The sequence below is a fragment of the Dipteris shenzhenensis genome, chromosome 16 (assembly GCF_047967505.1).
Source record: "Dipteris shenzhenensis isolate YYH24624 ecotype China chromosome 16, Dip_SZ_1.0, whole genome shotgun sequence".
Taxonomy (NCBI): domain Eukaryota; kingdom Viridiplantae; phylum Streptophyta; class Polypodiopsida; order Gleicheniales; family Dipteridaceae; genus Dipteris; species Dipteris shenzhenensis.
The window spans coordinates 52810814-52882902 of record NC_141611.1 but is presented as its reverse complement, the minus strand read 5'-3'; the positions used below and the strand labels follow the sequence as shown (position 1 = coordinate 52882902).

At 42.9% G+C, this 72089-nt stretch overlaps 3 protein-coding genes across 12 annotated transcripts in view; 2 read left to right on the top strand and 1 right to left on the bottom strand.

Annotated features, from left to right (window-relative positions):
• Window positions 1-13537: 13537 nt before the first annotated feature.
• On the top strand, window positions 13538-16052 carry LOC147893126 (uncharacterized). The gene is made up of 3 exons (XM_087387726.1): window positions 13538-13715; window positions 14067-14158; window positions 14267-16052. Exons 1-3 carry the CDS (start codon window positions 13604-13606, stop codon window positions 14534-14536), a joined length of 474 nt encoding a protein of 157 aa, XP_087243852.1. The 5' UTR covers window positions 13538-13603; the 3' UTR covers window positions 14537-16052.
• Window positions 16053-48968: 32916 nt separating this feature from the next.
• Window positions 48969-54017, bottom strand: LOC147893125 (uncharacterized). Of its 8 annotated transcripts, none has more exons than XM_087387170.1 (8): window positions 53206-54017; window positions 52486-53005; window positions 52332-52404; window positions 50097-50177; window positions 49796-49859; window positions 49608-49695; window positions 49391-49493; window positions 48969-49287 (listed from the first exon to the last, which is right to left on the bottom strand). In XM_087387170.1, exons 2-8 carry the CDS (start codon window positions 52983-52985, stop codon window positions 49210-49212), a joined length of 987 nt encoding a protein of 328 aa, XP_087243296.1. In that variant the 5' UTR covers window positions 52986-53005; window positions 53206-54017; the 3' UTR covers window positions 48969-49209. The 8 variants fall into 8 exon arrangements, with proteins under 8 accessions (XP_087243296.1, XP_087243297.1, XP_087243298.1 ...); XM_087387171.1 differs by having other exon boundaries at window positions 53662-54017; XM_087387172.1 differs by having other exon boundaries at window positions 53690-54017.
• Window positions 54018-69435: 15418 nt separating this feature from the next.
• Window positions 69436-72089, top strand: part of LOC147893124 (uncharacterized) — a 15438-nt gene continuing 12784 nt past the window's right edge. Inside the window, exons 1-3 of one of the 3 annotated variants that reach the window (XM_087387751.1) lie at window positions 69436-69551; window positions 69944-70036; window positions 70377-70463. In XM_087387751.1, coding sequence (XP_087243877.1) covers window positions 70013-70036; window positions 70377-70463 — 111 coding nt within the window. In that variant the 5' untranslated portion in view covers window positions 69436-69551; window positions 69944-70012. Of the gene's footprint in view, window positions 69552-69912; window positions 70037-70376; window positions 70464-72089 lie in introns of those variants that run through there. The other 2 variants (XM_087387752.1, XM_087387750.1) reach the window with 2 other exon arrangements.

Sequence of the window (72089 nt, the reverse complement as noted above, 5' to 3'; positions counted from 1 at the left end):
TCATCCATGTTTAAGACAATAGAACAACACCATCACAAGGAAAAAGGCATCCATTCAACATCCTTCTCTCTACAGACCTTCTGAGACAACTCACACTTGGATACATTTTCTCCAGAAACCAGACAACCATTCAACATCAATGTCTCTACTCATCCAATTCATACCATACACTGGCTCCATTTTCTCGGAAGCCAGACAACCTAAAACAAAAACCCATTGGACCACACAGCCCAACACAAGCTCTTACCAACTGAGCTCAAGCTCAGGAAATACATAAATGACCCATGAACCATAAAACTCCAGAAAATGACACTTCAGGACTGCATAACAACCATGAGCACACTTTGTGACAACTCAAGGTATAGACAACCATGCATGCTATGAACCCATATTCCACCGAAGAGCTTCTTTTCGTGTATGCATGCCAGTCCCAGAGCATCCCTCCCTTATTCTCATCAAGAAATAGTCTTGGTTATTAGCTCATCTCATACATATGATGATAAGAAAGTTCTTCACATCAGCCCACATGCCAGCTACTATCAACCATCATCATGATCACGAATTCATAGAGAACTAGCCCATCAACTGCAAATAAGCGCACCATACTTCTAGCAACACGATCATCAACCATCAACTTCAAGATCAACAACAATTAAGGTCCTCTTTCTATTGACTAACCATCATTCATTCGATGAAGAATGCATCGATTCCTTTTGGATCAACTCTCTCTCTTTGTGCATCCAACTCCACATGATGTGCTCCTGAATCCTACTAGAAATCTCTAACAGCTACTCATTGTCATCCTCCACATAGCTCCAACCTTGCCTCTTCAGGTCGGTGCCTTTACCATGGCCTCATGACCATTACTGCTTATCCAACTCTTGTCTGCTACTCCACTTTCCCATCGGATCAATTGGTTTTGAGGTGAGCCAAGCTCCCACATCGCAGCTCATTATCCTTGGAGTTTCCAAACAGTCGAGATCTCTTCAACTAGTACTTGGCATCTATCCAGCCAAAGGCCTCTTTGCCTTTCGCCTTGAAGCATTTGCGCATCCATTTGATGTCTATCCAGCCTGTACTCTTGCTTCACCACCCCCATCGCTCGGCCTTCATGTGATGATACCCAGCATCCTTTCTCGACTCTCCAGCAGTGTTATGGCATGCTTTTTTCCTTCGTGGTTCTCGCTTTGCTTCCTTAGTAGCTTTGTCTCTCTTCTCTTGATGAAGACTACCTCGTGGCTTTTGTCCTACTCAAGGAGCACATGCCCTCTGTTGTCCAAGGTACTCCAAGCCTGCTCAATATAGAGATGACAGGTCTTACAAACCCAGTAGCTTCTAGTCAAGGCAATAGTCGACCCCCAATCAAGAAGCCCCCAGTAAAGAGCCACGGCCAAAACTCACGCCAGCTTCTACATGCTCACGTGCCTCCTATAATCAAGCTCCCATCGCCTCTTCTGAGATCCCTTCTCCATAGTTACATGCATCCTCCTTTCTTCAAAAAACTCTCCCCTCCTCTTCACGTGATCAGTCACCCTCTAGAGCTCTCCTCGTCTGCAGTCCTCTCGCAATCCATAATTGAGACCCCCTCTCTGTTGAGATCCCAACACCTAAATCCAGAACTCCCCCCGAGCTCTCCTGGTCTTCAAGCTCCTTCTGAGCTCCTCCGGCCATCCTTTATCCAGAAGAGCCTCTTCTGCTCCACGGAGCACACCGACCTCCGGCTTCCCTCGGCCACCCGAGCTCACCAAACCACCAAGCTCTCCTCTCCTTCTGTGTTCCCTCAGCTCATATAGTGGCAACCCCCCCCACCCAGGAGCCTCTTGCCCCTCTTATCAAGTCGCATCGAATCCTCTTCCCTCCAGAAGCAACCATGGACCTCCCCTTTCAGCAACCATCATGTAGCATGCTAGCTCGTCATCGAGAAGCTTGCTCTTCCTCATCACGTAGCCACCTGCATGCATGCTTTTTTGATTATAGCCACGTCACCTTTTGCTTTTTCACCACTCTCCCACTCTTTCCTTCAAACTATACCAAGGCAATGAGTGCCTATACTCCTACCTTAGGCACCAATGCACATAACCTGCTAACCAGCATGTAATGCTCAGTTCCCTGTAGACTATCCCACCACCATGAAGCCAATCCATACACACTGGAAGCAAGGCATTCTCAACAAAAAAACTCGTGCTTTCATGCACATATGGCATTGGACAACCATGAAGAACACATGTCATTCCTCAGCAAAAAACCATCACACTGCTCTGGATTGCCTGCTTCAACCACACTGCTTTCCATCATCTCCCAAAAGTCCCTGCAGAAGTATACCATCTCAAGACAATGTGTCATCAGTGTGGAGTCCATCATGAGGGTGTTCATAGCTCATTTCCCCTACCAACTAGCTATGTACATAGCTATGCACTCACCCAACAACATGCAAGAAGTGAAAAATATTTTTTTCATTTTTATCCACACAATGGCTGATTGTCCAGTGCATTGTTCAAGGAGATAATGGATGGAATGATACACCGTGGATGATTCATGGTGAAGAACTACTGATACGCTGGAAGAACTTTGATTTTACTTCTACTCACTGTGCGGTGATCGAACTACTTGCCGCTTCAGAGGTAATTAAAACGGTGTCCTTCATCAAAGGGTGGGATGCTCCCCAAGCTTGGGGGGAGATTTGGTGCATCTTCTTGTTAATTCCTGTGGATAAGCTCGTCCTGAATGGTTTATTCTCAATCTCACTATGAAGGTTTCTAGGCCTCGGCTATGGTTGGTAATGTTTCAACCAAGGAATCCATTTGTACCTAATCAAGCTTTTGTCCCTCATTTCGAGCTTCAAGTTGTAATTCTTTTTGGTCTAAAGATAAACTATCAACAAAGGATTGCAAGTTTATTTGGTGCTCAATGTTTGGCTCAAGTGTTGAATTCTCCCCACCCTCTCCTCCTACCTATCTTGGACTACCGAGAAACTTGGGATGTCCGAATTTTAGTCTTGGTGTGATGACATCTTGGATCCTTCAATTTGATGGAGCTTACAAACCTTCGACCAAGGCTGCTGACGTGGGTGTGAAGCTCACATCACTGAGTGGTGAGGAGTATTGTTATAGCAAGTCTGCACCTGCAAGTACTTGCAATCAAGCTGAGTACTCGGCGCTCATTTTTGGGCTACAAAAGGCACAAGAGCATCATGCCAAGCAACTTGAAGTGCAAGGAGATTCTCAACTAGCATGTGAACAAGTTAGTGGAAGGTGGAAGGTGCAGAGCAAAGGCTTGGTTCCACAACATCAACAAGCATTGGAACTTTGCAACCAATTTGAAGAGGTAAAAATTCAGCATAGCCCCACCCCTTATCAGGGATGTATCCACCGCCTCCACCTTAATTGTATGGTCCTCCCTTAGATGCTTACCCTCAACAAGGTGTATATTCTCACCCTCCGCCTCGAAGATTTCCCCAGCCTTGCCCATGAGCCCCCCTCCTTTCTACTCCCTCGGCCCCTCTAGCTAAAGAGGCCCCCCTGCAATAGAACCCAGAGTCAATGACCTAGCCAAGGCCCTGAATGATCTTCGGCTTGAGATGGTGGGCATCAGAAATCAAGCCAACCGCCCTCTAAGAGACCGTGCTAATGTTGTATGCTACGAGTGCCACCAGAAGGGTCATTATCGCACAGAATGCCCTAATATTCCAAGGGTGAATCTTCTAAGTGAATCTGGCACTGAGGATTCTGATGTAGAGTTCCTTGACCTCGGGAAAAGAAGTCGCACCACCTCGGACCCCTCTCCAAACGGTGGACCGTGCCGCCCCGACTGCCCTAGGAAGAAGGTGTCCTTCTCAGAGCCCTTAGATGCTGAGATGGCAGACCCACCAACAGAGAAGACTAAAAGATCTCGCAGGAGTAAGTGGTCGCCCTCGGATTTTCCCATGGGCTCAGGGCAAGAGGACTATTCGGTCGTTTAGGACCTTGCTCATCGGTCTTTGAGCATCACGCTCCCTCAATTAATAGCATTAAGCCCTAAGGTGAGACGTGAGCTGCAGAAAGGGCTCTCAACAAGGAAGAACAAGAAAAAGGGAAAGGTAAGAGAGGTATCTTCTATCTCTGAAGAAATTGATCGGCACCCACATACAATCGATGTCATCATAGATAATTACCGTGTCAAAAATGTGTGTGTTGATGGGGGAGCTGCATGTAATATCATGGTGCCCCGAATCATGAAGAAATTGAATTTGAAATGTACAAGGCATTCCTCCACTCGAATTAAGGTAGCTGATGGTCGACGACTCGCCACCCTGGGAGTCATTGAGGATTGCCCATCACTGTTAATGGGTTGACCACCACTATCAATTTCTATGTAGTGGACATTGAAGATACAGGCAGGAGTTACCCAGCCATACTCGGGAGACCATGGTTGAGAAAGAGTGATGTAGTCAGCTATTGGAAGACAGGACACATGTCTTTTGGTGCTTCTAAGGAGAAGATCCCGGTGCAACCCAGTGCCATGGAACCAGAAGAAGAAGAGGAGCAAGACAGTGATACTCTCTCATCCTTGGTGTCTGAATCAATGGAAGAATCAGATAGGGGGGAGGAGTTCTCAGAGGAGGAAGTTTACATGATGGGGGTGTCTCCGACCCCGCCACCTGTAGAAAAGGTAACAACTAGTCCTCAACATCTTGAATCTAGGCTTTCCCTAGACCTCACTCCAAGTGAGAAAGACGAGTTCCTAGAAATGTTCAAAGATTTCCCTGACCTCTTTGCAACTAGCTACCACCACCTTCGCCATGTGACTGCCATAGAGCACAAGATAGAGCTGAAGCCTGTGGCTCAGAAGTATCAGAGATGAGGGCCCTGCAGACGGATGCTTTATGCTCAGAGTTGCAAAAGCTTGTAGAGGCTGGGTTTATTGTTCTGGTTCATAATACTGAATGGGTTTCACCAGTGGTAGTCACCCTAAAGAAAAACAACAAGTGGCGGGTCTGCATCGACTATAAGAAACTCAATGCAGCCACTAAGAGGGATCATCATCCTCTACCCTTTCAAGACCTCATTCTTGAGAAGGTAAGTGGTCATGAGATGTATACTTTCTGTGATGGTTACTCTGGGTTTTATCAAATCAGAATTGCCGAAGAAGATGTGCTTAAAACCACATTTGCCACACCCTGGGGGAATTTGCATTCAAAGTAATGCCATTTGGCCTCACCAATGCTCCTGCTACCTTTCAAAGATTTATGCAAATGGTGTTTGCTCCTTATTTGGGAGATTTCTTGGAGGTGTTTTTAGATGATTTTTCTATATATTCTCGTCATGTAAGGAGCATGTCATGAAGGTTAGATTGGCCTTCCAAAGGGTCAATGATGCAAATGGCAGTCTCAACCCTGAGAAATGCACCATTGGAGCCACTCAAGGGAGGTTATTGGGACATATTGTCTCATCCGAGGGCATCAAGCCTGACCCCGAGAAGATAGAAGATATCCTCAAGCTCTCCCCGCCAACAACCATACGTCAGGTATGCTCATTTGTCAATCTAGCAGGATACTATCACCACTTCATTGATCAATATGCTATTTTGACACGACCCATGACTATGCTATTAAAAGATGGGGTTGATTTCTCTTGGGATGAGGATTGTGATCATGGGTTTGCACAAATCAAGAATGCTATGGCTTCAGAACCCATTCTACGCAATCCAGATTGGTCAAAGATTTTCTATATCAATCTTGGGTTTGGTGAGCACATTCTGGTAGGTATTCTTCTCCAGCAAGGGGAGGATCGGTTCATGTATCCCATTCGATTTGCTTCTCGACAATTGCTTGACACTGAGCAATGCTATTCAGAGGCTGACAAGCATGCCTTGTATTTGGTGTTTTGCATTGAGAAATTTAAGCATTATATGGCTGGAAAGTCCTTCATTATACTCACTAGCACTGGTCTTGCAAAGCAGGTTCTTCAATCACCAAATCCCATGGGTCGGTTGGCCAAATGGTTGGCAGTTCTACAAGAATATGATTTTTCTTTCAAAATTGTAAAAGGGGGATGTTCCAACTTGAAGAATGCTTTGATTGATTTAGAGGAGTGCCTTGATGTAACCCTTGTAGCAGCCATAGAAGTTGGGGATCCATGGTATGGTGGTATTTATAGGTTTCTGACTGCTTTCTCCTTTCCTCCAGAAAGTACTAGCTATGAGAGAAAGAAGATCCGTAGAGATAGTAGGCGCTACACCCTCCTTGATGGGGTGTTGTACCGTCAAGGCATGGATGGGGTACTAAGACGGGCCATTGATGCAGATGAAGTGCCTAAGGTATTGAAGCATTATCATGATGGATTTTGTGGAGGCCACTATGCCAGTGACTATACAGCTAAGAAGATTTTACATGCTGGATACTATTGGCCAACCTTGTTCAAGGATGTCACTTTGTATTGCAAAACCTGTGAACCATGCCAATTCTTTGGTAGGAAGGATTTGCATCCTGGGCAACATCACCCAGTGATGTCCATCCATCCGTTTCAGAAGTGGGGAATAGATTTTATCGGGCCCTTGCCCTTGCCCGCAAAAAGAAGTATCTTTTGGTAGCCACTCAGTATGTCAGTAAGTGGGCTGAAGCTATTGCCCTCCCCGCTGCAAATCGTAGGGCAGTTTCAAATTTCATATTTGAACGTATCTGCACAAGGTTTGGGACACCCATGGAGATTGTCTCTGACCATGGGAGTCCATTCTTAAATGAAGCAGTGGAGTTACTCATGGATCGCATGGGTATTGATCATCACACTTCTAGTATCTATTATCCAACATCCATAGGTCAAACAGAGCGGACCAATGGCCTCCTTTGTAAAACCATGGGAAAAATGGCCACAGGGAATAGGAGCCAGTGGGATCAAAAGGTCACTGAAGCCATGTGGGCTTACAACATCACTCATAAAACATCTATAGGTCACACTCCTTTTGAGTTGGTGTATGGTACTGAGGCCGTTTTACCACTAGAGATAGAGATTCCAGCTTTGAGATTGGCACAAGAACAGAGGATGATAGAAGATGAACATGTAGAGGCTAGATTGGTACAACTTGAGAAGTTAGATGAAACCCGATGCCTTGCACTACACCAAACAGAGATCCAAAAGAATCGACAAAAGGCCCGCTTGGATGCTAAGATTTGCAAGGGATGGGAAAGACACTTTGCTGAGGGGGATGTGCTGCTATGCTTTGATAGCAGATTGGACCACCAAAAGGATAAGAAGTTTTTGCCACTGTGGACTGGTCCATACAAAGTCATCAAGGAATGTAGCAATGGGTCTATACAAGTTCAGGAGCTGCATGAACCATATGGCAAGAAGGTGATCAATAATCGTTACCTCAAGCCTTTCTTTGTGCGTGATGGACCCAGGCATGGAAATGCTGTGCATTCCCTGCCTAGGAGGGGGGAACTGTTATGGATAAAATTGTCTAAGGAAAAAGGCATTAATATGTGTGTGTGTTTGTATATGTGGCAATAGTATAATAAAATATGTTGTGCATAGGGCCCAGGGTTGAGGTGGTAGGGCATGACCATGTGCCACCCTTCCATGTAAGAGGACCCATAAGGTGTGTTGTACATAATCCATGGTAGTAATATTATAAAATGTAAGGTGGCATGGCTCCTCCATGTGCCACCCCTCCACCTAGGCTGCATTTAGTGAGTTATGCACAAAGTCCATGGGAGAAGTAATATAAAATAGGTGGATATGGATATTATATTGGGTTATTCCCTCCATATAGGATAGGCCCATGTGGGGGAGGTATAGAAGGTCCAAGAGAGCAAGTTAAATAATGGGAAAAGTAGGATGAGGTGGCAAGATTCCTTGTGCCAACCCTCCACTTGTCCTCCCAGAGGTTTGAACATATTATAAAATTGGGAAGAGACCAAGGGAGTATCATAGACTTGAGATATGGGGCTTCATTTATGTGGAAAATTGAGGCAAAGGGTTGTCACACACAATTAAGAGTGCATAACCGCCTAGCCCACATGGGAGACTTTTCCACACACACCATGCATGTGGGAGGATGCATTAATTGGGAGAGACCCCCTCTTTTGGCTATAAAAGGAGGGGGCTATTCCTTGATGAGACACGCTCATTCTTATAAAGCCACCTAGCTAGTACTTTGATATTTCCCTCTCATCCTTTCTTTCAAATAAAGTATGGTCCTCTTCCCTTGATGTCTCCATCTTTACATTCCTCCTCTTATTATGTACATGCTTCTCTTCCCCCTCTCCCTTTCCCCTTGTGTCATAGTCTCCCTCTTCATTCCCTCCCCCTTCTAATTCCTTTTCCCCTCCCATGATAACGTTTCGCCCTCACGATCTCCTTTCCTCTATGGCCCTCGAGCGTCACCATGCTTAGCCTCTAGCCTCTGGTCTTGATTTCTTTTCCGGTAAATAACACACATTCTGTGCTACCTAAGTCCATGTTGGCACAGAGACAACATAGACACAAACATAGCTAATGTCACCCTCTTTGCAGCTAGTTGATCTAAGCTGCACACCCCTTTTACTTTTTGTAGGCCATTTCTCATGTTAGAGAGCATCGCCTCTTGGGCATGCATCTCTCGAGGTGTTAGTAGGGTTGTTACTCTACAAACTTTAGGGTGCAGGCAGGCTAAAGCTTGTGAAGACTCGATACTGGTAATCACCTAAATGGCATGATGTTGCTGCCTCAAATACTCCCACCAATCGTGACACCACAGGTCGTGTTCTTTGCTCTGATGGCAATGATCGAATGCGTGCATTTACAACCTCTTCTTGCTACTACTCTGTAAGGAGTCTTCTTTCTTCTCATTGTTTCTCCCTTCGCAGATGTTGCAAAAGTCTCTTCCATTACCATTTCGATATTGTGCTAGCGCTTTCCTTGATTTCCCTCCCTTCGATGATACATGTCAACAGATTAGGATATCCCAAACAAGTGCAATGTGGCCTAAAATGCTTCAAAGCACAAATAGGCCAAAGGGAAGGCTATCAGGATTAATGTTGTGTATTATGAAATGCAATGACCTTTGGCATGCTTATGAGCCATATAGCAAGCAAGTGCATGGAAAAAGAAACAATTCAAATTTGCCATATTGCAAGCAAGTGCATGGAAAAAAAAACAATTCAAAATTGTAAATAGTGTTAAATTTATTAAAAGATCTTTGCACATGCACAAATTGTACTTTTTGATTTTCTTCCATTTTAGGGTGAATCTAGATACCAATACCAACAACTATCAATGTTTTAAGACTACCATGCAGTAGTCCCACTAGTTTGGATTCCAAAATTTCAATCTGCTTTGGTTTTTAAAAGATCAAAAAAAAGTTATGGAGCATGCCCTCAAATGGGTATGCATCACTTTAGCACAACATTGGAGGGCCATTAACGCATGCCTAATGTTCTTATTTAGGTGTTTCCTTGGGTGGAGGAGAAGCTCACGTAGTATACTTTTGGATGACTACTTGGTTGCATGTATGTATAGAACAAAATTTTAATGTTTTTGAATAAATAGCTATATCCTATAGTCTTTAGGATGCATGCAACATAGCACTTGTAATGCTTTAACAGTCTCATTCCAAATCCTTATTCCATAAAATTTTGCTCTCATATTCAAGTGGAATGTGTACTAAAACTTGAAGACAATGTTTGCCGAATTCCATTGAGCAATGCATAAGTTATGGGTCATGCAAGATACCTATATACAGAAAAGTCCCTGAACCTCACAAAAAAGGCCACACCCAAGCAAACAATGACCCTACATTCAAATCATATTACAAACAATGCAAAAAATCATAGTTGTATTTGTCTTTATTTCTCATTAACGTCACCTCCAACCCGCACATATGGAATGTGTAGCTCTTAAAGGGCCTTAAATATAACTCTTGACTGAGGTTTCTTGTGTTGGTGGAGGGTACAGAATTGGAAGTGTAGGCAAGGAGGTTGGGAGGGGAACTGGTAACAAGGCTCAGAGGGAAAGAGTCGATGAGATTGCATGGCTATTGGGGGTGATGGGCCCATTGATGTGGCAAGGAGGTAGGATAAGGGGCTCCCATTATGCCATTGGATCGACTTAAATGTGTCAAAATTCAAGGCGGTAGATTGTGCATATTCCAATATGGTTGGATTCTTCCATTTGAGTTTGAGTTGAAAGTCGTCGTTAGCACTGAACGCTATGTGGTTCAATAAACATTGTGTCATTCTAAAGGAGAAGCCTTCATTACCAAGTAGCATGGCTATTAGTCTATCAAGAAGTGTAGTCACCTGATCCACATATCGGCACATCATCTCACCCTCTTCTTGAGTCAACTTAGCCATTTCCCAATGCACATTTACAAGGTCTTCTCCCTTCCCAAAATACTTCTTTAATGATGCAGCTAACAAAGGCCAACTTTATTTCATAGGTTTACGCTGCTTTTCATATCATCTAGTTTCTTTTGCCCTTTTAGGAATGTTGGTAGGACTACCAACCACTTCTCTTCTATCATGAAATTCAAGGACACACACTGCCTTTTGAATGCTACAAGGTATTCACCAAGATTTTTATCCATTTGCCCACAAAATACTAGGATATGCCATTATAGAGAGGGAGAAGGCCAAAAAGTAGGAAGGAAAAGTAAATGGAAAAATAAGATATATGTCTTATTGATGAGGTACGCAATGTGTAAGAGTTTGTACGTCCCTTTGGCTTCTTCCAACTCTTGTAAGTCTCGAACCAATCTCCTTGAAGGGTGTGCAATTCGGCATATCTCTTTCTCTCAAGCTACTTGCTTGAGAACTCATTTGATTAGTGCTCATTACTCTTTAGAGAAAAAAGGAAAGCCATAACAAAGATGAGAAGATGCAGGGACTTTTATCCCCTTTGACTGCTTCCAACTCTTGTATTTTGCAAGTGACCTCTTCTAAGGGAGTGCAGGCTATAGCTTGCCATCCTTTGGGCTACTTGCCTGAGAACTTGCTTAATGAGTGCTCGAAGGTAGATTGCTCAAATTAAATGAGCCATACGCTTTGTTTCGCAACATTTGCATTTGCCACACTCCTACCTAAAAGCACCATCAAAGTGCAAAAGCTAAGATGACATTACTCAAGAACCAAGACCCAAACATCCTAGGTCTCACGATCATTAAGTATGAAGAAGAATGAGTGGGTGGAGAGATGCCAAACCTCAATGCGATATTCAACACCAAACAAGCTTTAAATCCTTTATAAGAAATTTATTTTCCACCCAAACAAAATTACAACATCTAGCTCAAATTATGGATTGTACGATTGATTTTGATACAAGGTCGTAACATTACCAACCATGGACTCGTCTCATTCTCATCCCCTAGATGCTAGGGTATCCCATGCAAATAAGCGCTACAAAATACAAGTTTATCAATCGAGATGGTAGCAAATCCTTAATATGAGCCCCAGTTGCTTGATGGGTGCCAGATTTAACAAATGTTTTGGAAAGTGTCATTATACTCAATGGAGGGCCGTTTTTTAGGTGGATTTGCAAGGTTTGTGTTTCAACCTGCTGGCAATATATGTGGGCAGTTGTATTACTTACTCTATGGGGATGTGAGAAATAGTTTGATCTTTGGGGATGGGACTACCTTGGCTGGGAGTGACATAAGAGTGTTGCAGGTTTTGAAAGCCCTCTTACAGCTAGATTCTAGTATTGTAAAGAGATTTAAGGACTCATTGTTGACTTCTTACCTCTTTGAGGTTAGTTGTGCACTTTATTGGAAATAAGCTTCATGAGTGGTTGTTAGCCATAGGTTTGCTTTATGATATAAGTCAACATGTATATGTATATATATCTATATTTTTGTGAAAGCCAACAAATGAAATAATTTTAAGTGATTAAGAATGTATGAAGAGCAAACTTTATTTTATAAGGTTAGATTTGAGAGGCTTGGAAAATCCTTGTGAGCTCTGATGGAGGTGGTAGTGGTGGATGAGTAAAGGGGGAGGAAGGAAGGGGACTGGCGTGGGAGTTAATGGAAAAGAAGGTGTCTGCATATCAAATCAAGGAGCTGCATATGACGAGAGCCTTGGAAGTTGGAGTGTCCACTGTCACCAGCCTCTTGAGTCTTCACTACTTAATTTTTATTTAGTCTGCTTCCTCTCTCCTTTCCATACCTCATGAGAGTCACCCCCGCTCCAATAATCATTCTGTTTCCCTTCAATCTGGATGTTCATCAGAGATTCATCATCATTCACAGCTCGCCATTCCACACATGCACGGCTACGACTTTTGGTTCTCATCGTGTACACTACTTAATACACAGAAGCGTTGCTTGATTGATTCTCATCTCATCACTGCATCAATCATGCAGCGAAGTACCCGCCCTGCCGTCCGGGGGCACTCTCTTCTTTTTTCTACACTTGGACGCTCTTCAGCTGCCGCTGCTCACTTCACAGCAACGTGTTGCTAAGTTGTAGGAAGCTCAAATATGATATACGTCTCCCTCAAATAATTACACTCCCTCCCTGACGTAAAAAACCAGTGCAGTACAACGTAGCCGTTTTGGAATTGGACCCCATATGTTCCTAGTAGGCAATTTTGGAGAATTTGTTCACCAACTCGTTCTTCTTCCTCTCTTATATGTGCCCAATTTGCCACACCTAAGTCGCACTCTTCTTTGTTGCCTGCTTTAAGCTGGCTGTCCTTCCACAGTTGCTGGATCACAATTTCCTCCCTGCAAGATCGACAGCTTGCTCTCCTTCCAATATTGCTCTGCTTCCAATATTCCTGTTTCTGCCACAGTGAGTGAGTTCAAATCGCTCCCAGTATCCATCCGTCCAAGCTCTTGTTCCAGCCGTGCTTGCTCAAATCTTCCCCCAATATATATGCTGTTCTCTTCAGTAGTAGGCGTCAGCTCTGAGAATTTATCAGCGTCCTAAACCCGTGTTTCCAACACGATACGTTGTCGTGTTATTACCCCTGGCCGCCCGGCCTGCAGCATCTGGCCAGCTCCCCCCACTGTCAATAAGATACGGCTATCCCTGGCATCCCCCCCATCTTACAAGTAACGCACAAGTCGACAACCTGCAAGACACACAGCCTGATCGTAGCCAAATCCCAGTGCAAGATCGCACGAGAGCTTAGTTCGCTCGCTGACAAGAAACCCATCCTCCCGATGCCTTGTTCTTACTCACATTCTACGGTCTCTTCAGCCTGTACATCCCTCTTATCGAGCTTGGCTGCACGGTGCACACCTTGCTTGTACACTTTGATCGCTCTTACTTCGTCTTCACGGACCTAGGTCATCGCAGTACGTCGTCCGGGGGCGCATCTCTTTGTCTGTCTTGTCTCTTGAGGCCATAGATGATTGGAGTGTGAGTGTGGATCAGATGAAAAACCTCCCTTCGGCTGGACAGAGCCGCCACATACCTGTCAGAAGGAAAACCTCCTCATGTATGGTATCAGTTGGACGGAACCGCCTGAACGTCAGTTCCTCGCTCTACTTACTTCATCTCTGAAGGATGACTCACATGAGCAAAAGTTGAGCCCAACACCCGGCCAGTAGTAAATTCAAACTGGGTTTCTCACAACCGTTCTCCTTCCTTCCTCTGTTTCTAATACGACGACGACGCAGCCCGGGGCCTCCCCTCGCAACTTCTAGCATGCGTCCACGAGGATATCAACCGGAAGCGGCCCAGATTTTTAGCTATCTTATCATATCGATGATGATGATGATACATCTCGCCCGATGTTCCCGCCCATTGGAATCTACAGGTATGAATGTGCACATTTACGCGTCTCCTCTTTCTTTCTTACCCCGATCTCTCTCTCTCTCTTTCTCTATTCGCACAGCGAAGTTCTTCTTTTATAATTACGGGGATGTACAGCTATAAATAGAAAATTATAACCTCGATCATGATAGACTACCCACTTGCTGCCTATCGCAATAGGTATTTCGGTAAAGTTCAGTTTCAACTTTCCATATGTCGTAATGTGTAGTTCCATATGCATTATATAGAGCAAACATAAGATGAATTCCTCGGTTCATTTTGACTCAAAACATGGGGCAAGAAAGTTTGATGTCAGATGAACATTTTACTGACAAATATAAGTGGTCACTCGCAGAGACTGATCTGGCTTCTACAGCGGAAAAAGAACTTGGTCCGTCTAGGCGTAGCATCAGCCCGTCCAGGCTTAAACAAGAGGGTGTCTTTGAGGTAAATTATATTCTTCTATTGCTATATTAAAGTTGTCGGAATACGAAGCTCAGGGGTGCATGCTTAAGACAGAACTGATCTGATGCTGGTGTTATTCACTTGATGCAGTATGAACGGGCACCTCCTGCTGGCAAGGTGATTGGTGAGATTCACTCGGATGAAAGAGGAGCTGGCAAGGTGATTGGTCAGATTCACTCGGATGAAATGTCCTCTATTCGAGTTCTAGAAATCGAAGATAGAGCCTCCTTGCGGACGATTTCTAAACGAAACGGGGATTGCGGTACTAAAGAGAGTATCAGTAGGGCTCACTTTTATCTCCTTCATGAAGTGCCATCCGGCCCCAATCCAATCAGCAACTCGGTTCCTGGAAGCAAATAGCTACTATAGGAGTCTGGAGATTTAATCCATGCTCTTCTCATTGTCATCCTCTCCGGCCTAATGTTAGTCTCTTTGCACGGGGCGCGCCCCCGGCCAGCATCTTCGTTTAGCATATTTGCAGCAGCTTAATTAGTCTAGCACTGCAAGCGAAGGCTTTAGTGAAGCTTCGCTGCAGAGGCAGGCACAGGCGGGACAAGCATATCAGATCGGGATTGTAAGGGCCGTTTATAATCCCGTCGAGGTAGTTTATAATTATATATGATTCTTTTTTCAAAACATAATAACAGGAGTGTCGGCTAGATTGGAGGAGAAGTTGGAACTGCTTTCCGATGGCTTGGGAGAGGAAGATACAAGCCACAAGCCTGGTTACTGTTCCCGTAATGGTCAACAACACTGAACAAAGATCTCGGGAATGGGCAGGAGGTCACCTAGTCTTTTGTATGGGCTTCAAGGATGGGGACGGGCCCCGGGGGATGTCTGATCATTCAACGCGGCTTGGAAACTTGTGGCACACAGCTGGGGGACACGATGCTTTCAGTCCCAATCTCGTGAAACTCGAGGCCGCAAGGTAGGCATACGTCTGTCGCAGACAAGTCTTCCATAGGCGGTGTTTCGGGCGAATATCGCAGTCACGAGCGTCGAGAGCAGAAATCTGCAGCAAAGGATCACGAGAAGGATTGTTCGTCGCCCGAACTGTGTAAATCAAGCGCTATTAGCTGAGGCAATCCATTGACGGACCGAAGGGAAGGCGCCATCTCTCTGGTAGGAGGAAGGAAGGATCGAATGGGCTCATCCACCACGGCATCAATTTCATCTTCAGCCTTCATCAACATGTTGATGAGCAATTGGGAGCAGTGCCTCGTTCTCTACAATCTGCAGGTGGCAAGTCGCAATTCTTGGAGGAACATCGCAATGCCCATTTGAGGTTGGTCTTCCGCCGAGAGCTAGCAGAGGCTAGAGCCTCACAAGGTGCCATCGACAACTAGACTAGAGCTGATTGTCGCTCATCAGCAATGTATGAAGCAAGTGGATTGGTTGGAATTCGCAAATCGCAACTACGAAGATGTGCAGAGATCCCGATGCAGTCAGTTCGACAGCTGGGTGGGCTTGAGCGTCACGTATAAGTATTAAGATATGATATCCTTCGTGTTTACCACCATCTTTTTCTTGCATGAGACGAGTTCCTTTTCAACGAGTTTGATTTTTCGTCGCTTACGAGGGAGTGACAATGCAAGAGCTGAGCGGCTTCGATTTGGAAAACATGTCCGTCAAAAGGCAGGAACGAATGGATGTCTGTGATATTTATTCAACGTGATGAAGGAATCATCTACAAACTTGGACAATGAGCAAACCAGGCTATTTGACTCTGACTGTGAGCACGACAAATGTGCTTTGTAAAAGCTTCTAGTATCCATTTAGAAAGGAGTTGGACCATTATGTCTTGTTTTCGGACAAAACTCTTCTCCCTGGGTACCTCACTAGTATCTTTGAAAGCCAATGGATTACAATATTTATATGTCCTTATTGTCTTTGTTTCCCCCCCTCTCTCTCTCTCTTCATTCTTCTCCCATGGGCGACTCCCATCCTAAAAGAATGGCTTTCTTATGAGAAGAATGCTCTCTCTCCCCCTTGTTTTACTAAATCCTTACATTGAAATAAAGCATCCCTTCTTTACTCATGTATTGTCTCATACTTTCATAAACAAGATTTCACTCTTTCAGGCCCCTACTGTTTGAAAGTGAAATTAGAATCCACTTAATATTTGTCAACCGTAGAACATATTATAAATGTGTGCAAAGTCTCCTATCTCCTAATGGATTATTCACGGCCACGTTCATGCTCGTCGTGACTATAATAGTATTGTGAAATGTACAATGTGAGCTAGACCACATTTCCAAAATATATTCATATTAGTAAATGCCAATCTTCCCTAACCTTCTTTTAAATTTTGAGCCATCTCATTCAAAACCATTTAAGCTCTTTGATATTAAAGCATCACCTTCTTGATAATAAGATGGAGGCGTATGCACCAATGTAATGATATTTAAAACGTATATAAGTAAATAGAGCTAAAAGAAAGTTTCTAATAATATATAAGAGGGATGATATATGGTATGGTAAGCACAACATGCATGTCTCATAGTCAATGCAACATTGACTTAGCATGACATCATCTAAGTCGCATCTACGTGTAATTGTCTATGAGCATGACATTTGCATTCTACATCATGTATTACTTTATTGGGAGCACAAATGCCAAAACTTTGTGGTGCTAATTTGCATGTAGGTAGCTAATAAGTTTGTGTGATGTGGCCACGTCAAGGCATACATTTACATACATTTGATTGGTTACCATAAATAGGCAATCTACTACTAAATATAAATAGCAAGTATGATAGTGGAACAACTTGAGGAAAAGTAAAATACATGTAATAGCGAGCTGTGGAAAGTAATGGAGCCGCAATATTAGGGAATACCACATGACTTGAATTCTTTTTGGCCCTACAAGGGTCCTAAGGGATAATGGGTAGTGAGTTGCTAATCAAGGGCCATAGTTTTAAAGTTAGTTCATTTGGTCAATTTGACCTTGCAAATTATGGTTAGTATGAGGCTTAAAGCTGGGTTAGTAGAAGTTTAAGGGCTTCTAATGTGTTTAGGATTTAAGGTTTTTGTTTGCTTGTGGAGGTCCTAAATGCTTTTGCCTTTCATCCTAAAGCTTTTGTCTTTTGTTACGTATTCCTCTCTAAAGATGGAGGCTCTCTTTGTCTCTTGTATGACACCACATTTATATTACTCTTGCCAAAATAAGCACATCCCTAGTTTTATTAAATGGCCCTTCCACCACACACACACACACACACACATACACCTTTTCACCTCTTTTTTCTCCTCTCTTTCACTCATCTACCTTTCTCGATATTCCTTCACCTTCACTTGCTTTTTCTCTTTTCCTTTCCTTCCAATTTACACCTATCGTTTCCTTTCACAAGTTATTTGAAACATTTCTTGAGCTACTTACACTTGAATTATAATGACACTCCAAAAGGCAGGGCCATAGTGGGATCCCCACCTTGTTTTAAATGGATTCTTTGGGTTATATTTATGAGAATTTACTTGTTTTAATGCAATGCATAAAAAGAACTATTTTGCTATCAAATAATTAAAATGTTTTGGTAAAAAACTTGATTCATGATTGGAATAAACATTATAGGTAAGAACATTGAAAATTTGATGATGTCATTTAGTTATACTAGAAAATAAGTTAAACTATAACCTATAGATTGTCTTTGTGCTAGTAGTGCCCATTCATTATTAGTTGTCCCAAACCACTTCAAAAATTACACTTTTTGAAAAATGTGTTGTAAATAGGATTATTTGTTTCAAAGAATGTGACACATTAAAAATCAAATGATGGCACCTTAGAAACAATGTCTAGGTTATGCAAGAGGTCGACATAAACTAATCTTGACTATTGGATCAATAAAGTAGAATTTACCTAACAAATCTACATAAGCCTAAAGAATTTGGTGGATGATCATCGAACAGATTACAATAATACACATATGTGACAGTCACTCATTCTCTCCAAGAAATAGGTCAAGAGACCAAAATTTTGAAAGACACCTCAATACTCCATAAGCTAAGTAGATAGCATGACCAATAAAAATCAAACAAACGTCTAGATTTTAATTTCACTTTATTGCGAAAAAGAATTGTAATTATAAGAAATTAACTTAACATGCTATTCAACAATTTTGGACTTTCTTGCTTCATTTAGAATAGTCACCTCCACTCAATATTGACTTGGTAAACTTTTAAATTGTACCGATTTGCAAGCTACCTCCACATGTATATGGCCTAGTAAATCTAGCAAATTTGTAAAGTAGTAAGCCAGAATCAATAATGATCTAGAAAACTCAAAATTTGATTCAATTGTAACACTATGAAACTCATCTCTACATATTTCTTTAGTGTTTGCTGGTAATAATATGATAACATATGCATAGATGTATAATCATGACTTAAAAAAGTAATTTAAAGAGTTTCTTGAATTCAACATATAGGCAATGTAGAGCTGCAGCATTTGTTTGACATATATATTATGTGATATAGAGGTTTTTTATTTTTTATAAATGAGACAAATCACATTATAACAAATCACCCAATGTTCAAATTAGTCTCCACATGGATATTTAATTGTACTTTGGGGGTTAAATCCCATTGGTGACTATCTCCATATGTCTTCTCTCACCACAATGTTGAAAATGGCACACACTAGTAGGATCCTCACATCTAAACCCTCTTTTAGAGTGAATATCTATTTTAGAAAAAAAAATTAGCATTTGTAAATTTAAAAAAAAATCTAACAAACCTATAACTTCAAACTTACAATTCGAAATCCTAGTGAGCTTTTTAACACAAATTAAAAGAGGTTGTGTTGCCTCCAACCTATTGCTTCAGCGACAAACTGGGGTGCAAGACAATCTCTTTCTCGTATTAAGAGATTTTGTTGATTTAAGAAAAAGTGGTGTTTTACTCCAAGGTGTTGCTTGAGCAATAGGTTTCATGCAATACAAGATAGAGACCACCTGTGGATTGAGAGATGAGATGAGTTGAGGTGGGCAAGAACCTCTTGCTCAAATCAAGAGGTTTGTTGGTTTAAGCAACAAGTTGTATTTACTCCAAAGTATTGCTTGAGCAACATATTGCATGCAACACAATGTAGAGATAACCTCTTGCTTTAGCAATACATTTGGGTGCTACACAATCCCTTGCAAACGTAGTAATTTAATTAAGTAACAAGTTATGTTTCAATTCAAAGTGTTGCTTAAGTAACAAGCTACACGCAACACAACATAGAGACAATCTATTGCATGAGCAACAAGTTGGGTGCAACACAAGAGATTTTATTAATTTAAGCAACAAGTTGTGTTTTTCTCCAAAGTATTGCTTGAGCAACACATTGCATGAAACACAAAGTAGAGCCAACATATTGCATGAGCAATTAGTTGATATAATATAATGTATCGCTCATTATATCGGAAAAAAGACATAACCACAATTCATTCTATCTACGAGAAATATGGTCAGTGCCACAAGAGCACCTTGACGAAGGGAGATGGCACTTATAGTCTTGAACTTTTCTTGAATTCTTTAATTTCAAATTGTTCTTATCAAATAGAGTTCTCTAGAATGCTTCCCACCCAATGCTTACATGTGGATTACTCCCACAATGCCATGTGTCCTACAAAGGAGATTATCACATTAGCCCTCTCATAGGCCTACTTGTGCACTCTTCCATTTGTACCTAGACATAGGGGTGCTTCTAAGTCTTAGCCCTTATTATTACAAGTATTATCAAGCCTTCTTTTATCCCCTTATACTATGGTTTAGTATTACAATTGTCCCTTCCCCTTAAGAAATGTTTATGCCCTCAAAAACAAAATTCCCAAACCCCTTCTGGACATTGCAAACTCACCCTTTCCCAAGTTGAACTCTCTTCAAGCCTATGCTTTCATTTAACTATACATTCTTGATATATTGTATGAAAATTTCCCCTCTTGTCTATCTTAAAAAATTATTATTCATGTGGAAGAAAATTGAATGCATGTTTAATGAGTTTAGCTATGATTTTTTCCAGTGAGCTTGTCAGTCATCTCCTAATTTGCTTTTAAAAGCTTACTTACATCAGAAACTAGATTTACTCTACATCCTTTTGGTAGCTTAAAGGCTATCTTTTAAGCAATTCATCTAGTTATCTTAAGTATTAGGACTAGAGCACAATACCTAGGAAATAAATTTGGGCATTCACCCTTCTTTAGGGCCCTTTCTAAAGATTCTAGCACCCTAAGATAGACTTTCTCTTAATCTTCAAACTCCAACTTTCTATTGTGTGGGTTTGTATAGCTTCTTACTATATTTTGGTTCTTTATAATGGTATCCTTACCTAACTTAAGCATTTGATTCAAAATTGAAGAAACTATTTGGCTACTCAAATGTTCTCTTTTTGAGTCTTACTACAATTAGGGCTCTAGGTTGAAATCCATACATCATCATGAATGGATTAAAGCCTATTGTTGAATGTTTGGACTATTGTATGTGATTCTAATATGGGTAAATTATATTCCTAATTATTCTTTCCTTTTACTTACATATTATTGAAGCATAAACCCAACTACCTGATTGACCCTTTTAGTTTGATAATCAATATGTGGATGATCTACAATCTCTCTACAATGTTGATATTCAAAACAGTTTTGAAAGTAACTACTTGATTGACCCTTTTAGTTTGACAATCAATATGTGGATGATCTACAATCTCTCTATAATGTTGATATTCAAACAGTTTTAACCTCATAAAAGTAGTCCTCCAAAAATAAATATTAAATGTGAAATCTTGATCACTAATGATACCAGCTAGTAGCATATGCTCCATAAATAGCTTTGCTAATTTGGGGATTTAACCCATCATTGGTTGGAAAGAGTGGGATCATCTTGTAGTCTCTCCATTTGAAAGCACCTCTTGAATACTATTTGCAATAGGTCCCAAGTGGCTCTTTCTTCCACTAGGAGGTCTAGGTACCATTCTGAGGCTTCACCAGTTAAGGCCATGGGGAACCAGACAACCTTGGTTTCATTGGATTGATCTCCACCCGCTCAGCATGCGGCATCAAAATGTTGGGGAAATTGGGTTGGATCGCCCCTACTATTATATTTGGAAAGTTCGAGGTTGCCTAGGGGGCCCCTTAGCGCCTACCTTGATTGTTATTATTGTTGCCAAAATTGTTGCGATCAAAGAAATTGTTCTCCTTCGTATCAAGGTCAAGAACCCCATCATCGCAAGCAACGGCGCTTGGCCATGTTGTGTTGTGGAGGAGTCAAAGTGATTTCTTGAATTTAGGGGGGGAATCGGGGTAGAGGATTGTTGGAGGCGTTGGTCGCAGTGGAGTTATATGTGGATTTGGCAAGTGTTGGTGTCAGAGGCATTGGTCGAAGCATAGCTACACGCAGATTTGGTGAGAGGTGCAAGAGGTGTCTCTACCGTCGCAAGTGCAGGGTTGTGTTAGGAGGGTTAGAGATGCATTAGTGTTGTAGGGACCGTCGTCTTAATAATATGCCTAGGATTGTCCCACGTGTGTAGGGAAATGTGCCAGTGCAGACGGAGAGTCAATCAGAGGTCACGATGGAAATATATGAGCGAAGTAGTACAAAAAGAGGCCCACACAGGGGCACAAATTATGAGTACTAGGGATGCCAAATTTGTGTACAATGAGCTAGAAAAATGCCCTGTAGCATGGTGTTTCTGTGTTTGAAACCATGGTTCAAATGGGGTCCAGTTTGGTTGCCAAATGGATTAGTTTCGATGCGTTAAAGTAAGGGTAAAATGGGGCCTTTTTGTGCATGTGTGTATGGGGGGTTCCTTGGTCAAAGGTTTGGTGTAAATAGGCTTTAAGTCCAATTGAGGGAACTGGACTAGGGTAGTCCCAATTAGTGTAACTAGCCTATTAGCCTAACTGTCTAGTTACTTTAACTAGACAATAACTATGACTAATAGTTAGTGTAAACTAATTTAACCTAAACTAATTGTGATTAACACTAACCAAATAACAATCCACCTAATCTAACTCAGCTAACCTACCTAACAATAGTTAATCTAATTGACAATGGTTAGGTTAGCGTTAACCTAACCTACCTCTAAGTCTAACTAATTGTAGTTAGTGTACTAACTGAGTTAATTCAAACCTAACCCAATGCTAACCTAACCTAGGTTAGTTCTTAGGTTAGTTTAAGTTTAGGGTTTTTTTTTTCAAGAAGAAGGGGGGGTGGGCAGCTAAGGTGGGGGTTGGGGTGGAGATGTAGGAGGGGGGGAGGGTCGCAAAAGGAGAGGTGGGGGTGGATATGAAGGAGCGAGGGTAGGGACTATTGGAGGAGGTGGCCTTGGAGGCCTGGTGGCTGAGGGCTACGTTGGCGGCGGGCAGGCACCATTGCCTGGATAGTGGGCTAACCGCCCATGGGCAACCAAGGCTCTAAGGCCTTTTAGTTATAATGAGTGAGGGGGGAACGAGGGCAGGTGGGTGGTGGGGGGGGGGGGAGGGGAGGGGAGAGGAGAAGGGGGGGTGGAGGGGATGGAAAGGGGGGGGGGCGGGGGAGGGGAAGGGGGGGGGGGAAGGGGGGGGTAGATGGAAGGGGTGGAGAGGAGGGGGGGCGGGGGGGGGGGGGGGGGGAGGGGATGGGGGGGGGAGGGGGGAATGGCGATGGAGAAAAAATGACGGACAGAAAACTTTAACGGAAATGCAAAGGGAGGAAGAGACGGTCACCTTAATGCTCTTCAAGTCTTTCTCGATGTAATAGGATTGTTGAGGGCGAATGGATCGAGGGTGGATGGCTAGGTTATCATTGCTACGAGAAGGGCTTAAAATAACTCATTGTGTGAGGATGGGAGTAGGGTGGTGGTCGATGGAGAGGGAGGAGGATCTTGCATAGGGCTCGGAATGGGAAAGAGGATGGAGGCTAGATGTGAAAGAAGAAGAATGAGGGGGTGGAGTGGGTTTTTATGGGAATGGGTGTAGGGTTAGGGTCAAACCCTAAACTCTTTCCCGGCCATAACTTTTCATGGTTAGCATGGATCGCTCTTTTGTAAAAAGGTGAAATGATCAAAATTGCAAGCTCTACGCATTCGTGTCCATTAACTAGCCTGATTTTTTTTTCAAGTGGCTTCTTTTTAAGAAATAAAGAGAATTTCTTAAGGTAGTAACCCAAGGTTGATGCTTGGGGTTGATATGTTTGGCTAGAGTTGGAAAAAAAATTTACTCTCCTTGCCCTTGAGTGTTATGTTTGTGAAAGTTTGTAGTAACTCATTTTTTACACATACTTGCGTATGTTTACTTGTTACTTGAGATGCTAGTCTCCTCGATAGCAGCACCAAATGTTGGCTCTTTCCTATGGCTTTCACAAGAAGAGTAGAGTATTCTTAGTATGCAGGGTTCCGAGGGTTTTTGTCACCTACAGATATATCGGTGTTGTCATTTGTAGTATAAGTGTAGCTTAGGACCTCGAGTCATATTCCAGTGAGAGATGTAGGCTTAAATGTGGTAAGCAAACATTGTGGATGCATGTGTGAAAGGAACATGCATCATCATGGTTGGGGTAATGAAGGCTTTCACCTTCATTGGGGGTTGAAGGGTTAAGGAGGAGTTTAAGGGTTAGAGGGAGGTTCATGGTTTAGAGGGAGTTCCAGAGTTGTGCAAGGAAGCATGGACACTCGAGACAATTGCATGGAATACCAAAGTAGAACTCAACACAATGCCCCAAAGAGTGTGGGCTTCATTCCATTATGAGGTGTTTATACAAGTTGGAGAGCTTCTCTCTCTGCATGTAGGAATTGTAAGACATTCTCTCTCTACATGTAGAACTTGCATATAGAAGCTGCATGTAGGAGTTGCAATTTGCATGTAGGAGTTGCATGTAGAGCTCGCATGTTGCATCTTGCATATAGGAGTTACATGTAGGAGTTCATGTGGAACTCGTATGTAGAACATGCATGTAGGACTTGCATGTAGAACATGCATGTAGGAGCTGCGAGTAGAACTTGCATGTTGAGGATTCCTAAGAGATATTATTCCTAGCCTTACGCAAGTACAAGTAGAGCTTTACCGCTCATCTGTACACACACTTTGTACTACCTAAGTCCATGTTGGCATAGAGACAACACTTTGCCAATGGTAGTGGTTAACTATAACATTTCCCCATGGTTCACCATAAATAATGGACATTTGATGTAGCATTTATTGCCCCAAGGAAGTATAAGGTAAAGAACATGGAAGATTTGCAAAGTTTGTGGAATGTCTTTCAAGTCTATGACACCTCAAGGCCAAATAGCATTAATGTGGACTATGCACATTAACTATGCACGAGTATCCCGGATTGACCAAGGGGAACATTAATGTGGACTATGCACAAGTATCCAAGATTGCATGATTGCTCAAGTACATATTACAACAAATGGTTGCTTTGTTTTCCAACTCATGAATCATGGATGTTGTACGATGATTCATGTTATTATTTTCAAGATTCAATAGTTTAGGGTATTTTGTTTGCCCTTCATGTGGAGATAGTTTACACAATCACCACTCAAAAAGATAGGCAAGGTTGTGTATGTATCATAAGAGATTTGGATCTCCCATATTGTGTGCATAAAAGATTTGGAAATCTTGAGGAGGCTGAGATAGGGATCGGTTTAAACTTTTGATGGTTCTTGACAAATCCTTTGTATTTTTTACTCTTCTTGGAAACATTTGTAAGGCATGTACCATTTTCATCCCATGCATATATTCAAGAATGTCAAAAAATTCCATGGAATTATATGATTGGTGATATATATGTGTTGAAATCCCACGAAGGCCTAAAGAAGGTGGGAATGAAGAGGAGCTTGTGGCAAAAAATAACAAGAGGCTTAGTGATGTCCTCGAAAAAAAAAGTTGGTAGATATCCTTTAAAAAAAGCAAAAAACTTCCATTAAGTCGTTAAGGATTGAAGCCATTGAAGCTATATGTTTAATTGAGAAAGTATTCGAACGAATAGTAAGGATATCCAATTGTGTTTCATCATGCCCCTAATTATATAAGGACTTTTTTATTGAATGAATGCATTTTTTTGGAAAGATTCATGAAGGTATTGAAAGGTACATAAGGCAGGCAAGACTAGAGGGTAGCACAGTGGAAGGATGGATCATGCAAGAGTCAAAGTTTTGTGTTACTAAGTTTTTATTGCAACTTAATCCATCCATGCCTTGAATATAAAACAATTTTTATTGCAACTTAATCCATCCATGCCTTGACCATGAAATATTAGAGACCATCCAAAGATAGAGGGAGAGATTGCATAAGGAAAGGGAAAGAAAAGAAAGAATCTAATCTTGTCCTTGGAACTACAAGTCAACATCTTTTGTTTATATAATTGTGAGGGAATGGATTGGAAGATAAGAGGAGGAAACATGACAATGAAAGTGTGATAGGAGGGCTTTCAGCAAAGGAATTGGAGGTGGACTTATCCCCAAAGTTATCTACAATGCCGCTTTATGCACTATGGAATGGTTAGAAGGAGCTCATGGAGGCCGAGCGAAATGAGGAGGACATAATAAATAGAGAAGGAGAATCTCCATGGGGTTGTGATCTCTAGGTCTATAGGCATAACACTACTTTTATGTGTTTTTCCCCCCTGGAAATGATGACTTTTTATATTAAAAGGTTCTCTGCCCTAGTACACCAACATCAATAGATTCATCTCGAAAAAGAACAAAGCATTGCTAAATCCATATGTTCCACAAGGCTTGTACACACATAACGATCCAATTTCTCAGCATTCAGCTAGGCACATCCCTTGGAAGAATGTGTGAGCATAATGGAAAGGCACATACAAAATTTGATTGTGAATCACATTCCAAACATTGATTGGTTGTTTGCAATTCATGACTAGATGGGGAATGTCCTCAAGCTCCTTTTGCATCTTTTGTGTTTACCATCCCCCTGACCGATCCTCCTGGCCCTTTTGGTTGTCCACATGTCTTTATGCACTATTAGCCATAATAGGCACGATTTTTTTTAAAGCTTCTTTTTGTCCCACATTTTTTCAAACTTGACTTCCCATTTCTTTGCTTAGTCTTTCCTAAACCACTTTCGATTAAGGTGGGTAATCAGTTCATCTTGATATTCATCTATGATACGTATAGGGAATAGTTGGTTTCTACCTGCTAATCTAAATTCTTTGATTTCAATTCTTTGCTTGCCCCCATCCACGCCAGAGTTTCATTTCTAGAGGTTTTGTCTTTATTTGATCAGGATTAAGTCAAAATGATGAAGTTTGAACATTCTCCTCAACTCCTCTTTGCTCTTCCACATTCTTTTCATCCTATCCCAAGCAACATCTCAATCCTTTTTTGTTCAGTCTGAGTGCACACTTGATTGTTGTATTATTGATTAAAAATTATCCCAAGATAATAGATAACCAGATTGAGTCTAGGCTACCGAGCATGCCAGTTTTCCTAGTGAACCCTTTCCATATTAGAAAAAGTTTAAGAGCTTCCCACGCTTTCCACATACCCTTCCATAGCTCTGAGCCTTTTGCTAAACAAGGCTCCTTATTGCTGAAAATAGCTATCCCTTCTGGTAGTGCCTTCCAATGTTTGCATCTCGCCATTCCACCAAAGGCAGCTTGCCAAATCCCAGCAATTTGTCCTTAACATGTGGGAGCTAGAAGAAAAGCGATGTGCCTTGAACCAAGACTTTATTGTTTTGCCATCTCCCTAATCCAATTTTAGGAAGATCTATTTATGATCCGGCAATGGAAGAATGGAAAAGCTTGTAACTTTGCACATAATTGATTCTTCATAGATTGCTTTGGATAAGCAGACTCTATCAATCCTAGCTTTCCTGTGATTGGCTCCACACTTATTATTGGTCCAGGTAAAGGTGGTTTCCTCTGAAATATCAATCAGTTCTGCAAAATCTCTGACCTCCTACCAGAATCTTGCTTCACTCCCCGGATAACAATGCCTTTTTTTTTTTCAAGACAAAGCAAATTCATTAATGCTTGAAAAAACCATACAACCAGCTTCCAATAGGATCCATCGATGAAAAACACAGAAAAGAACCATTTGCCACCTATAAGAACAATCATTTGTATTCAGATCTCAGGGCTCATCACCTATAGAGAGTCCAAAACAGGAGCTATCAACCATATTGGTGGTCTATATGGCCAATGAATGCCCCTCGTGGAAGGGGTGTAGAAAACTCCTACTAGCCATGTCTAGCAGAAGTGCTCCTGCCTCTCGACATTGGCTCTTGAGCCTCGAGTACGGCACTCCCAAATGGCATGCAATGTGAAGATAATATCCTACTAGATGGCTACTAGAGTAGTCGTTGGGGGGATTGATTGGCCCCCTATCACCTTCCTCCATCTAGTCACCCATATATTCTAGGTAGTGATGCTAGAGATGGTCTCCTAAACACCATCCTCCGAGAGAGCTGGTGCCCATGCAATGTGTGCACAGTGTGCCTGTGAAGGGGCAGCAGTGCCTAGTAAGGGGTTAGTGCCACTGATGATGTGGTAGGTTGACCAATCAAAGATGACATGGAAGATGACATGGACAAAGTTGATGTGGAATGCTGACTTGGTTAAGGTGATAAGATGGCATAGATGATGTGGATGATGACGTGTGGTGGCATGAATGGGTGGGTTAAACTGCGTTATGGATCTCAATTCGAGAAACCTACTATCCCATGTATCTTGTAAGCAGACGTGGCAGGGTCGATCGTAAACGCTCTGCATGCTAACAACAATCATAAGGGCCACCAACCAAATCCGTTGTGCAGCAAGGCAGCCCCAAAGACACTGCAGGCTGGTCTCCAAAACTCCATCCTCACAACCAGTGCATCTGCCACCATCAATCTGCATTTGCTCTAGCCAGGGGTTGATGGGAAAACTCCCATGCACCAACAACCAAAAGAAGTAAGAGATCTTCCACGAGCGCAAACTCGTCCAAAGGCGGGACCAAAATCAGCCTATGACCTCTCTTGGGACATCTTGCTCTAGCCAATGGCGCTCCCTTGAAGGGAACCATGTTGTTGCCTCTAGTTGTAGATGATGCCCGATGCAAGTGGTATATGAGAAGAAGGAGATCTCCTCTATCCGGTCGAGGTGCCCTATGCAGGTGGGCCTAAACCACTGCTCCCTTGGGTCCCACTAAATGTCACATAAGGGTCTGCCCTCCCAAATCCAAAGGTGCCACACTACTCCCTCTTGGGTCGATAAGATGATGGAGGGATCGATGTATTAAGTCCTACACAATCCTAACCCTTTGCCACCACTCCAGGTCCGCTAGGTCCACCTTTGTCTCCTCCTCCAAGCTCCATCTCCGACTCATCTTTCAATGAGCCTCCCAATCCCACCCGATAGAAACGAGACTAGGGGGAACAAGAGACTCTCTAAAAAATTGATGAGGGTGTGCAAGCAGAGCTAGGCATGCCGAAAGACAACAAAGAGTGGAGAAGTATTTGGCCGGTCCCCTATTCCACTGTGCCCATCCGACATGAGTCCACTACCACAGCATGCACCCCTCTAGGTCTCTGACATCTGGGTGCCAAATGGAGAGGCTGCCTCTCAAACTCCTCTCTGTAAGACGGCCTAGCTCGTATGAGTCCTCCTACCAAACTCTGCCACACTTTGTAGAGACTCTATATCAACAGAGAGCCCTTCCCTATCAACGGAGCCTCAGAGAAGATCCACCTATAGGACTGTTGCCACTATGTCCCACTGCAAGTCGTGTTCCCAAGAAGCCCCCGCTAGAGTAGGAACTTCCAATGTTCTACACCTGAGTAAGGCCTCTCACAACTATCTTGCCTAAGAGGCTCTGCTTTGCATCTCTGGGTCAATAATGCCATCACCCCTACATCTATGGCAAGATCATTATTTGCCAGGCCACCCTAGCTCTAGTGTTGTGCATGCCATCCGATCTCGACCAGAGGAAGTTTTGTACTAGGCGGGGTTGCTACCCCATGTAGCCTTGATGAAAACACCAACATAAGGCGATGTATCAAACTGTGGCTAGGAGTACTTGGTTCACCACTAGTGCACGACCTGCAAGCAATAGTTTGGCAGAGCTCCAATATAAGATCTTCCACCTAACACTCTCTAAGACCGGGTTGAACTGCTCTGCCAAAATGTCAATGCCTACCTGGTAGCCCAGGTAACACGTTGTCTCTCCTCTCTGGATCCAACGAAAGTCAAAATCAGCTCCCCAATTTCAAACCTCCTAGTGTCATCCAAGCCTATGAAGAAACCTGGATTTGGTCCAATTTATGTGAGCTCTAAAAGCCTCACAATAATTGGCTAACGCCCCTTTAACCCTCTCCAAGCTGGCCGTAGAGCCATCCACATAGAGCATTGTGTCATCTGCGAACTCAGAGTCAAGGAGCTCCTCCTCTTGTCTGATCAAAAGCCGCATCCCTATAATACCAAGAGCATGGGAGCTCAAGAATTAACCTGAGGCCTCTGCCCCAAAAAGGAAAAGATAAGGGGCCAGCGGGTAGCCCTGCCTCACTTAGCGGGAGAGAGGGAAGACCTTGCATGTGTGGCCCCTAGTAATTATCCAGCTAGAGTTGCTTGCATAGAGAGCTGATACCCCTCTGATCCATCTCTCTGAGAAACCGAGCCTCTGCATGGTACCCTCCAAGAAGGAACACTCCACTCTATCATATGCCTTCTCAAAAACAAGAAGAAGAATGGCCAGCAATTACTCCTCCTCCCTGGCCCAATCCACTGCCTCCCAGAAAGTGAAGATGTTATCCAAGATGCTATGCTCCTGGACAACACTAGTCTACATCTCATAAATGATATCTGGGAGGTGGGGTCTCAGACATAGACTCAAGACCTTAACCAAAATCTTGTAAGGGTAATTGGCCTCCACTACCGAATGTTTGATTTGTCACCCCCCTTCGAAAGCATGCATATCCAGCCTCTACTTAAGGAGTGTGGGAGTGATCCTGAGTCGAAGATCTCCTGGCAGGCTAGTCTGAAAGGGGTGAAAATATGCTCCCAAAAGCATCGAAAAAAGTTTAGGGTTATGCCATCCTGGCCAAGGCACTTCTAAGCTAGAAAGCCTTGAAGGGCCTTCCACAACTCCTCATCCATGAAAGGAGCCTCTAACCATCTGTTAAGGCCCTACAAAGCTACTGAGGGGACCTAATCCCAAACTGCCTCTCTAGCCAAGATAGTGGTGGTGGATACGTCCTTTGACTGACACAACTCGCTGTAGAAGTCTATAGTCAACTCAAGGATCTCTTGCAGGTCTGTGGGCATGTGTCCATGTGGGTCTCAAAGCCATTGAAGCTGGGCTCCTCAGACCATGGCCCAGTGGCCTAAAAGAATAGTCGGGTCATCCTATCTCCTTGCTGGACCCACCTGGCTTGGGAAGAATGGTATGAGAACTCTGCTGTGTAAACTCATGTAGCTCCAAGCATGCACACTCTAGGCAATCCCTATGCCACTGGGATCCTAAATCTTGCTCCCTACATTTCTCGATAGATGCAAGGTCTCTACGAAGGGCTCTCTCCCACTCCTGAAGAGCCAGTCTCCATCTGAGGGTCTAGACTCTGGAGCTCCCAACTATTACGCTCAATCCTCTCAACCACCCAAACCTCCCATCCCTCCTCAAGTCTACTCTTGGGCTATCTCGAAAGATTTGCTATCAATCGTTGAACGACCGCCTCTTGGAAGAGAACATCTAAAATACGAACCCCTTTTTGGGAAAGTGCATGATGAGACGGAGCTACTCTAAGTGCAAAACCGCTGGAGAATGGTCAGACATCGTGGTGCCTGCTAAAATGCTAGTGAGCCACTACGAAGTCAAGCCCAATCCGATTCTCCAGTAGTCCACCCTACCTCCACTGGCCGAGGGAGATTGCAAAGATGAACTGCTCCCAAGTAGTTCTCTCCCCTAGTAACATCTCTGCAAAAGAGGCTCCTCCCTGCTTATCCTCTAGGAACTCAAGATTATTAAAGTCCCCTCCAACAAAGCTATCGCTTGAAAGCTGGGCAGTGCTGTCTATAGCAGGTGCGTACATGCTCAAGACACCAATCTGAACCTCTCCTAAGTGAAGGCCCTGTGCGGCTTGTTGGAATGAGCTCGCCTTGTGCAAAAATGTTCGAGGCTACCGCGTGGGATGCTGAGATGTAGACCCCTCTGCTCCTACCAACTCCTAGGGACCAAACCTCTGGAACCCTCCCAAGGAAAAGACGGTGATAGTGTGTGATTCTACTATGGAAAACATGTGCTCCTGAATCAAGAGCAAGTCAACTAGTCCACCTACTAGAGCCCGCTATAGTTCCTAATAGAGAATTAGGTATTGCGGGGCTAACTGCGTACATGGTCATAGAGGCCATGCACATTCCAACTCACCATAGTCAAACTCATGGGGAAGGGGCGGCAATGAACAACGCTCACCTGTGCATGGGAGTCGGCTCTAAGAAACGTAACTTTAGTGACTTCATTGGAGGTTTGGAGGGAGAGTAATCTATGTCCGTGCACCAATGGACTAGAGTCATCACCGGCTTGATACCTACCCTACGTGCTCAATATTGCATGAAGGATACATCTATGCTGAAGAGGTCACTGCATTGTTGAAGGGTCTGGTAGTAGTAGGCTATGAGAGAACCGTCTCCGCTGTGGCAGGTGGATCACTGCTATAGCCAAACCTAACCCTAGCTTCGCGAGAGAGAAGCCAAGCTGGAAGTACACAGAACCTCCGTGAGCAAGCCATAGGTCCATGCCCTAAGGTCCCATCCACTCATCCATCATTTGGTATATCTGGTGCTCCATCATCGCGTCAAAGAGCTCTGATTTCCACTTCTCCACCCCTATGGAGGCAAAATGGAGATTCGAACCAAGTGGGTGCATGATCCTACCGCATTTATGCCCCCTTTATGGGGCTGCAGGACCAAAATGGTCAACTCGAAGGGCATGGGTTAAGAATTCGAAATCTCCAAATAGTTCCAAGGTCCCAACCGCCAGAACTCGTGGCAGTGGCCTCCCAGCACGCATGCAAAGGCGTGCAGACTCATCAACATGACCCTGCTCCCCGAAACTGTGGGAAGAGGAGGCTGGGTCCTATCTACTTAGAGCATTAACCTAGAGAGGTCAACATGGAAGCTGCCTTGCCTGTGCTCATGGAAGCGGGGCCAGCTCCTACACCTAGCGAGGTGCTCGAGGAAGAGGCTGCAACTAACTAAGGGAAAGGGGAGGGGGCTAGAGGGGAAGGGTGGGTAGTGAGGGTAATCATCGGGGAAGGAGTAGGCCGAGGCAGTGCAAGAGGGGGAGGCATGGGAGGGGGCTACGAAGAGGAGGCTAGTGGGTCCATGAGAGGGGGAGAAGGCTATGTGGAGTCAGCTACTATCCCCTAGGAAGGGTGCTACAGTGGAGGCACTTGCGTCCTCTAAGGCTCGTCGAAGCTCGGAGGGGGGTGGGCCCGAGAGGCTATGGGCACTGGTGCTCTAGGAGTCTTTGGCGCTGGCTCTGGCTATGGTGGAGGGTTCTGCGGTGGACAATAAGTCTCTCCTTTGAAGGGGCCTAAGGGATGTCTTGAGGCTGATGTCTCCCTCTCCGAATCACGTGATACCCCGTGGGCCTTCCATCAGATCTTCTTGTGACTGCATAGTTGTTTGTGTTCGCCTCTTACGGTTGGCACAATGTCCTTGATTTTTTTTGGCCCACTTGCTCCTATTCTTTTCCCCCACCTTAGTCCATCTACCCTCCGAAGGTTCTACCCAAGGGGTTTGTGACTCTAGTTGCTATCTTTGAGACTCCTGCTACATCCGCCTACGTGGCCTCCGAGTCCCCTCCCCTCTCATGTCACTATGCTATCCTTGTGTCTCCTAGGGGGAGGGATGAGTCCAGTGCTGGCCTCGTGTGCAATCTCGAGCTACGTGCCCCATCTGTCTACATATCAAGCACTAGCTTGGTAAGCCTGTAAGCTCCAGACGCTGATGAAGAGTACCCCCCGCCAAAGTCTCCAAGAGAATCACCTCTGGGAGGATATTTGAGCTCTCTACCATGAGTCTGAGTCGAGGAACCCCATCATCTGTTACCCCTTCTGCCTCTGACTCTGCTAGGTACTCCAAAACTGTGCCAAACGCTCATCCAATAGAAGAAAGGATGGACCTATATTCCCTGAGAAGTTGCGAGAAGGAGTCACTAGGAAGCGAGGAACACGGTGAGTCAAGTCCATGTCCTCCACCATGAAGCCATGATACCAAGGGATGAGGTAAACCAAATGGGGTCCTAAGAGGATAGGGCTACACTCCACGAGAGTTAGAGCGATATCCAGAGAGCATAGCTGGAGGAGGAAAACATTGCATCCATAGATAGTGATCTCTTGAATGTGGTCATCATCTAATGCCAGGTTGACTTGGATCTAATCCCGAATCTGCCTCCTTGAGAGAGTGAGGCCTACTATCCTACCTATAACAGCCCTTGTCCTTTAAGAGATTCATTGCATGTTGTACCTGTTGCTTATCCACTGGTGACAAGAACTTTGACAGCTGGGGGAGTCAAGGGTGCTACCATAGAGCCCCTATGGCTAGACCAAAGGTCACTACCAAGGTCTCAGTCACTAGCTTTAAGCAATAAACTGCACCACCTGCAAAAGGGGAAAAGAAGGAGAAGAAGAAAGAAGCAAAAGGTGCCCATGAGAGGAAGGCCACCAAGGTCCGAGTCACTAGCTTTAAGTAATAAACTTCACCACCCGCAAAAAGGGGAAAAGGAGAAGAAGAAAGAAGCAAAAGGTGCCCATTAGAGGAAGGCCACCAAGAAACCGGCACAGCCACGAAGTAAAACAACCCGTAGCTCTTCCATAAGCAATCTCTCAAACTTTGGTCAAGCTATTGAAGAAGGCAAGAAATCGGATGTACAATGCCAGCCCCTATACCATGAGCTGCCTACACAAGTGGGATGGTGCCTCCTTTGGTCGATGAAGATGCAGCTTGGAGTTGAAGTGCACCAAAGGGAGGACCGGATGACCCATAGCGGGCTGTGTGTGTGCTACCTGCTCAAGATCAGCTTCACATCAAACTGAATGGCGAGGGCAATGCGTGTTGAACACGAGGAAATGGGTTGGAGAAAGCTCGCAATGTAGCAGCCTTACTATAAACGACAGTAGCAGAGCTGCTTATGGTGATGGCGGGTGCCGGTAGGATAGCCCCCTTGCATGAGAGCAGCTCCTAGCTGCTAGGAGGAGGTCATGGGCATAGAAGAAGAGCAAAGCCAAGGGGACCAATTTGGAGGTGCATCTCCCCTGCCTAAGTTATTCCATCTGTTATTTCTCGACTCTACCATGCTAAAATCCCTTAACGAAATTGTCTCCCTCAAGGCGCATCTATCCCACAAGGACTTCTTCCTCTAGCAGAATTAGGAGCATACGAGGAAAAAATATCATCCTTTAGACGGCCATGTCTGACCAATCCAAAAGTTATTCCATCTATTATTTCTCGACTCTACCATGCTAAAATCCCTTAACGAAATTGTGTCTCCCTCAAGGCACATCTATCCCACAAGGGCTTCTTCCTCTAGCAAAATTAGGAGCATACGAGGAAAAAATATCATCCTTCAGACGGCCATGTCTGACCAACCCAATAGAACTAGCCATTTTTTCCTTTTTGAACAGAAAAACTATAAATCTGTTCCTAAAGAAACTAGGGAGTACAAGTACTCGTGAGCACTGCCTTCAAATTGGTTCTGCCAAAGATAAACAATTGTCAATATGATTGGATGATTAATTTGCAACCTATGATGGAAGCCCGTGCATAGGAATTCTGAATGATTTTGCAAACCGTGTGTGTGTGTGTGTGTTTTTCAACCTATATTCCTACTATTCTATTTATCATCTCTTTCCAACATCCTTGATCCATTCAGAATCTTATAACTTTACTTTCATTGACTATATCATCTCTATATTTCAATAATCAACCTTCAGTTTTTCCATTTCTCTTTGCAGGAGAAACACAATCAAATCCCAAGACCTACTGTACCCCATTTTACTAGATCAGAGAATAAATCATATCATTAAATTGGCATTGCTACAAGTAAAGGTTCCATATTATTAGCAAAACTAAACATAATTTCAGAAAGGAGGTTTCAAATGTTCCCATTCCCCCACTATCAGTCCTTCACTTATAAAAGCCCAACACCATCAAATCTAATGAAAGATGTGAAGGTAAAAATTATGTCTTCCCCAAGAGCTTGTAAAATCACAGCAATAGTCATGCATAACTGAGTTGTCTTAAAATTTCATGTTCATAATTGACTCATACAAAGGACAATCTATTCCCAAAATTCTCAGTCTTAGTTAAAAGTTGCAATCAAAATATCTACTATTATCATAAGATGAATATATGCATCCATCTATTCCACCGGTAGTATAAAGTGTGCCAGTGTCATCCTCAGCACATGTCAACTGCAAATTTGGTTGAGAAGTGTGCCAACTCACCTGCATCCATCCACACAAAGGACAAGTTAGAATGGGACCTTTAAATGTGGGACTGCAGGCCTCCATGTTGGCACACAGTTGTTATCCATGTCACCCAACTTGATTTGCATTAATTCATGTTATGGCACTTGGACTCCCAAAAATATTTATTAAATGACAGTAAAAGTATGCAGTAAATGGCAATAAAGATTATAAACAATAATGATTCCTGTGTATTCCTTTTAATATCCACCCAATAATCCTTATTCTCCCAAGCTTCTTCATTGTTAATCAGTGAGAGGACATGTATATGATAGACTATCTTCAGTATAAAAGGTGGATATCACCTTATTAGATCTATCATTCTCTACTTCCTCCATTAATATAACCCACTAATTCTCAAAATGAACAAAGTTCCTCATAAAGCTATTAATTAAGCTCCTCCAATTCAGTAGTAGACAACCCAACAAATGTTCAAAAACAAAATCATAGACCTATTTCCGCCATAGAAACTTATTGTGACAATAAGAGAAGGTATATAGTTACTGCTACCTTATGCAAATGTATATATTTCGTAAAATAGCACTGGGATAAGGTATACCACTCAAACTTTTGTATTTCTACAGTATCCATCTCTTAATAACATATATCATAAATCTAGGGATGATCACCACGTTCAATCTGCGCTCTCTCCACGCTGAAGATATCCCGTTGTTTTTTTTAAAAAACCCAATGCTTAAAGAACGTTAGTCTACGTGACATGAAGGGAAAACGAGCCTGATATATACTATACATCCATAATGTGCACTCGACACCGTTGTTGGGGCTGCTCGTCGTCTCAGATCTTATGTAGTGCTTTTTCCTATTCTCCTCGTGTATACCGTCGTTTAAGCTCTAGGCTTTCCTTGGGCTAGTAGTTCCCTCAGCCATCACGGAGTCGATTAAGTGTCAGGCTCCCCGCTGTCGACCTCTTACCAAGTCCATCGAGTCTACATGAAAAGCACACTATGGACTTACATTCCCATGATATATCTTTAACGTGACCTTCACTATCGTCCTCTGGTCACAATACAATTACTAACGGTTCAGCTTTTGGTTATCCTGGGGTATATTTCTCACCCTCAACCAACGCAAAGCTGTCATCCATAAGGTGTAACTCACTGTTTATCGTTGGGATACGTAAAGACGAGTGCTTCATTTCATTGCATCTCGTATTTTCGTTGGAGTGATTAAGAGTTTGCTACAACGCGCACTTCCTTTACAAGACGTAAAAGACCAAGTTAGTATGGAAAGCACATCTATTGAACGTCTTCACCGTATTCTAGGATTTATCTATTCGTGAAATATATCAGAGTAGCAGCGCATCGCCTTAGCCGGTCCAAAATCACGTAGACCTCTATCTCCTCACTAAACGATTCACGTGTAGTTCTAATACCTCTCTCCCTTCTCTGCATCCTCAGACTTCACTGAAATGGAGCTATAGGTATGGACGAAGGTCCCTTCATTCCTCAGACACTATTCCATGCACTCCGCTAATACTACAGTGTAGAAAGTCGATTTAGCTCTAGGTTTTCCTGGGGCTGGTTTTGCCCTCAACCATCACAGAGTTAACTACTCACAGGATCTCTGCGATCGACCCTCGATCAGCCCAACACGGACTGGGGGAGTTCGATACATGGAGTTCACAACTTTTCGTCGCTCCTTCTAGCACCTTCCAACGTAAAATAATGATTTCCCTACTCTAGTTTTCACACTACGCTGAGAACTCATCGACCTCTGTTGCAGTATGGTCGCCAACTCTAGACATACCCTCGTCTCAAAGCAGCTGGTCTTGAGGAAGGCACCACCGCTCAGCTTCTAACTGGACATAAGGTATTGAAGTATTGCGTAGTGGACTTCGCTTCTCATATCCTCTCAACAATCGTTCATCCAGACAACGATACGATCGAGTGGGAAGTGTCTACACAGTGTTGATCGCCATCTCTCTCGTTGCGCACGTCTATCATGAGAGCTAACTTCTAAGACTGTATCTTCTAACTATCACGAGCGCTACTATGTTTCACAAACGGCTACTCTGCTAATGGGCTTCAACAGGAGACTTGGGGGCGTCTTAATACTGCCCTGGTTTCTATGCTTCTGATCAACTCGCTGCAATAGTGTACCTGTTGAGTGTCCATCCTCCTTTGTCTGCGTAGAGTACGTCTCTCTACGTGTTCACGGTGCGTGAACAAAGGTTCCCAAAACTTGCTATAAGTTTCTCACGCTGAACTCGTCTCTCTTACTCCAGTTTCTCCAATATTTCGTGCTTCTCGCCAACAAAGTTGCTTTGGATGCCCTCCACTAGAGGTGCTTATCTCGAAGTCAGGTCTGCTCAGTCCTGCTTCTGCAAGCTCTCGTTTGGCGAACTCCCTAGCTCCTGCATCTCCTTCTGGGTGTTGCAGTACCTTGGGCCGTGGGGAGGACACTCTACGGCTGCCTGTCAGTGACAAATCTCTTAATTGCTCAGCGCGCGCTGTTCACTGGTGCCCAATTCCCATCCTAATGTATACATTTACCCCGGTAAGGTAGGGTAGGGACCTATCCGCACTCAAAATTATACCGTTTATCCCTCTCTTAACCCTTCATTCCTCTCCCGAGGTTCCTTGGATAAAATCAATCTCCATGGGTATTTGTATGTCCCTTCCACTTACCCATGGACAAATCTGTGTTTCAGGATGACTAGTCCATTAAACAATTGGAGGTATATATCATGGGTCTCTTTTCAATGGCTTATTCGTCCTTTCGTGGATGTATTTCCCAGCTTGATCTTAGTTGGTCGTTCATTGGGATCCCTTTAATCCCTTCAAGTAAGTCCCTACAACGGTAGGGTGGGATATAAACCCCGGTACCTCAAAGTTCAATTAATAACGTAGAAAAACTTATATCCTTACATGCTCCCTCCTTGTATCCCTTGGGTAACGTTGATGTCCAAGGGTATTCGTATAGAAGGGTTTCTACGTTCCCTCCTATCTATTATTTCCCATTTTTTCCTTTCTATCCTTTGGATCATATTTCTAATTATATTTATCTATATGTTGTCGTATCATCCACATTACCCTGTTGCGGTGAGTAATTTATTGTATTTCCTTCTCCTTTTTATTCTGTAATACTGACTCACTTTGGTATAAACCTTTGTACTCTTAATTGAGGTGTATATCAACACATCCTATAATGGGAGGATGTGTGTGTGTGTGTGTGTGTGTGTGTGTGTGTGTGAGAGAGAGAGAGAGAGAGAGAGAGATTAAACCAAAATGGAAGGGGGCCACTTGGCAAGAAACTGTGTAGGACACTTTTTTACAAAAGTGTAACTATAGCGCTGCCTGGAGGTAGTGCTAACAAATGTTCATGACATTCAGCCCTTTGCCAATCCATGCCGCTTGAACTGACCTAGCACTTCGCACATGGGAAAACGTCCCTGCCCATCTTCACTAGCAACTGCACTTCTCCATTGGCAAGCTTCTGAGTATCGTTAAAGCTCTAATGAGGTCAAAGAGGCCGTTAAACTTCTTGCCTCTTCTATGGCCAGCTAGTGCGTTCTTTGTTCTGTTGAGACGAAGCATTTATCTCCAATAGGAATCGCTTTTATTGCATTCAAATCCTTTGAACCATCTGTTAGGTCATTCTCATCGAGGTGCATGGCGAATCCCGAGAAGAACACAAACTAAACAAGAATGTCTTGCTCATCAGCTAAGGTCATATTAGTATCATTGTTGTTCAATACACCGGGGGTCACTTGCATTATTGCTCCTGTGTATCTAGAGTTTACATTCGTTTGCATGGGAAGATCTACAGTCTTGTCACTAGTCTTGGCGACAATAGGGCTAGTAGAGAGGTTGGCAAAGGGCGATGGTAGCAACTGTTGGAAAGGTCACCTCCCCATCTGTAAGCCCCCATATGAGGAGAGCATGGGGGGGGGTGAACCTACGGTTTGAGTGTCTGTCACATGGGCATCTAATTGGATGTCATGTAGACAAGAGCCAAAAGGGATTGAGTGATAAGATGGGGCTGCCACATGGACAACATCTTGGCTATCATGTGGGCAGCACATCTAGAGTTGTTGTGGGCAAGAATCAAAGAGATGGAGGGTACCTGGAGCTAGGATGGATCTGTAGCAATAAAAGGCGAAGCAGTAGCCAGCACAAGAAACCCGGAATAAAAAGCGAGCACATGGCGCTGACATCTACACGGTGTACGGCTCTGTACGAAACTGGGAGAGGGCCTGGCAGAGGCGCGGGATGTGTAGGCACAGATGTGGAGCAGCAAATGTGGCTATTGTGGGGATTAAAGGTCACTATGCCTTCACCCCAGTTATGTACAATACTCAAACACATATATAAATGAATGAAAAAGAAGATTAGGGTGGTTCTGCACCCACCAAAACTTGTGTGGCTCTCTGTCTCTCTCTCTCCTTCTTCCATTCTTGCTTCCGTTGAGAGCACTCTCAACTGGTATCAGAGCCCGGGTGATCTAGCTGAGCGTGCGTGAATGCTTGAAGCTCAGCAGCTCTGTGGGAGGAAGGAGAAGCTCTGTGGGAAGCTTTGTGGGCGACTTTACTTGCATCCGAGTGTGCAGAGACCTTGGAGGAACATTTGGAAAAGTCACTTTGGCTTTGCGAAGTGGTTTTGAGAGCCTGTTAAGAGCTTTCAAAGAAAAAGTCATTTTTTGAGCTTTTTCCTATTCCGTTCGATGACAGAGACTCCGTATTGACTTGTAGAGGCAACTATTGCTTGCTTTTGGTGTCCACATTACTTCAGGAGCCTGGAAACACCTTCATTCCTAAATCTGGGATCATTTCATTGGATTTCTGAGTCACTGTGTCAATTCCTGCGTTTTTTGCCCGGGTGTTGGAACTCAAGTTTGGAGCAACCATTTGCAGATCTGTCAGTTCCGCTGGACTCAGGAGGTCCTAAAACTTCTATGTTGCTCATCATTCGCACTCCGGTGGAGTTTACAGATAGCTCTGTTTCCAAAAACGTTTTTCAGTCCGTGTGTTGGACCCAGTGATTGAGACCACGGTTTCCAAAACCGTCTGTCCCATTGCATTCCAGACGCCCAAAAACCCCTACCTATCAGTTCTTGCATGATTCGGTGAAGGATTTTCAGAGTTATAAATCTCTGTGTATTCGATTTCGTCTCTTTGTTATGCATTTTTCATTCTAAGGTTTTGAAACCTTAGATTTATGCCACATGGCAGTGGATAAGAGTTGACTCCCATTTCTCACTCATCGGTTGGGATTTTGGAGTTCTGGCAGAAGAGAGATATTTGCAGATTTTCTTGCTGATTCCGATTATGCAATGGCGCCCCTGTTTTGAGGCATCTCAGGTTCTATTTTCAGTAGCGCTCATTACCGTGGGACTATGATTTCTTGAGCATACCTTACGCAGATCACTCTGGTTGCAGCAGTGTGCGCTCATTCGTGGTGTGCATTGGGTTGCAGTGGATGATTTATAGGCCATTTGGATGCATTGCGGTCCTTATTGGATGCGCTGATAGGCCCAAATTGCCTTGTGGGATGCTATTTTTATGGACGCTTTGCACATGGATGCTATTTTAAGCTGAGGGACAGCTTTGACACATTGCAGGTGATGCACCGATAGTGCTATGCTCTCTTGGATGAGATATTATTGATGCATATGCCAGTGGACGGTGTTTATGCTTGAGTCATTTGGCACTTATTGGCATTTTCTTTTGGGCCAGATTTGCTCATATGGATGCATAGTATATGCACATGAGTCAGATGCATCTTTTGATGCTTTGAGCTTTGAGTTTTGGCGATATTTCACTCTATTGTGGCATACACATTTGGGTGCACCTGGTATTTGGTGTGATTCTCTCTTGAGGCACTAGCATTTGGGATTTTGCTTTATTTGCATCATGGCATCCTCTTCCATGTCTGAAAAGGAGTTTTTCAACATTAAAAAGTTTGATGGGACAAACTTTTCTTTGTGGAAAGAACAAATAAGGGATGTGCTTATTCAAAAGAAGCAGATTAAACCCTTGGCAGGGATTGAAGCTAAGCCTGCAAATATGTCTAAGGATGATTGGAATGAGTTGGATGCACTAGCAAAGTCTACTATTAGACTTCATCTTGCAGAGTTAGTTTATTTCACAATAGTAAATGAGCAGACTACTGAAGATTTGTGGAAGAAACTGTGTGCCACTTATGAGAAGGAAACTGCCTCTAATAAAGTTTACCTCATGAAGAGGTTGTTTGAGCGCTGCAGATGAAGGAAGGGGTCTCCATTGCTTCTCACTTGAATGAATTCAATATTTTTTTCAGCCAGTTTCAGGCTCAGAAGATGAATTTTGATGCGGAGACTAAGGCAATATTTCTCTTATGTTCATTGCCATCCTCATGGGATACCTTTCGTATAGCTGTTAGTAACTCTGCACCTGGTGGAGTACTACAATTTGATGATGTTGTGGGTAGCTTGTTGGCCGAGGAGATTAGACGGAAGACTATGGATGGCAACAAGCAGGATGCAGCCTTAAATGTGCAAAGGGGCAGATCACAGTTTAGGGGGAAGTCCCAAGAAAGAGGGAAGTCTTGTAGCAAATCCAGGGCACGGAACATTGAGTGTTACCATTGTGGCAAGAAGGGCCATATGAAAAAGGATTGCTACAAGCTAAAAAGAGAGCAAAAGGATAAGAAAAAGAATGCAAATTGGGGTGCAAATCAAAAGGAAGAGAGTCCAAGGGAGGACAAAGGAAAAGTGAAGATCGAGGAGATCAATGCAGTCACACATGATAGTGACAATGATGTTCTCTTCATGTCTACTTTATCTGCAGAGTTGCTTACCACTTCAGATGATGCATATTCCCATGATTGGATTTTGGATTCGGGTGCTTCATTCCATGTTACTCCCCATAGGGAATGGTTCTCCACTTATGATAGTGGAAAGACAGGTTGTGTGCATCTTGGAAATGACTATGCATGTGACATAGTGGGAGCAGGTGACATAAAGTTTTCTTTTGCAAATGGGTCTGCATTTGTTTTGAAACATGTGAGACATGTGCCTAAGCTGACCAAGAGTCTTATTTCAGTGGGTCAGCTAGATGATGCTAGTTTTCACACCACTTTTGGCTTTCAGAGTTGGAGAATTCAGAAGGGCTCTATGCTTTTGGCCAGGGGTGCCAAGTGTGGGACTTTGTATCCCTTACATGTATCAGGGGTATTTGATCATGTTGTTGCAATAACCGAGCAGCCAAGCACTTCTTTGTGGCATTGCAGGTTGGGGCACATGAGCCAGAATGGAATGAAACTCTTATGCCGTTTGGGTTATGTACCGCATTTGAGTTTCTCTGATTTTGAATTTTGTGAGCACTGTCTCTATGGGAAGCAGACTAAATCAGCCCATAAAAGAAAAGGAAAGAAAGAGTTTGAAATGCTTGATTTGGTGCATTCAGACGTATGTGGTCCCATGCCTACACGGTCATTAGGCGGGGCTGAATACTATGTGACCTGGTCACAGGTGATGATGTGCCTAGGTACAAGGCCCGTTTGGTTGCTAAACGGTTCAAGCAAGAGAAGGGTGTGGACTTTGATGAGATATTCTCTCCGGTTGTGAAGATGACCACACTTAGATGCATGCTTGGACTAGTGGCATCAGAGGATATGGAGCTTATGCAGATGGATGTCAAGACAGCTTTCTTGCATGGGGATTTGCATGAGGAAATTTACATGGTGCAGCCGGAAGGCTTTGAAGAAAAGGGCAAAGAGCATTTAGTTTGCAAGCTGAAGAATCTCTATGGTCTTAAGCAAGCGCCTAGAGAATGGTATCAGAAGTTTGATGCTTTCATTCGGTCCTAGGGTTTTAGAAGGAGTGAAATTGATCACTGCCTCTACACTAAAAGGGCTAAGGATAATAGCCTCATAATCCTGGCACTATATGTGGATGATATGCTATTGGCTAGCAAGAATACTTATGAGCTAGATGCATTAAAGGCCAAGTTGCATGAGGCCTTTGATATGAAGGATTTGGGACTTGCAGGTCATATTCTTGGTATGCGCATCACGCGTGATCGGAGTAGGAAACTCCTTTGGCTTTCACAAAAAGAGTATGTTACAAAGGTATTGCAACGTTTCAATATGGAGGGGGGGAAGGCAGTGAGTACTCCATTGCCTCCATATGTGAAACTGAGTCATACAGATAGTCCCAAATCAGATGAGGAAAGGGCCATGATGGCCAAGGTTCCTTATGCATCAGCGGTTGGGAGTCTTATGTATGCTATGATAGCTACTAGACCAGACATTGCATTTGCAGTGGGAGTTGTTAGCCGGTATATGGCTAATCCAGGAAAGAGGCATTGGGAGGCAGTTAAGTGCATCATGAGGTACATGAAGGGTACCAAGGAGATGTGCATTTGCTTTGGTAGAGGAGACATGCGTGTACTTGGGTACACAGATTCAGACTATGCAGGGCATGTGGATAGTAGGAGATCCACTTCTGGTTATGTGTTCACCTTTGCAGGTGGTGCAGTTGAGAGTGCTCTCAGCTATCAATGGACAGAAGACATGCCTTATATAGACTAGACCCCTGCCTTGAATGGAGGGCCAAAGGCCCTGGAAGTTTGGGCCAAAAGCCCTAGGTTGTGAGTCCTTATAGGGCTGGACTAGCGACAAACTGGTCGGCAAGTCTGGTCGGCCACTCTGCTGCAAGCTGGTCGGTATTTTTACCAGCCCTTCGGGCCCTATAAAAGGAGGTCCTTGAGGCCTCACTTCTTATCACTTGGAGCAACAGTTCAGGGAGCAGAGGGAGCAACAGTTCAGGGAGCAGAGGGAGCAACAGATCAGCCACTTGTGGGTCTCTATCTAGAAGGAGACAAGAGAGCTATAGAGCTGCAGACCTAGCTCAGAGTGCTGCCCACCTAGGCTAGTGCAAAGACAACAAGGTGGAAGGGATCTGGACGGAAAGTCTACAAAAGCTCAAGGTGGAGCACGCGGGCTCGAGTCTAGAGATAGCTAGTAGATAGGAGAAGGACCTTGTGGTAAGATCAGAGGACCACATCATTGGTGGGACTCTGGACTGCTGTCTCTTTTGTATTGTGTCCATAGTTGTGGATGAAAATATATATTTTGGTGGTTTCTCTATTTGGTTGGTTCATTGTCTATTGATGAGTCTGCACACCTATTGTATGCACATAAGTAAAGAAGTTTGTGATTCCACACCCACACCACACTGTGTGAGCTCCTGGGCATTACTATAAGTCTTCCGCTGCGTGTACCCTCTGTTGGCTATTTTCTAACATGGTATCAGAGCCCAAGTAGGAGGCTCACAGGTGTGGGAGCCTGAAGGTAGGGACCTTGCTGAAGGACGACCTTGATTCAGAAGCTCTAGGGAATCGACTTCCACGACTAGAGGATTGTGCCCTTGCGAGAAGGAGGGTGACTTAGTCAGGTGCGTTGAGAATTCTCGTCTACTGAAATCGAGTTTGGTTGACTTTGTTGTGTGGTATAAACAACAGAGATGTCAACTTTAACAGCCTCTTCAGCCCCTACTTTCCCTTCCTCCTCCCCCAGTTTTCTCTCTTTCACTATCCCTAACTTTGGAGAGTCTGGGAACCTAGACCAGACTAATTACCCAACCTGGAAAGTGAAGATCCGAAGTCATTTAGTGGCTCGGAAGTTATGGAAGCTGACCACGGGAGTGGAGTCAAAGCCAGAGGACATGGTGGACAGAAAAGGGGAGATACTCATGGCAGTAGACAAAGAGGAGCTTGAAGCTTAGGAAGACAGAGATGCCCATGCCTTGGCAATAATCATAGGGACTACGGCGGACTCCGTTCTTCCACATATCCAGCTGGCCGAGACGTCAGTAGAGGCGTGGGCCACCCTGAAAGATCTGTACGAGACGGACAACACTAACCAGATTTTGCTTCTTCAGCATCAACTCTACAATCTTGATATGGAAGAAGGAGATACAGTACATAGCCATTTGACGAAGGTCAAGGTGGTGAGGAATTAGCTAGTAGCAGTTGGTTAGAAGACAGACTCATGCCATTTGGCCTTGATGGTACTAAGGAGACTAGCTCGAAGTTTCAAAAGCTTTGTTACGACTATGATAGCAGGACAGAGGACCAAACCTCTAACATTTGAGGAGTTGGGTCCGTTACTGCTATAGGAGGAAGCTTGCAAGAAGCTCTACAACGAGGACAAAGACGACAAGGCGATGCTGGCGAAGGATTCTACTGGCAAAGGAAAGGGCAAGCCTAATGGTGGCAAGTCCAAGAACGAAAGACTCCAGGTTGTTCACTCATTATGAGGGGGACGACTGGAAGATCGTGACAATTGGATCGCTCGAGTTCAAAGGCGGGAACGTGACTGAAAGAGGTGGTACCAGGAGGTGCTACCAAAGATGGACCTGTGTATCAGGATGGTGTGCGGAAGCGGAACCAGACCTGGTGGAGCACGAACCACTGGATGAAAAGCCAGGAAAAGATTTCGACACCGAAAAGTTCTAGAGGACTACGACTAGAGAGTTACTGGAGCATCATCATCGACGCATTGGTATTGGGCCGAGATGTGTCGGTGAGAGGGGGTGTTGGAAAGGTCACCTCCCCATCTGTAAGCCCCCATATGAGGAGAGCATGGGGGGGATGAACCTAGGGTTTGAGTGTTTGTCACATGGGCATCTGATTGGATGTCATGTGGACAAGAGCTAGAAGGAATTGAGTGATAAGATGTGACTGCCACATGGACAGCCTCTTGGCTGTCATGTGGGCAGCACATCTAGAGCTGTTGTGGGCAAGAATCAAAGAGATGGAGGGTACCTGGAGCTAGGATGGATCTGCAGCAGCAAAAGGTGAAGCAGTAGCCAGCACAAGGGACCCGAAATAAAAAGCGAGCACATGGCGCTCACATCTACACGGTGTACTGCTCTATACGAAACTGGGAGAGGGCCACCATGGCAGAGGCGCAAGATGTGTAGGCACAGATGTGGAGCAACAAATGTGGCTGTTAGTGGGCAGAAGGCATGCCTTATATAGGCTGGACCCCTGCCTTGAATGGCGGGCCAAAGGCCCTGGAAGTTTGGGCCAAAAGCCCTGGGTTGTGAGCCCTTATAGGGCTAGACCACAGCCTCAGACTGGTCGGCCAGTCTGCTACAGGTTGGTCGGTATTTTTACCAGCCCTTGGGGCCCTATAAAAGGAGGTCCTTGAGGCCTCACTTCTTATCACTTGGAGCAGAAGTTCAGGGAGCAGAGGGAGCAGCAGATCAGCCACTTGTGGGTCTCTATCCAGAAGGAGACAAGAGAGCTGTAGAGCTGCAGACCTAGCTCAAAGTGCTGCCCACCTAGGCTGGTGCAAAGATAGCAAGGTGGAAGGGATCTGGACGGAAAGTCTACATAAGCTCGAGGTGGAGCACGTGGGCTCGAGTTTAAAGATAGCCAGCAAATAGGAGAAGGACCTTGTGGTAAGATCAGAGGACCACATCATTGGTGGGACTCTGGACTGTCTCTTTTGTATTGTGTCCATAGTTGTGGACAGAATTATATATTTTGGTGGTTTCTCTATCTGGTTGGTTCATTTTCTATTGATGAGTCTGCACACCTATTGTATGCACATAAGTAAAGAAGTTTGTGATTCCACACCCACACCACACTGTGTGAGCTCCTGGGCATTACTATAAGTCTTCCGCTGCGTGTACCCTCTATTGGGTATTTTCTAACAGCAACCCTATCTCATCGCCATCTCCCTCATTGGTTCCTCACGCTTTTTCCTTTTATGTGTCTTTCTTTTGCATCTTTATTTTTATATTAGTTATAATTATTCAATTTAACAAAGTGCTATTTTATTTTAATGCAAGGGTTGCATGGTCATCACTTTCAACAAGTAGAGAAGTTTGATGTAAATCATAACACATTCGATCTAGAGTCACAACAAACGTTTCACAAGACAATAAAGCTAGTGCCAACAAGATTACAGCTCACATTTCAAGCGAGATGGATTATGTTGAAAACATACAAGACATTCTCTGAGTGAGTTTCACAAAATTCAAAGTATTTTTCTTTAATGTCAAATGGTTCAAGATCATTTGGAAAGGGACTCATGCTATATTGAGGAAAGATCCAAATGGTTTTTAAGCAATTGACTCAATACAATTATAGTTCTATACTCTCCTATCCAAATCATACACTATACTCTTTGTGCACCCTCAAGACCATCACACAACACCCATGCATAAATTTATTTTTATCCATGCATACTTATAGCCCTTGGAATTCATAAATGACCCTTTTAAAATTTCCAATAGCACAAACTAAATGCATAGATAAAAAACACCGTATGCATAGTATAAATCAGAGTGTATAGTACTTAGAAAATTGGGATGCTATACACTGCATGTGCTATAAATCATAAGTGTACTCTATTTCAATATTGTATGTGCAATATAACAATGCAAGATCACACAATGTAAGTGTTATACATCCAAGTGAGATCTATTTTAGGAAATTGCATGTCATGTATAGCACACTATTAGTATTGTAAAGCAAAGTCGAGCTCTATAGCAATGTATGCGCTATGCAGAACATTATGCATATAGCATGTTGTGTATGTGCTATATAGCACATTGAATATGCTCTATAGTACACAATATATCGTGTATAAACACATTGAGCCTAACCATTATTACAGGAGTTCCTCTTGCAAAGGTCAAAAGATAATTTGCTTCCATCTCCATCATTGGAAAACTTGTTAAAATATTAAGTAAAGTTTCATAGGGTTTATGTTCAACACCCTCGAGGTTCTAGGGATGGAAATATAATCTTTGTTCGATGCTATGCCTAACATGGGTTGAATGCTTCGCTTAACAAAGAGTTCCATGTTTGATTTAGAATTCTTCAGTTTTTTCTTCATGCCAAAAGTGTCCTCACTCTCTACCAATTTCTTTCGTTTCATTTGCTCCTATTTCTTGATAGCTTCATAATACCTTATGAATTGTAATTTTGGATGAAGCACTTTGCCCTCATTACAGCACTGCATATTGCTGTTGAGATCATTATGAAGTTCCATCTTACGGTTGTAGGAAGTTGGGAGGCAAAAACTTGAGGGAGAAAGGAGAGAGTGAGCAAGAAGAACTGAGCTCATAGTAGAGAGAAATATGTACAAGAAAAATAATTTGGTAGAATACTAAGGGAAAAAGACAAAGAGAGCGCAAACACAGTGCCTGTGTAACAATGAATATTTTTTTTCCTGGGAAACAAAAATGCACGTTGCCTTTGGACATGAATATTCCTGTGAGTTTTAGAGACTTGATATACTGGTACATTTGCCACAATATTAAGAGGGTATTGGGAGCTGTACAGACACGGTTGTCTTTTCAACTTCAGAAATACATCTACAAGAATGCTTTGTGGAGAATCCCAGCACCATTGCATTCACGAGTTCAATATGAGGAGGATTAATTACATGAGCACTTGGAGGCAAATGAGTTCCCACCTTGATTCACTCCAGTTACTGAATGAGACAGTGCTTCTAGTTACTAATGATGAATCACTGACCTCAATGCAGTCAAGTCGGTCATGTCCAGATATGGATCATGTAATATGATCCCCTTCCTTCATAGAAACCAACAAAAAATGCATCAAAGAATTTAAAAATGCAATATCATATGCATGCATTACCATCTACGAATGCTTATGGCTGCTGTTGGTTCCTTCTGTGGTACATATTTTGAGGTGTGCGCAAAACCCCAGAGCTGAAAACAGTATATCGAAAATTATCAGCATGTAAAGTATGTACAGTCTTGCAAGCTATAGATCAAGGAATGAATAGAGTTGTGAACAAAAATGTCATCTCACATAACCAACCAAGGGTACCTCCACATGTTTGACTGTGAACTCTTCTGCATGTGCCAAGCAGCAGTTTCCAAATGTCTCACTACAGCCACTTGATCCATGCAAACTTCCATACAGATGCCAGAAAATGCAAGTTACAAGTTCTTAGAAATGAAAGAGATCATGTAGGTTGATAGTTCGTTCCTTGGAAAGATCTATATACTAAATTTGAAACACTTACAGGTCCCCATCAAGGTGTAAAGCAAATGAGCCTCCCCCTCCAATTGCTAGTGCATCATTTGTACAAAGGAAAAAGTAGCGATTTAACCCTGGTATTGTTGCCAATGTTTGGAGTAAGCAGTTAGACCAACAGTAGATCACCAATCCATTAACAATAAACAATTGCACCTCCTTTTAATCATACGCTACCTGTGGGGCGAAACAGTCTCAATTTACTGGAAACATTTGTGAACACAAATGTTTCATTTGTTCCCTGGACATACCAAAAGAACCAGAATTTGTGAGTGCAGAAGCACATTTTGTTTTTTCTAAGACTTGACAATAGGCTGAATTATTTCTATAGGTCCACCTTTGCTTCCTGGTGCAAGGCTTTTAGTGGCATTTGTCACTAATTCTGTTTCACATAATAAACAAGCCTACTTCTTGGGGGGAAAGCACCAAAACATATCTTAGCTTTGGTTTGCTCACATTATGAAGAACAATGGCCCACCTGGTACTTCGCTTTTTTTGTGGGATTCAAAGGTGATGATACCAAGGCGCCAAAAACAGTGCCTTGACTATCCTTGGCCACCTAAGAACATTTAAAGGTTAGGTATATGATCATTCATACTTGCCAATTAAAACCACAACAAATAATTCACGACTGTTCCAAACACAAGAAAACTCCTTTATGCAAATAAGAATGAAAGACCATGTACATTCCAAATCTATTTTTGGTAACATAACACAAATCAGAGCCAATTACTCACACTTTTCCCCCCCAGCATCCCCAAAAGAGAGGGCACTTATCTCTATTGCCTTGAATCCTCGGTGGTTGCCACAGAAGAGATCCCGAGCAACTTTTATCATGAAGTCAATGGGCTGCAGATCCTGCTTCAAATGGCTGCTATGTCCTTGCTCAATCCGCAGGATGGGCAGCACTGAAATGCATTGCTTTGTCGCACAAACCGATGTTTGATTGGCTCTAAGTTGGAGGCGATGTCATGTCTATCACACATGATAAATTCAAACTCAAATACTGGCCTAAATGGCTAGGTCTTGCTGTAAGATAGATATCAATGATAGTTCAGCATGGTCTGATGGCATTGTCTGAGACAAGTGCTTAGTCACCCCATTCCTTTCAATACACTAGGGGACCGTGGCACCACCTCAAACCCCAAATTAACCTCCCCTGGCAACCCTTGGTTGTCTGCACTAAGGCAAGCTGTATGTCTGTGCTAACAAAGGCTTAATTCTACAAAGCAAGACAGATGTCGACAGATTGAGACATCATTCTGTTTCACTGTTGTACGAATTATAATTTTTTCATGTGGGAGGAATGATTAGTTGCATGAGGGCAGCAAACCTTGCGGCTGGCTTAGCAACAAAATCAGCAGAATAGCACAACAATCTCTACCCATTCGAGACCTCATTCTGCCTCACTGACCTGAACTAGTATGATTTAATGCTCTACCGCGCATTGTAGAAGGAATCAGGTGAGGGAATGATTATATATACCTAGATGAGTCCAGGCACATGCCCAAACTCATCCTCTAAAAGCAACAACATAGTGCAGTTTCAATCTCATGATAGTCACACATAAGGTTGAAAACCATAGACTCCATCACGCATAGCAGCGACTAGCTCCTATGACATCCCCACTGATGTCATCAGCGCCCAACAGTGGGTGTAGACCATAGTATAAACATATGCTCTCACACATACAAATCCACATACCCACACATACTTGAGCATCCATTTATACAAAGTCTTCGTACTGAGTTACTGTCGGCACTCCGGAGGTGAAGGGCAGACTCAGCCATGACGAAGGCTAGCACTAAAGGAGAAGGCTAATCAAAAGGTAGTCCAAAATCTCTTCATTTAAGCTACAACTGCTTGTGAAGACTAAACAATTTCATTTTAGTGTCTCCAAGACGAGCATGTGAATCTAGCTGATAGGGAATGATTAGTTGTTAGTGCAGCGTCTCTTGTAGCTGAATTAAAAATAACAAAGAATTTGGAAGCATCATCTCGCAGCATGAACAGGACTGCTCCATAGTCAGCTTTCATCCTGCAACCCCTAAAAATTTGAAGGTAGTCCTTATTTTCTATCTGGTGACAATCGGAGTCCAGACAAACAAAAATATGCAACCTATCCTATGGAAGATGTCTGTAACACATCTCAAACACTGCATCCTTGGTAGTGGGATGTCCTTGTTGGGAAATAACAAACCATGGTTTGCGGGAGGCAGAGAAACATCTTCATTACGTGAGCTGACATGACTGACGTATACATGATGGATGCCTTCACACTTCAGATTTACAACAGGAAATGGTGGCTTTCTATATTGCCTTGCTAGAACAAATCAGAACGAAGCATAGAGCAGACCTCAGCAGAGATAAGGCACCCACTTTTGCTAGTAACTACCCCTTTTGTGTTTAGGTCCTGTTCAATTTATGAAAGCCTACAGACACACACATATATTACCAGGCCTCTCTCTCTCTCTCTCTCTCTCTCTCTCTCTATCTATCTATCTATCTATCTATCTATCTATCTATCTATATATATATATATATATATATATATATATATATATATATGAAAGAAAGGCCTGGAACATACTATACGACAATTTTGCAAATATATTACCACGATAGCTGCTAGGTTATTTAGCCCAGCCAGAACAGTAGACAGAAATAAAAATTGGAATCGAATACCCATACTCTTGGTTTTGAGTTAACTCACCAATAAGCATGGAGTAGAAATATAATTGCTGCGTCGGTATAGAGTAAGCAAGGATATTCCATGTTTCCACGTACTGATCATAGAAAAACGTCATCAGTAACAAAGCTAGGAATAATAGTCCAAATTTAAACTAGCATTGAGGTATAACACGTACCTGTACAGAAGCACCCAGTCACATCCCCTAACTAATGTTGGAAGGTTTAAACAGAGGCTACATCGGAGACCGTCCGTCAAAATCAAAGACGTGTCCGAAATACCAGGAAGAGCCATCTCCTCCTGGTTTTGTGAAGCAGATGAACCATTCTCCTGAAGGTCATTGTCGGTTATAAGCTGCCAGTCACCTTCTTCTGCTACATCACTTCCATGGGCTTTGCAGCTTCCTCCTTGCAAATGAGAACCTTTGGACGCACTAAGTTGCCTTGCACTTTTTATGTCAATTGGCCTTGCATTCGAGACCACGTTTACATCGTCCAAGTCTGAACTGACAGGATCATCCGCACACCGCACACCAGATTGGGAACATGAGAACAACGATAAGAGAAAAGCTGTCAGAGATGAAGTGTCGGGCCCACGAAAATGCTTCTTCAATTCTTCAGCTGCTGAGAGTGTATCTTTGGCTGCGATTGACTTCACCACCCTTTTCTTTCTCTCCATGCCTTGAATCAGATTACTAGCTGCAGTTCGAAAATGCCACGAAACCATGAGCGCTACAAGAAAATAGTAGAAAAGGAAAGGGGGAGATGTGAGATGATACGATGTAGAATATTGCAGATTGTAAAGAACTTGCCCACGTGAGATTTGGCCCATTTGTGAATGCATTGTTCACACTCCTAATGTGAAGGAAGAACCCCATAAGTAGTAGTGCTACACATACCGTCGAAGATTTTTCAAACGGATCAGAGCTACTTGTGAGACCCATTGAGGCAAAGCTAGCAACCCATACATATTCACTGTAGGCCATAAACACAAAAATCGAACACCGGAGGGCTTCAACGTGAATCTACCAGGTATTAATTCGATGGAATCAGAAGAAATTGGAAGCCTTGAGCATCAACCGGACGTCTGATATTCGATATTCACATTATGCAAACTCCGTACTCGAAGGGTGCAGCGATCTGTGCAAAACTCTTAAGAGTCTGATCCAGGGTTGTGAACGCTGGGCAGGAAAAACGGCTTTTGCATCGAAGACAAGCGTCTTACAACCCAGATGACACTCTGCGCGCTCCTCTCTCTCTCTCTCTCTCTCTCTCTCAATGCCCCTTAACTAGAGATTTTCCTGGTCTTTCGCCTGTTTTCCTCGTTAAGCAAGCGGAACTTTAATGAGTATCACCGTCATCTACGCTTTCGAGATCGCTTACGGTTTCAAAATGCACCAGAGACGAAGAGTGGAAAGGGAACAAAGGGACCACTGGACGTTGGAATTCCACTATCCTGGATCCGCTGCGAATGCCAGTATAATATGACCGCGATCGTGATGAACCCCATTCATCATGTCTGTCTGCCTCCCCTTTTGCAAGTGCGAACTTTCCAAAATACCCTTCTTAATACAGATGATTTTTTCCTGCATTGATTCTTGAAGTTCGGTGTGAATTGGAATGAGATTTTGGTGTGGGTCAAAAGGGCGATTTCTGTCTGTGCAGGGTTGATGCACTCAAGAATTCGTGGGCGATGGGAAAAAGTTCCGAGATTGTGGGGCGTCGCTGGCTGGCCGGCTGCTGGAGTGAAACGGTGCGCTTCCTGTAAGGTCGAATGTAGACGGGAATTCCAGGCTGGACAGTGCCCCGAGCGGAATTCCGACGACTGGGGGTCGACCCAGTGCTCATGAAAAACGGCATTTAGTGTGAAAATACAGGCTGAAATTGAGAAATTCCATTGGCAAAAGGGTATGCCCAACCCACTTTATGTTTAATCTCTCTCTCTCTCACATACACAGACTTTCCGATGCACAGGCTTCCATAGAGGTGGTGCATATTAATCATCCAATCTGAGAGGTGGTGCATATTAATCATCCAATCATCTGGACGATTGTTTTCCTTTGACATAACCAATTTGAAGGCAGTGCTCACGAGTACTTGTACTCACTTGTCTTCTTTAGATAAGGATTTAAATGAGGGGGCAACCTTTATTTTAAAGGCACAGGGGAAAATAAACCTTAAGTAAAAGGTTGGGGCATCACTAGTCTTTCAAATAAGGGATAGCCTTTATTAAATTATATATACATATATGATATATAATTTATATAAGATGTATTATTAGCTTAAAGCTATAATCTATTTACAAATTAGCCATGGTTCAAGGTTGAATCACGAATGATCAATCCTCAGTTTGTAGGTACAGTTATTGGTCACAACTCACAACTTACAAGTTCCAGAGTCCAGAGTCCAAACTCCCTCCCCAATCCCTTGTTTTGAAATTTCCTTGAACCTTCCTCACCAGTCACGAGTCACACCTTCTAAACAGTGGTCACTCGAGTCTCTGAGTTGTGCAATCTGTCATCACCCAAGCTGTGAAAACGTCCAACAAAGGGATTTGGGATTCCTCTCTCCAACGCCTGCTTTCTACTCTGAACCTTGAGCTGATTCACGTCTGCTGCCATCGCTTATCGTAAACGATGTGGAGTTTTTTTAGCTACTGTGATTAAGAGATGTGTCGCTCTTCCTTTCTCCCCTGTGGCTCGCTTCTTCTCCTCCTTTTGCTTGCTCGATTGCATGCATGCAATTCTGCAGGCACAGCAGGGTGGGTCAATTCCTGACGGCGATGTGGAAGTAGCACGAAGGGCGCTTGACTTCGAGCTGGGCTGGTAAGTGATTTCAATTGGATTAGAGCGCCGAATCTCCATCTCCCCTGCTCCTTGTATCTTCTCCCATCTCTCCATTTTTCCAAACTCGTCCTTTCATGCCCTGGGAGTGTCGTGATTATTGAGCAAATAGTAAAGGGGCATCACTTGGCCGTGGGCATGGAAATGCTGCAACGGCAGAGAAAAGGCTGGAGACAGCGATTGCTTGGCCCGTGGGCATGGAAATGCTGCAATGCTAGAGAAAAGGCTGGAGATAGCGATTGCTTGGCCCGTGGGCATGGAAATGCTGCAACACGATTGCTTGGCGATCAGACAAGAGCTTGCAATGTAGATCTACGTAGTACGTTTGATTTTGCTTAAAACTTGAGTGACCAGTCGATGATCGATCGCTTCAATTAAGCTTCTTTAATTAATCGATCTAAGATCCACTCCCATCAGCCAGCTGCCAATCTGAGAGAACTGCCAGTCAGAGAACTGGATGCACTACACAGAGTCAATAGGACCATCAAATTTACCATCAAAGATATGAGGCACGTCATTGCACAAGAGAATAGGACCGAGGCACATTGCAATGATGATTACCACGCTGCAAGGAGGGAACATCACTTGGAGAGCACCAAGATACGATTGCCGACAAAGAAACGTTGTAAGTAGCATTTTAGCGGGAGGACTTTGAATGTGTCGTCACTGCAGCAAAAGGTAGCATAAGGTGTCAAAATGTAGCAGAATTTCTTAATTGGTTGGAATTGCATTTTCTTTGTGTTGTTCTTGATATCTTTTGATTACAAGCTTCTACATTTCAAGATTGGATCCTGTCAAATTGTTGCTCCTTCGAGAAATATGAAAATTGGGATTTTTTGATTACTTTGATTACATTAATTGCAGGGGCACTAAGTTGCAAGGAGGTTGCATAGATAGCAGTGGCACTCCAAGGGATTTCTAGTATATCCAAATGAACTTTCCATCAAGTATTAGTAGTTACTTTCATGCTTTGTATAAGAGAATACTTCCACATACTCTCAGCTTATTATGCCTATTTTGAAGACATTGAATGGTAATCTTTTCTATTAATATAAGAAGCTAATCATGTTTTATAGCTTAAGTTGAAAAATGCATGTCTTTCAGCATCTAACGTCATTTGTTTTGGCAAAATTGTTTTGATGAACTCTCTTTTTCTGTATAAAAGCTTTCTAAGTATCATATGCTTATGGTGGAGATAGCATTTGAGTACCATAGTCTATGCCATACAAGCCTTACAAGGCAAGAGGTGAATTCTCTGATATAATTTCAGTGTCTATAGTTCATCATGGTAATATTTTCTGCTAGGTATAAAAATGCTAATCATGTTTTATAGCTTAAGTTGAAAACTGCATGTCTTCCAACATCTTATGTCATTTGATTTTACAGGATTTTTGATGCACTCAGTTATATTTTATAAAAGTTTTCTAAGCATCATACGCTTGTGGGGGAGACTTATAAGGCAACATGGTAAATTGTCTAATATAATTTCAGTTCATACTTTATCATGCTAGTTTGGTAAGTTCAGTTGTCAATATGCACGAGTGTTTTGTGTGTAGGTCCTCTCTTTAAACATGTATAAGAAGACTCTACTGCAGATTCGTTTTGCCATAGCTTTTGCTTCAATAGACATCTATGCCATCTCTGGCTCTATGTTCATGTTTCCTTATGCCCAAAGGGAACCTCTCTCTATTTTGCATATGCCCATAGCTATCCCTCATGTGTTCACAGCCACGTTGCATATGCTGACATCCAGTCCTCTCCTTATTGCATGTCTTGCCAGTCCTTTCTCTATGCTACACATGCCAACATCCACAAATACCAATAGCCAACCCTCTCTCCTTTTGCACAAGTCTTGCTAGCCCTTTCTCTATGCTGCATATGCCAAGAGTCAGTCCTCTCTCTTGTTGCATATGTCTTCTCTGTCCTTTCTCTATGTTATGTATGCTAACAGTCAGCCCTCTCTCTTTTGGGGATACGTCCTTCAAGTCCTCTCTATGTGTTACATATGCCAACAGTCATCCCTCCCTTGATGCATCAGTAGTAGCGGCAGGCAATGCAACATGAGCAACAACTGTATAGTGGCCTGAAGTAGTCATCAAGGGATAAACATGATAAAAGCAAAGGTTGTAATATTTGGAAATAGCATTAGCTTGTTTCTATGACAAATAAAGAAATATTTTAGAATGTATGAAGAAATTTTTTTAGCAAGATTTAGCTTGTTTTGGTCATATGTAGTGTAAGTGTTTTTATGATGCGTCTTATTTAGAATGTCACTTTGGACATTGCTCTTGTAATGTAAAGCTTGTGTTTATTCTAATATATTAGCATTTTTGTTTAAGGTTTCACCAGAGTGTACGCCTTTATAAGTCTGTTTGAAAATTAAATCTCTTCTTTTATAAAGCTTTTATGGAAGTGTGCCTTTAAAAGCTCGGTTGAAAATTTTCTTTGTCTTTGGATTTTGGTTGAAATTTTTTTGTGACTTTGAATCCCGATTGGATTTTTAAAATACCGGCTGTAGTGGAAAGCCACCCTTATTTTATATGGTTGATATAAAAAGGTTTCTTGAGCACTGGGTCGACAACACAAGGTGAATTGTGATCGTCAAATTTGGATTCCTTCATTATGGTAATCCATCCTCCGTAGGTTGATTGGATTATCGTACTAGCAATCGGCTTTGATCAAGGACATTGGCCATGAATGGCACCTATTTATGGCCATCCGATTGCATTGCATCCAAGGGCTCGCAAGGAGCGCCTCTTCCAAGCTCTTGGAGCAATCAAACGATCTAATGGTGCAAAAGGCCACAGAGATGGGGGCAGACTACATGACAACACGTGGCATCATGCGGCCCTTAGATCTAAATTTTGATCAACAGTCCCAATCTACCCCTAATTTTACAACATATGATTCGTTCCTTCAATCTAACAGTTATCAAAAGGCACTCAACGTGCACCATTAGATCCAATTCAAAAATCCCATGGACCATCGGATGAATGCTACATGTCATGCTACCTCTCCCATCCTTGGAAATAGATTTCAGTTGTGTCGGCGGTCCTCGACTGAAAACTAGGTAGTTTCAACCTCTTTTCTATCAAGAACCGCCTCCTAAAGATGATTCCTAACCCCAGGTTTCGACACTTGGACGCAGAGATGGGTTGGGCAAAATCCACTTCAGAATCTTGTTTGATTAGATAGTGGAGATTTAATTCCACTGACCTTAAATGTTTGCAAAGTGGTTAAATGTGTGGATAAGTTCAAGCCCGTTCTTGGTCCTAGTTCACACCATGCGCCTAGATAAGGAGGAAGAAAATGGAGCAAAGGATGGCTCCCGAGGGAGGTTGTTCACGCTACCCAATGGCACTTGGTGATCATGATAAAAATAAAAGCGGAATTTTTACATGAAAAGGTGATTGGTTTAGTCGTTGAGGGAATATATTAAATCACCAAATGGCAAAGGTTCAATCTCCAACTAGCACATTTGGTGTTCTTTCTTTTTGCTTGCCCAAGGAGTTGGGCAACCTACTCCAACCAGATAGGATTTCTTTTCCTCCACATCTAGGTCCGTCTCACCAATTGGACTTGGAACCTATCTTCTTTTCCATGTCCAGGCAGGTGGTGTGAACCCGCCCTCAGTTCAAGCCCCAAGGCTGGCTCAGTCACCCATGGGGTGTTGTATGGCAAGTGGGTTTTCAAAAAGAAAAGAAAACAAGAACAAGGTGGAGAAACCATGAGGCAAGGTTATTGTTATTTTGAGATAATCAAAGTTAAAGATCTAGACTCCCTATTTCTACGGGGAGGAAGATTATAGAAATCCTCCATAGAAATTGTTGGGCGATTTGACTATAATGGAGGTCTCTAAAATCACCAGCTAACTTCAAGAAAAATGGTGAAGTTAGCCATGAAAATAGACTCAGAGTGGATTTTGGGACCTTCCAGCCAATGTCAACTCGATTCCTCCAACACCTTCGAGATGTTCCCACGATACCATCCAAAAACTCTGCCTAATTCTACGTTCATCACGAGAATGTCCTCTAAGGAAAGGTTGCTAGGTGGAGACAAAGGAAAAGCCATGTGCAAGGAAAGGAGAAGGTGGAGTGTAGGAAGAGGAGGGTAGACCACTTGGAGGATGGAGGGAAAGGAGGGCTCCACATGGCACCTATATATGGATGTCTTGCCTAACACACTTGTTCTGCTTGCCCACCATGCTTCAACTATATGCTTTAGCCTCCTCTCCACCTCCAACCTCTCTCCTGTGTCTGCCTCTTCATTTATCTCCTTTGCCATCCAGCTCCTCCTCATCTCCCATGCAACTCCTCCTCTTTGTGACTCCAGCCTCTTCCTCGTCTCCCATCCAGCTCCTCTCTACAACTCCAGCATGCTTACGATAGTATTGCTAGCTTGCTCCTTTTACCACACCACACCATTCCTTGCCTCTACATCATATGCGTCCTTGCCCTTTCATGCCTCTCCTAGCTACATTCATCATTTGAGGAGGATCCCTCTCTTCCCCATTCTGAGAGAGAGAGAGAGAGAGAGAGAGAGAGAGAGAGAGAGAGAGAGGGATTGGGGGTAGGTGGTGGAGGAGAGACAAAGAGAGTGAGAGAACTCCCCCCATGACCTCTCTAATCTCGGAACGCCAAGCACTATGAGAAATGTCTCAGGTAGCCTATGCAATCAATGTGATGTAAGATTGATAAGACTTTGGCACCAATTCTACAATTTGTGTCGCAGTGACTTCTATGCACCTTTGCAAGTTGGAGAAAGTGGAAGCGGCTACTACAAATTTGGATTTATCGTTGTTGCTCTATCTTCTTCTCCTTCCTTCTACATCATATTTGCTAAGACAAATTGCTCTACCTTCTCCCTCCTCAATGCCTCCCTTCGCTTGCTTCTTCCTTCCACCTTGGAGATTTCCCTTATCCTTGTGTTTGACTACATCACCTTCTCTATTTAGCTTCCTTTGCCCTCTTTGCGTAGAGATTGTTGGTTGCGTAGTAGCTCTCCAGCTTCCTTCTTCCTCTCTGCCTAGAGACTCTTCAGTCGCATAACAACTCTCTAGGTCTATATGTCTTAATTTGGTTGGATGTTTCACACTTATCGTAAGTTGTCTTTTTTGTCTAGTCAGATAGGACTTTCCAAGAAGCTTGAAAGCATGTGTAGTGCAAGGGACTTATTGTGATGTTGTTGAGAATTCATCTTATCATGTGATCATGTGCATAGCACTCTCATAGCACTAACCCCAAAGAGTGCTAGAAAGGAAAGGGTTGGAAACCCTAACCCTAACCCTAAAAGGGCTTGTATATATTTTTTCAATGCAACTAAATCTAGTGTATAGTTAGTCATTGTGGTGTGCTCTCTAGTTGTGCCCTCTCTCCTCATCTCCACTCTTCTCCTCTCCTCTCTTCATATTCGTTCATCATATCAGAGCATCCTTGCCTTCCGCTAAGGCATTGCGATCCATGTGCGAGAGCGAGAGATTGAATTTCTTCTGGAGTGATCATCACCTCCATTGAGTGATAGTCTTTCCATACGTTTCATTGAAAGAATTTCTGTCCATTTTGGATGATATTTCCATTCATAGGTTTTTCCTTTGAATGTTCATTGGGTTTGAGAGAGCTTTGTGAGAAATCCCATTGAGAAAGAGAGAGAGATTTTGTTCCATGAGATATTTCTATTCAATGAGAGAGACTCTATTTTAGAGAAAGAGAGAGAGAGAGAGCTTTTGTTCCATCTACAAGAGACTCGGCTCCTAAGGTTTATGATAGTGGCGACTCCTACGAAAGAAAAAGCATACACACACACACACACACACACGTATATATATATATATATATATATGACCTAGCTACTAGGTCAACAAGCGCTCAACAACAAGCAAGCAAGACTATGGCCAACAAGCACCCTTCGAGCAGCCCATCTTCATCAACCCAAACGCCTAATGCAAAGCTTCAACGAGCTCAAGCCTATCTACAACAAGCAGGGCGTCAACTCCAACACACTAGCAATGGCCACAGCCTAACAATTTAGACACTCAGTCGGCTTTATAGCATCACAGTCAACCACGTCCTACAAGTGCAGCAATAACGATTGGCTGCACACTCCACGTTTAGGGCCGACTCATACAACGATTGGCCAACTCTACTTTCACAAGCTCTCAACGCTGCAATGAACGTTTCACGGCAACTTCTTCAATGACTAAGCACACGAGTGCACACAACACGACACTCCAGCAATGAGCTATACTCTCGGGACCTCAAACACTACTTCTGAAATGACTACCTCTTCAGTTCATGACTTTTCAATAGCCAAGGCAAGCTATTGCACCCATCTAGTCTAGACTCACAACAAACACTCATGGCAACACCATCTATAGCCCACTCAATACACTTTCAAAGCAATACCGAGGCACTACATCAACTCACTTCAAGCAATGCAGTAAGTAGACATGATGCCTTCAACTACACCCACAGTGAGCTAGTGTAGCACTAACAACACTCAACTTCACTGGCTCACGACCCAAAAGCAAGCATCTCCTCCAGCAAGCCCTATAGCCGACAATCAACAAAGGTGATGGAAAAGCGCCAGCTCCACCTGCACATGACACACTCGACACAATTTCTACCCTTCTCAATAGAATCTTCAAATATTCCAATAGAATCTTGAAGATTCTGAAGCTACCTATCCTACCATGTCAACAATCCATGTCATATAGCCACATTAGCACATCTACCTTGGTGCCACATCATCTTTGACCAGTCAACTACCACATCATTAGTACCGCGTGGCACACAGCCAGGTACATCAATTACCAAGCATTGTTACCTCTCCACAAGCACATAGAACACCTTGCATGTGCACCCAAATAGTGCCACCTCAACTATGCTCCAGAGACACAATAATCTCTTCCTAGGCACACTAAGATCAAGCTGTATCTCTTAATCCAAGAAGAATTTGAGGGTGCTCCAAAAAGAAAAAACACTCAATTTTTTGTGCTTTACGCGCTCCTCACATTACACGAACATTGTGGTGCATCTATCACACACTTTTATCCTCGACATCACCATGTCTATGACTAGTAACCTCAATTTGGAGGTATCTGCTAAGTTAGACAATTCCAACTACGGCACATGGAAATATTGAATAGAAACCATTCTTGTACTTCAAAACAAATGGGAGTATGTCGATGGTTCTACACCTAGACCATTGGATGGTCTAGCATCAACTCCCACCATTGCTGCAGCACACGCAGAAGGGTCTACACCTGCACCAACGGTATCCACATCTGCAATAGATCCTGCCATTGCCCGACCATAGGCAGAATGGGATAAGAAAGACAAATATGCATATCATTTGATCAAATAGAACGTGCAAGATGTCATGCTTGGACAGGTCAACATAGTGAAGACATCCAAAGAAGCACGGGATATGTTTGTAGCTCTTTACGAGTCTAAGAACATACCCAGGATTCTCATATTGAGAAACCAAATCAACTATAGTTTTCGCAACAGCAATAAAACTTGTCATGCTTATGTACTTAGAATCAAGGATTACAACAATCAACTCGCAGCAATAGGAGAGACCATGAATCCTACAAAAATGGTTCAAGTCATCCTGAATGGACTATGAGAGGGATACGAGAATCTAGTCCACAGTGTTGCCATTCAAAGGCAAATTCCAACACTGAAAGAGTTACAGTCAGTGTTACTTGGTGAAGAACCCATGAGTCAGGCCATTCAAGCACGCAAAGGTCATTCTAATGATCAAGAATTCATAGCCTTAGACAAAGGTAGAGGCAGAGGCAGAGGCAGAGCATCTCAATATAGCAAAATGATGAGCAACCATGAAGGCTAAAATGGATTCTGTTTTGAAGAATGACACTTGGGACTTGTTGACCAGACCTTTCAAAGGGAAGGTGATTGTACATGGTTAAGTTCAAATCCAATGGGATTTTAGGAAAATAGAAAGCCAAGTTGGTGTAAAATGGTATGATAGGGTAGAGGGTCTTGACTTAGGGGGTGATCATTCGAATGATGATAGCCTTTGTTTCCCATCGTGGGTGGTCCATTTTTCAAATGGATGTCAAATCTACATTTTGAATGGGAACCTAGAGGAAGTGGTATATATGGACGAGACACATGTTTTATATCACAAGCTTGTAGATTAAAGAAGGCTATGTCTAGGCTGAAATAGCCCTATAGAGCGTGGTACCTACACATAGATGAATTCTTAAGCAGGAGGATGTAGCTGTGATCATTTGTGACAATCAAACTTTGCATTACCATTGCAAACAACCTCCTGCTCCATGCACGCACAAAACACATTGAGGCCACTTGCAAAAATTTAGGAATTGATGGGTTTTATCAAATCTTCTAGGATGAGATGTTGGATATGATGTCCAATACTTCAATAAAAAAGATCTAGAGGTGCATAATGTTGATGTGTAGATGATAGACCTCTAGGATTATGGGAGTCCCAAGGTCATCTACATCAAGTGCAATATTGGATAGACAAGTTGTGCATCATTGGCCCGATTACACTTTCACTAAGGCAAGGCACCAAGCAATTTCCAAATTCATGTGGGTGGTTGATAGACAAGATCAAGCCATGTAACATTGACAGGGGGATCCCTCATATGCATAGAAAAAAAACCCACCTAATACTACTTCTGTGTAATATTTTTATTGTTGTGTTTTATTTGTATGTTTTTTTGTTGTGTCTCATTTGACAAAAGAAGATACCTTATCAGCGGTGTTATATTCTCTCTCTCTCTCTCTCTCTCTCTCTCTCTCTCTCTCTCTCTCTCTCACACACACACACACACACACACATGCATGCATGCACTCTCTCTCTCTCTCTCTCTCTCTCTCTCTCTCTCTCTCACACACACACACACACACACACACACACACACACATGCATGCATGCACTCTCTCTCTCTCTCTCTCTCTCTCTCTCTCTCTCTCTCTCTCTCTCTCTCTCTCTCTCTCTCTCTCTCTCTCTCTCTCCCTCTCTTTCCCTCTCTCTCCCTCTCTCTCTCTTACATGTATCTTTAGACCGTTTAGAACCAAGGTCAAGACTGTTGATCTTTATCTCAAGATATTCGAGAGAAGATAACCCAAGATGTAAGAAGCAATATATTCCTAGTATGCACAAATTACTGGAAAGAAGCTAGCTGGATTCCACACTTCTTTGTAAAAATTAGAGAAGGGATTCATAATGTACAAATGAGCTATGCGCAAAGTGACGTGCCCTTATCGAGAGGTATATGAACTTGTCTTTGTGCATAGAGATAATATGTTTAGTAAGATTTACCACCTTCATTAATAGATGGTTGAGCATGGAGGTTTATCAAATCTTCTAGGATGAGATGATGTCCAATACTTCGATAAAAAAGATCTAGAGGTGTGTAATGTTGATGTGTAGATGATAGACCTCTAGGATTATGGGAGTCCCAAGATCATCTACATCAAGTGCAATGTCTGATTGCATCATGGGAGCGATTACACTTCCCACCAAGGCAAGGCACCAAGCGATTTCCAAATCCATGTAGGTATTAAAAGAAAGAAGGGAAGATACCTCCAAATTGTGCAATTTGCAATGCACTCATTATGTACCTTTAAATTATTGAGTCATAGTCTTTCCTTCACTACTCTAGATTGCTCACTTAAAGATCTATAACAGGTTGTCGCATGTCACTCACTGTGACAAAAGCAAATCTACACTTGCACTCATAATCAAGATGTCTGTAGGATGCATTGCTTTCATGTATGTCCTAGGCTTACTATCCAAATACTAAAGGACAAATAAAAGGGCAAGTGGTCCTATGCTCAAAGAAAAAGTTGTCTTGCAGCCAATGTATTTTAGAAATTTAAGTGTTTTAAGCTTGAGGTGAGCTTGGCTAGCCAAGAGTCACCTGATGTTGTCACAAAATGAGGACTACAATCGAGCAAATTGAGTAAGATCAAGTGTAGGACATCTATAAAGACACCCAAACCAATGAATGTGAGCTCATATTCCACTCCAAAGAGACCTCTGGTGCATGTATATAATAGAGTGTACACGGCGTAGAGCCAATCTCTAAGCTTCGTAGTTCCAAGTATAACAGCCATTCAAAGATTGAAATTTGAAGCTTAGGCAAATTTTGAGACGTGGACCTGATAGTCATCCATGACCCAAGGTCCAATGGTACAATCTTTAGGGCTTGGATCCATAAACTAGTCATCAAGATCTAAATCTAGTCATACATGCAAGCCCATAGTCAAAAGTCACTTTCAAAAACTAGATTTGACATGGCACATGGATCCAGTTGCCACCTCAAATCTGGTATCTAGCTTTCCAATCCATAAGTCAAGGCTTGACACTCGTTCTCAAAGACCTAGGCTTCATGGCATAATTTCAAGGCCCAAATGTATCACCCAACTTTTAGGGTCTAGATTCAATGGCAATTTTGACAAACAAGTTTAGTGGCCTTGTGAAGGCTAAATTCAAAATTTATGCTTGAAAGCTAACCCATAATCTAATGTCCGAGGATCAAATCACATCGTTAAGTGCCTTGATGATGCAGTCCTTAACAATCACCTTTGAATGCCGATTAATGAAGTTTGAATTTACACCAACAACACATCCACACAAATCTCTCCATCTTAGACAGGAAAAGGCAAGAATCCAAGGCTGGAGATATATACTCTCAAAGTGTGGCATAGTACTTAGAGTGTTTCATCTAATCACTAAGTGTGCTAAAGGTTGTTCATTGGTCGATAATGAGGACTCATTTGTTACCTAGATTGTAAGGGACTCATTTGGATTCGTAGTTCATAATTTCAACGGAGTTCTAAAAGAATTTCTATTGGAGATGAATTATCCATCTAGACTTCAAGGGTCGAAGTTGGTGGAGGATTAATCTCCGCCACCGGATCTGATCCCATTCATTGAGAGAATCCAAACTTCCAATTTCAACCTATCAAATTCTAAAGACCTAACCATAGCTATCCCAAAATTGAATGAACTCAATTTTAACCTATCCAAACCAGCCTACAATTAAATTAGCTAGATTTCAACCTATTAAAACTAGTCCACAATTCAATTAACTTATAATTTGACCATTAAGGTACCTAAATCACTGCCCACAATTGAAAGTGTTGCCCATGTTTATAACCCCTCCTTGTGGCCCTGCACATGGGGAAATGGGATGTGGTTGGCCTTTATGAGTTAGAAACTATCTCAAATGTGGCTCGCCACATTTTGGATGCTCACCACATTTCGTGCCCAAAATGTGGCTCACCACATTCTATGGGGGAATGGGACTTTCCGGGTTGAAAAGTGTGCAAAATGTGGCTTGCCACATTCCAACTCTCTCCAAATTTTGAGTACTTTCCTTCCTAGAAATTCCTTCCCCAGATCATTCCCCTATACAAGAAGGTTTGTCGGAAGCTGAAATCGCAACAGCTCAAGTTGGAGACTCCTTAGGCATTAAGAAGTGCAATCAAGTGCTCAAGGAGAATCAACAATGTCAAGAGGGCTCAGCGGGGTTTTCCACCAATGTGATCTACAAAAGCTCCATCTAGTCATTGCGCATCAGCTTCATATTGTGTTCAGCTTCATTCATCTTCATCAACATATGCTTGTTCTTTGAGGCTGACAACTTAGTTGGTTTTATGTTGTTGCACATAAAGGTTTGAGGTTGGTGGAGATTTAATCTCCATCATCTAACTAGGGCCACTTTTATAGAGAGAAAATGACCTCTTGATTTTTGATCTACCACATTCCAACTAAACTATCTAGCACACAATTAAATTAACCGGCCCACAATTAAATTTAATTAGCACAAAACACACAATTAAGTAAACTAACCAATCCACAATTCAAATAACCAATCCACAATCAAGCTAACTAGCCCACAATTGAATTCAATAGCACAAAACACAAAATCACCACCCACAATTACAATGTCCACCCAAGGTTAATCATTTAACCACCTCCCTTCAGAACTCCACACGAGAGAAGTACCATAATGATGTTCATAGGTGCTTATTATGTTATATATGTCACCTAACAAAGCATTATCTTTGGCTTTTCCCACTTTGGCTAAAGAATGGGCAGTGGAATATCATAGATGAGTAGATCCAATAAGTGTTTGCTAAATCTGGATTAAGGTCCATGGGAGAGAACTATGCACCACAGTGATGCGCCCATGTACTTATTATGTTATACCTCTCACATAAAAAAGCATGATCTTTGGCCTTTCCTACTCAAACCCTCATATTTAAGCCATACATCTTTCAATAATAAGACAATAGGGATGAATTTCTTTCACCCTTATTTCATTCACAAAATCCCATATAGAATACAATAATTTAGAGATTATATGGTATGGAATTTCATAAAATGATAGTGCCTTGCTAATACCATGCTCACTTGATACATACTTTCAAAGATACTAGTCATCATGTCAATAGTCAAATCTAACAAAATGCTCACTACATGTGATCAAATTAACCCTTCTCCATGGATGGATTCTAATCCAGATCACATTTATGCCATGTGACTCTACACATGTCCGGACACATGAGTTGACATATGATATCTACCTACTAAATTTCAGGCCATCGTTAGATTTCCCTGTAGTCACCTAGTCTATGTATAATGGTTAGGTTTTGCTAACTGTCACTAGTCTCTACATAATCAATGATTGCTTGGAAATATGGAAATCATAATAGAAATCTCCTTCGATTTTGGCCAAAAAAGGATGCATACAAAACTTCTAAAGGACATAGGCCGACTAAAAGAATAGGCCATGTTTCGAGGGATCGCAACTCTCCCTCGATTACAGGTGGTTCTTTGATGTTCATGGTGTTCCCAAGTGGAAGACGTTTTCAACATTCTTAAGGATGCATCCAAATACTAGGTTGCATCTCTAGAAATCTTTCATTTAGGGGATCTATAAGACTAACCCATCTCATATTATTCTTTGTCTTATTTGAATTAATGCAACTTTGTTTAGCACACCACACTCACTTAGAGCCAAGTGGCATGTGCAAGTGTGATGTGCAAGGATACGTTGTTACTCATATGGAACCAACAAACCTCGTATCTTAAAGCGATGGATTTTGTTGTGAGCCTTGCAAAATCAACAACATTATATTGTGCTATCATGATTGTCCTCTCTTGAATTGACTTGAGTGCATGAGAGGAGGAAATTAACTTGTGCATTTATATGATTGAGTAAAACAACAAAAACAAGACAAAATAATGCTCCTTGTGGGGATTTATGCATCCTTAGATCAAATTTTGTTCATAATTATTGGGTATATGTTCATCATAAGTAGTAGGTGTATGTTTATATGATATGTATAGACTAGGTCACGTGAATGACAGTGCTTATGCTAGCATTGTGGAAGGCTCATCCTGCTAGATGAGCTACCATTGCTAAGCCTCCAATGAAAATGGAAGACATCAACATTACTATTGCTACCCACGTCATTTCTTGCAAAACACACCATCCTCCTTGCAAATAGGTAAGGCCATTCTTGCACTATAAGCATTGAAATTATGTAACTTGAGCACATGTGCATCTATATTAATCAAACTCAAGGTTAGTAAGAGCTTATAAGATGAGGCATTGGTCACTCTTCTTCTTTGTTGGAATATTATCCTTTAAAAATATGAGACATCTTTCAAAGTTGCATGTGTAAGACATCTATTGTTCTCTTTTAAAGTTAGCATGCATGTGGGTGCTATATCGATGGGGGTACATAATGAAGGAAGTAGACGCGTTTTCCCTTCATGAGTGCCACTTAAGCTTGTTTGCTCGTCATCTCTCTTTAGATTTGGAAACTTGATTAAGATAGAGCTCTTTCATCCGCAATGAATGAGAATATATTTATAGATTCTACTTAAGGTTTGGATATTAAACTTGCACAAAGTCTTTCACGAAAAGTTAAAATTAAATTAGAGGAAATTTGAAAAGATAAAAGGTTGGCAAAGGCTACTATCCTTTGGGGATTGACAGCCTCCTCCTATGTGGCCACCTCATTTCAAAATATTTTTATGTTTGGGTGTCCAAGTAGTGTGAAGGTAACGAACTTAACTGTCAGATTTGTAGAGAAGAAATCTTGCAGAATTGCAAGACGACAAACTGTCAAGCTAAGAAAACAAAATTGCAAGCAAAGAAAGGAACAAGATCGCGTCATTGTTATAACATATGGAGGAACGAGGAAAAATGACAAAATGTAACTAATCGAATACGTGAGTTTCTTACATGTATAGAGTCGTTGCTGTCTTTGTGTGATTGCACGGACCTCTAGGATTGAGGGAGACGAGAATGCAAACGGATCGCCCTCTTCTTTAATATTCAGTGTAAATTTTGCATTGCAATGAGGCTCGATCTATTTGACAATTTTTGTGTAAGTCGATTGTCAATAGCTTTTTGTCCGGCTTGCGCAAAGAATCACTATGTTACAGACCCCCACACACATGCATCTGCCCAAAACACGCTCAGAATTCACTTTCCGTTGCACAAAGACCCGCAGGAAGACCATAGTCTTTTGCTGTGCGAGAGATCCTCAACTGTTCAGAGTTTTTTTTTCCTGCACTGCACCTTACCTTCGCAACTTAATGCCTACTCTGCATGGAATGACTAGGCCGCAGGCTATCCCATGAATATGAAAATTAAATCTGTAGCTATACACGTTTTAATCGTAAAAGGCTTCATCAAAACTCTTACTTGCAATAATGTTTTTTGCACATACATTCTCCCTTTCCACATGTATGCCCATGACTAGCGTGAGTTTTGCAGATGTTGCAGCAGATCTTGCAAATTTTCTCAGATAACTAAACTGCTCTTCTATCCATTAGGAACCATTAGATGGAACCGGAGTCTCAAATTGATGTAAGTACTATTTGGTCAAAATTTTGGCATATTACACATTTACATGACATAGCATGGAAACTAGCGTGTTGATCTTCAGCACGGTTCTACACAGTTTGCTTTAAAGTCTCTCTTCCTCGCAATATGCTACTCGCTCTGCCCACACACGGGCATGCTACGTGGTACAAACTATGCATCTACTTGCACAGTCCGCAAACATTTGCATTTGCAGATGTACGTGAGCATGTCCTCTTTCCCAAGGTGCGGGGTGTGCGCACCCATAGAGAGAGAGAGAGAGAGAGAGAGAGAGAGAAGGGGGGGGGCAGCATCTTCATCTGTATGTCTAATGCTGTGGACGCAGCCCAGATTTTTATCTGATGAAGTCGATGCGATCATCAAAAATTCCATAGATGAAGCAATTATGAGTGCCCAATTTCACCACGAGAAGGTTTGCTCCTTACCAAGATTTAGATGGCTGCTGTTAAATTTTTCTTACCGTGTCCTCATACGTTCCTTGGTCTTGTACTGATTTGTGGTCTGTCTCAAGTGCTGTATATAAGTAAAATTTCACATGAAACTTATGTCACAAAAGAACTTGAGGGAGCCAAGGGGCTCCACTAGAGCCAAAGTGCCGTACTACCTGAGCTCCTACTGAGCACCAAAATAGGACTGATATTCCAGTCGTACAACTGCCTTACTCCCTCCCTCTTAGTTATCGCATCCCTTTCAATGCTTTTAATGGCTTGTGGTGGATAAAAGACAATGCACCGAGGGACCCTTTTATACAGTAGAGGGCATGTCTGCCCCCACTCTTCAACCTGCCGACTGAGCCCTGATTAGAACCACCTCCCCGCCTCATTTTGACACACCAACTTTTGTGAGTGTATAACTAGCCAGTTAGCCTTCATTTGGGCTTGGTCCCAACGATGCTAGCTATCACAGCAAGCCATAGACCTGTCTGAAGTGCCCACCATTTTGGTGGAAGTCCATCCATCTCACCATCATACCTGTGTAACTTTGGATTGCTGCTCTGCAACAGTCTCTGTCTCAATGCACGTCATGCCTTCATTGTGAGTGTCCTGCCTCATCCTCATCTCCTAAGGTGACGACTGCCTCACTAACTGAGCAACTTCATCTGTCCTCCTTGGTCTCAAAAGACTCTGGATTTGTAGGCTCTACGCACCATCTCTCTATGTTTGATTTATACATGGTTGCTCCACTATCTGACTAGCTTACTTTAGAGTTGCAGTAAGCAATCACTAGGGAGGCCTCTTCAATTATGACAGCATGTGCCTCCTGTGGTCTCCAGTCCTGTTTCTTGGGATTGTCCACCTCCTTTTGATCTTCCTTGTTGCGATCATGTGCTTAGTTCTAAGTTATTCAGATTAGAAGCACTTTTTCTTCTTTTTGCTGCTCCTACCATCTGAAGAGTCTCTGCCCCTACATGAAGAATCCATGTCAACCTGATTCTTGGGCTTGCCCTTGCTATGCTTACCATTACCATTGGACCCAAACCAACAAATGTCTTCTTGTAAGCAGCTCCTTCATACATTTTCTCTATAGCTTCCTCTTGGGAAGAAGCAATGACCCCGACTCCATCCCAACCAAGTCACAGTATCAGGGTTGAAACCGGGAGTCGCTTGGTTTTTTTTGCCGTTGTTACACTAGTAATCAACACTCTGAAGCTATCGGAAGCATTAAGCACAAACACGTGTCTTTTTTTTGGTTGCACAGAAAAAAATTATCATCAACACGTGTCATTATTTGTATCCACCTTTTGACCAACTATGCCCCGTTCATAGGGAGTCCTACCCACATCGGTGGAATGGGTGTCATTCAAGATTCCTTGAACCAATGGTAGTTACTGCTCTCATTGGAAGTTTGCATCTGCAACATAGCATTTCAGCACATTGAAGTCCAATTGGTTGTAGATCTCTAGAGGTTTGGCCATTGGACTGAGGATGGAAGCTGTTGGAAAGGCTGAGCTTTGTTCCAAAGGGCTCTCCAAAATTGATTGGTGAACTTGTAATCCCTATCTGACATAATGATACGCAGCATACCACCATCTGAGGAA

What these genes read in the sequence shown, in the direction of transcription:
- LOC147893126 (XM_087387726.1), top strand. Translation starts at nt 13,604, where the DNA reads ATGCGTCCACGAGGATATCAACCGGAAGCGGCCCAGATTTTTAGCTAT. An exon ending in CCGCCCATTGGAATCTACAG is followed by an intron (nt 13,716 to 14,066) that starts GTATGAATGTGC and finishes GGTCACTCGCAG; the next exon opens with AGACTGATCTGGCTTCTACA. An exon ending in AACAAGAGGGTGTCTTTGAG is followed by an intron (nt 14,159 to 14,266) that starts GTAAATTATATT and finishes CACTTGATGCAG; the next exon opens with TATGAACGGGCACCTCCTGC.
- LOC147893125 (XM_087387164.1), bottom strand. Translation starts at nt 53,150, where the DNA reads ATGCATTCACAAATGGGCCAAATCTCACGTGGGCAAGTTCTTTACAAT. An exon ending in GACTGGGTGCTTCTGTACAG is followed by an intron (nt 52,405 to 52,485) that starts GTACGTGTTATA and finishes TTCTATGATCAG; the next exon opens with TACGTGGAAACATGGAATAT. An exon ending in GAGACTGTTTCGCCCCACAG is followed by an intron (nt 49,696 to 49,795) that starts GTAGCGTATGAT and finishes CAACAATACCAG; the next exon opens with GGTTAAATCGCTACTTTTTC.